The sequence below is a fragment of the Meriones unguiculatus genome, chromosome 17 (assembly GCF_030254825.1).
Source record: "Meriones unguiculatus strain TT.TT164.6M chromosome 17, Bangor_MerUng_6.1, whole genome shotgun sequence".
Taxonomy (NCBI): domain Eukaryota; kingdom Metazoa; phylum Chordata; class Mammalia; order Rodentia; family Muridae; genus Meriones; species Meriones unguiculatus.
In genome coordinates, this window is record NC_083364.1 from 35,122,262 (window position 1) to 35,192,990 (window position 70,729).

The 70,729-nt window shown below is 49.6% G+C and overlaps 1 protein-coding gene across 2 annotated transcripts; it reads left to right on the forward strand.

Moving 5' to 3' along the window:
- Nucleotides 1-16,761: 16,761 nt before the first annotated feature.
- Nucleotides 16,762-49,952, forward strand: Bdh1 (3-hydroxybutyrate dehydrogenase 1). Of its 2 annotated transcripts, none has more exons than XM_021645122.2 (7): nt 16,762-17,009; nt 29,637-29,762; nt 37,531-37,603; nt 38,559-38,669; nt 40,623-40,764; nt 46,885-47,037; nt 47,854-49,952. In XM_021645122.2, exons 2-7 carry the CDS (start codon nt 29,680-29,682, stop codon nt 48,321-48,323), a joined length of 1,032 nt encoding a protein of 343 aa, XP_021500797.2. In that variant the 5' UTR covers nt 16,762-17,009; nt 29,637-29,679; the 3' UTR covers nt 48,324-49,952. The 2 variants fall into 2 exon arrangements, with proteins under 2 accessions (XP_021500797.2, XP_021500796.2); XM_021645121.2 differs by lacking the exon at nt 16,762-17,009 and adding an exon at nt 23,003-23,132.
- The last annotated feature ends 20,777 nt before the right edge of the window (nt 49,953-70,729 follow it).

Genomic DNA, 70,729 nt, shown 5'->3' on the forward strand with positions numbered 1-70,729 from the left:
TTAATGGAACTGTTTGGGTACGATTAGGCGGTATGGCCTTGTTGGAGGAGGTGTGTCATTAGGGGTGGACGTTGGGGCTTCAAAAGCCCATGCCAGGCCTAGTCTTTTGCTTTCTATCTGCTGCCTGCAGCTCAGGATGTAAAGCTCTCAGCCACTGCTTCAGAACCACACCTGTCTGCTTACTGCCATGATGATTACGGACTCACCTTCTAAAACCGTAAGCAAGCCCCAGTTAAACGCTTTCTTTCAGAAGAGTTTGGTTATGGTGTCTCTTCACAGCAATATAACAGTCACTGAGATAAGCTCTCCACAGTGTTCCAGACTATACACGAAATACAGACAAATTCTTTGCCATAATGCTGTGTGAATGGCCTCCAGCCCAATTCCCAGTGAAAACCCTGTTCCCAAATGAGACCACGTGAGCTATCTTTTATTATTCACACTTTAAGCTTTATTTTATTTTGTGTGTATGAGTGTTGTTCCTGCATATATGCATGTGCATGGCAACATGCCTAGTGTCTGGAGAGGTGTTCAAAGCACGAGCCTGTGAGGGACAGCTCATATTCAAGCCATGTTACTTATTTTAATTTTCAATCTTGATTTTCCTAAATTTCCTAGAATGAGATCCCACTGAAGAGATTCCTGTCCTGTCGGTTTTCCTGGATGCAGAGTGCAGATTCTGCAAGAGGGCAAACCACCTTCAGAAAGTCAAAATTCAAAAGAGTGGAGCCATCAGGAGATGTGGTCGGGGGGAACGGGAGCTCTGACATTGTAGCAACAAACATTTATACAGCAGCACCTGCGTTCAAGGAGCCGTGCCAAGCAGCAGGGATACAGAGATGAATCCATCCTAGTCCCCGAGGTCTGCAAGCTTCCAGGTGAACAGTCAAAACCCAGCTGCGGCAAAGAGTTTAAACTAGGGGACAGGTCATCGCTAGGCCGGTCTCAGAATCGGGGATGCTGGTGTTTACTCGTGGCTGGGGAGCCCTGACCTTTGATTTGTTTTCCTAGTAAGAGACAATCCTCTGATCTACTGCCCACACAAGGGTAGGGTAGGACGGGCCAGGACCGCTACAGGACCACTACGACCCAGACTGCAGAGCCCGACTGTGTGAAGGCTGAAGCTTCACCGTCCAGCCTGCTAACACTGTCCATGAAGAAAACACACTTCACTGCGTGGCCTGTTCTAATCCTGGGTCCCTTCTTATTTGTTTTTAAATGAAACAAAACAGTTGGGTTTTTTTTTTTCTTTTTTGTTTGTTTGTTTTTTTTTTGAGACAGGGTCTCTCTACATAATCCTAGCAGTCCTGGAACACATGGTGTAGACCAGGTTAGCCTCGAACTCACGGAGGTCCCCATGCCTTTGCCTCCCTGGTACTGGAATTAAAGGTGTGCACTACCACGCCCAGTTGTTTTTGATTAAAACTGTATGTATTCATTTATTTAGTGTGCATAGGTGTTTTTCTTACAGGATGTCTGTGTGCGCTGTGAGTCCCATGCACTGGATGCCTGAAAAGGTTGCTCGCTCTCCTAAAACTAGGAGTTTCAGACATTTGTGAGCTGTCACGGGGGCGCTGGGAAAAGCACACCAGGCCTCTGGAGCAGCAGTAAGTACTCTTAACTGTTGAGCCGTCTCTCCAGGCTCCTTAATTTCTTTAAATTGGTGTGTGTGTGTGTGTGTGTGTGCGTGTGCGTGTGCGCACGAATGCATGCAAACACCAACACATGTGCAGATAAGTGAAGGTTCTCAGAGAGGCCAGAAGTATTGGGGCCCCTAGTGCTGGAGTGACGGTTGTGAGCTGCCTCGATATAAGTGCTGGGAAATTTAGGTCCTGTGGAAGACATACACCTACCCTCTGAACCATCTCTCCAGCCTGAAGGTTGGTTGTTATCAGAGTGTGTGCTTGATGTTACCAGAGCATTTGTGTTTGCTGAGACTCAGAGCCAAACTTTGGGCAGAGTGCAGGGAATCTTAGGAAAGAAGGGGGAGATAGAAAGACCTGGAGGGGACAGGAGCTCCACAAGGAGAGCAACAGAACCCAAAAATCTGGGCCAAGGGGTCTTTTCTGAGGCTAATACTCTAACCAAGGACTATGAACCCCCTGCACAGATGTAGCCCATGGCAGCTCAGTGTCCAAGTGGGTTCCCTAGTAAGAGGAACAGGGACTGTCTCTGACATGAACTCAGTGGCTGGTTCTTTGATCACCTCCCTCTGAAGGGGGAGCAGCCTTACCAGGCCACAGAGGAAGACAGTGCAGCCAGTCCTGATGAGACCTGCTAGACCAGGGTCAGGTAGAAGGGAAAGAGGACCTCCCCTATTACTGAGCTGGGGGAGGGGCATAGGAGAAGAAGAGGAAGAGGGGGTGGGCTTGGGAGGGGATGAGGGAGGGGGCTACAGCTGGAATACAAGGTGAATAAATTGTAATAAATTAAAAAAATAAAAATAAAATATGAAAAATAAAATAAAAATGCTAAATGTTTTGATGACAAATTTCAACAGATGCATAAAGTAAAAAAAAAAAAAAATGCCCCTCAATATCTCCTCTCACCAACCAGAAATCACAACACAAAAGTCTCTTGTGGTTACTTCTAGAAAGCTCGAAACAGATGTGAGCATCAGTATATACGAATGCAGATTCATGCAGCAAGAGACATGCAATTGGTCATAGCACATATCAGAGCTCTAGTTTCCTCTTCTTATTTAAGAGTGTACATCATAGATCGATTCCTATCAGCCTGGGTAATGACTGCAAAGATATATTCCACTATAATTTAGTTAATTACCCATTCACCATTTGGTAGCTATTTCTATTGCCTGCCATTTTTTTTTTATAATACTATGTTGCAGTGAACATAATTATACACTCCGCACTGGGCATATCTATGAGTAAATCAGATGACGGATTTCTAAAAGTAGAACTACCAGGCTTAATTTTTTTGGAGGATACAGCCAAATTGCTGTGTCCCTCCCTCCGTTTATTTGAAGCCTCTGGGATATAAACATGCAGGTTGTCTGCTATCAAGAACCACCCTGCAGGCCCCAGGCTGCAGGAAGCCCGTTTGTAACTCCTGTAGCTCCGTGAGGTCAGGAGGATGCGAATGACCAGATCCTACGCCCTGCTACCACTCAGCCTAGACCCAGGTGTCTGGCACTCTGGAATTTTCTTTTTCTGCTTCTGCCCGTGCCTCTCAGATCCATCCTCCTGAGTGTATGTGGCTGGCACACTCACCCCTAGGCTCCAGGTAGCCAAGGAATAAAAAAAAAAAATCAAGATGGCTTGGCCACGGTGGATTGTACACTGAGAAGAGGCAAAGACGAGGTATAACCTTTGGCTGGAACCTGGGTCTTCCTTCACGCCCTTATCACGATCTGATGCAAGAGTCTGAGGAATCTAAGACATCTCAATTTGAGTATTTAGTTATGTGAAATTCGGTGGATGTGAAATGGGGTGTGAAATGGTGTGTGTGTGTGTGTGTGTGTGTGTGTGTGTTCTTCTGCATTTGTTGCCTCCCCCCAAGGTAATTCACGGCTCATTGTCAATTTTAATTTTTTTGTTTGGTTTTTGAGATAGGGAGTCTCACTATGTAACCTTGATTGGCCTGGAACTTGCTATGTAGACCAGGCTGGCCTCCATCTCACAGAAATCTTCAAGTGCCTCCAGATTTAAAATACTAGCTCTTAGTTAACCTAGAACCCCTGCACAGATGTAGCCCATGGCAGTTCGGTGTCCAAGTGGCTTGCATAGTAATGGGAACAGGGACTGCCTCTGACATAATCTGATTGGCCTGCTCTTTGATCATCACCTCCCCGTGAGGGGAGAGCAGCCTTACAGGCCACAGAGGAAGACAATGCAGCCACTCCTGATGAGACCTAACAGACTAGGATCAGAAGGAAGGAGAGGAGGACCTCCCCTATCAGTAGACTTGGGGAGGGGCATGCATGAAGAAGGGGGAGGGAGGGTGGGACCATTCTCCTAAATTACACCAGCTGGCGTCTAACTGTGCCCCTGCACAAGACTTTGACCTGCCTCAGTCTACTCTCTAAACAGCAGCCACGCCTTTCCATCTTTCCACGTCAGAGTGAGAGCATGGTACTTGCCTGCTCGGAGGCCTCCAGTGGCTCAGTAGTAAGGCCAAATCCCAACAACCCCAGCTGCTTTGTACCGGCTACCTCTGCCTCCTCCTGCTCCTCCCCTCACTCCCTCTGCTCTAGTGGTTTCCGGTGGGCCTCTCATTCACTGCGCACGCTCCCGCCTCGCTGTTCTTCGGCACGGGATGGTCTGCCTGCAGGAGGGGCAGAGTTACCCATAAGGCAATGGAGTAAGCTTCCTCCCTTCCGTTGTAAGATCCCTCTCCAAGCACCTGTATCTGGTTTGCATTGGGACTTTTATAGTCTCCCCGTTAGAGAATGTCTTAAAACCAAATACTGAGTCTACTCCCGAGCAGCAGGTTTAAGCCTCTGCTCCTCCTCTGCCAAGTCTTTATCTAAAGCGGCACTGCCATCCTTTCATCTCCTCAGTTCTTCCTTTAGGTTAGCAGGTGTGGGGATTTGGTGTTGGGTATTGAACCCAGGGCCTTGGGCATGCCAAGTCATGCACTTCCGGTTTCACCTCCCTGTTCCACTCCTTTGTTTTTATCCTTAGACTCATAATTGTAAAGAGAAAGGATTCGCTGCGGTATTAATCATCTTTGTTTATTGTGTTGATTTTCTGTCTCCCTCACTAAAATGTTAGCTGCAGAGAGCGGGGCTTTGAGTGTTTCCTCCCTCTGTGTCTATCGTCAGAATTTGGAGCAATGCCAGCAAACTGGCAAGTGCTTGATGAATTTCTGTGGACTCGGCGAAGCTCCGTTTCGGATGAAATAAGAGGATTTGTGTGTGTAGAGGCCAAAAGAAGGATATTGGGGACTGTGTGAGACCGAGATGGAAGACACAGAAAGCACAGGTGACTGTGCATTCCCCGAGGGTCCTGACGTAACCTGGCAAGTCCACAGCTGGCCTTTGGCCAAGAGCACATGCTGCCCGAAACGGGCAACCAAAGCCACTAAGGGAGGCTTTAAAGCATGGCTCAGATTCCAGCAAGCAGCATAGGAAGGCAGGAGCTAGGAAGTGCAGCGTAGACCAGGACGGACTTCCAGATGCACCAAGCTGTGATCGGCTGGGCATAGGGGCTCACACCTACAATTCTGGCTACCTGGAAGGCAGGGGCAGAGAATCACTGAGCCCAGGAGTTCAGGGCCAGCATGGGCTACCTAGGAGACTCCACCTCACCCCATTCTCTCTCTCTCTCTCTCACACACACACATACACACGTCAAAACAGATAGATAGATGCTTCACTCTCCACAAGTACCACGGGCAGTGTTCAAGAGCTCTCAAAGCTCAGTGTGGTTCTAGGGACCAGGCGGCTTGGTGGTAAACAGAGGTTCAGGTATGTCCTGCCGGAAGTAGCCACGAAGGCCTGAGTCTCCTGCCAGCCGGCCCTGCCAACAAAGGCCTGCTGTTATTAGCCTACCTGGATCTTTAAGAGTGTCCCCTCTGAGGCTGGAGAAAGAAATGGCTCAGCGATTAAGAGCACTGGCTGTTCTTCCAGATGGACCTGGGTTCAATTCCAAGCACCCACATGGCAGCTCACAACTGTCTGTAACTCCAGTTCCAGGGGATCTGATGCCCTTTTCTGGCCTAGATCTCCTAGAACTCCAGAGATCTGACACCCTCACACAGACCTATATGCAGGCAGAACACCAATGTACATAAAATAAAAATAAGTTGTATGTTTTAAAAAGAATATGAGCTCTTTAAGAAAAGATAAGCCAGAACTGTAAGCAATCCTCATTATTACTCACTCCTTTGTGGTTCTCTGTCGTCTGTATGACAGGAGAAAGAGGGCAAAATCATCCCAGCAACTGGGCGCTGTTTCCCTTGACCCTAGGAAGTTCTGCTCACCTGCCCAGTGAGGAGGAGGAGGAAGAGGAAGTTCCTGTGATGTAGGTGCGGGATCCTTCCCCTTAGAGAACCGTGTGGAAGATGTGCCCCAGCCACCCCACCCCCAATGCCCTCGGGACTAAGGTCAAGAAGTGAACTTGCGCTTTTGATCCCATTTACCTCAGGGAGAAGAAACCCTGGCGAGAGCTGAGATTGAGCACCTGGCCCTCTCCAGGGACCTGTTAGAGCATGACGGCCGCGGCAGGGCAGAAGGTGCTCTACCTTAATTAGCTAATTAGCTTTTGAGTCGGAGTCCCAGCTTGGGCTCAGACTTACTAGATAGTTGAGGGTGGCCTTGAACTTCTTGCTGCTTCCAGCTCTTGAGCTGGGACTACAGGCGTGGACCACCATACCCAGCTTTATGCAGTGCTGACCGTGAAACACTGGGCTTTGCCCGTGCTAGGCAAGCACTGCACCAACTGAGCTCCGTCCCCAGGCTGAGAGAAGATAGCAGTTGGTTACCCGTATGCTAATTCCACCATTGCATGCGCGGGCAAGCCCTATCATGCCAGCCATTATTGTAGCCGGCAGTATTCACAGCCAGTATTCACCGCCGAGGACTCCCCACCCCCGGAAGCTTGCAGGACAAATGTCCCAGGACCACAAAATCTCGCCCTCACAGAGGACACTTCCTGCTCAGCACCAGCTTGATTTCTCAGTGGCTCGTGACCAAAGTGTGTGGTGTCTTCAGCCAGAGGGTCCTACCATCAAATGAGAAAAATGTATCTTGAAGCCGGCTACTTATGCTTGTAAGACTACTGAAATAGTGGTCCTCCAAAAGTTGACATTTCCATGCTGAATGAAGGGGAAGCTGAAACTTAGGTACCGCCAAGAGGAGACTGTCTCAGTGGCTGTCTTAGCCACTGTTGCATTGCTGTGAAGAGACACCGTGACCCAGGGAGCTCTTATAAAAGGAAGCATGTGCTTGGAGAGGCTGGCTTACAGTCTCAGAGGCTCAGTCCGTTACTTATCATCATGGCAGGAAGCCTAGTGGCAGCAGGCTGGCAGGTGCTGGAGCTGCGTCTGAGACCTGCATCGTGATCTGCAGGCAGAGAGACGGACAGTGAGCCTGGTTCAGGGGCTCTTGAAACCCCAAAGCCCACCCCCAGTGACACACTTCCTCCAGCAAGGCCACACCTCTGAATCCTTTGATCCTTTCAAATAGTGCCTCTCCCTGATGTTTCAGCATTCAAAGATAGGAGCCTGTGGAGGCCATTCTTATTCACAGTAACTAAACCAGACAGGACCATTCAAGGACACATTCCTGCCCTGATTCACCTTGAAAGCCTTCTATTTTGAGCTAGGACTTTAGGCAGCAAACTGAGCATGCTCAGAAAAGTACTCTTGACCTTGTCTCATCCCACACGAATACGCAGAGGCCCCCAAATAAAATCCCCCGTGCTCTGTTTCCTCTAAGAAAGTCCTGCTTTAGCAATAACTGCCTTCTGCATTATCCTTGCCGGCTGCTTTCTCCACTCTTTCGTGTCTTGACTGTGTTTATGTTGGTTGTGCCCCCACCAAGATGCGAAGGCACTGTGTTGTTGTAGACCTTTTCCTAGGAAGAGATTTCCCACCGTTCTGTCAACTTGTCAGACTGTGTTAGGAGACAGCTTGGGACCAGCACAGTGACCGGTGATGTATAAAGACAGCACCTTGATCAGGACTGATTAGCTATGCTAACTCCTTGCTCTCTATTTTCAGCTACACCTCATGTCAGGACCCAAAGATGTGGGACTTGTGTGGGTCACTTGTGTGGGGACTTGTGCATCACTGGGTCTCTATTTGTCCTTCCTCCCAACACGGCCATGCTGAATAACCCGTTCTCTGTCTGTCACTGTCATTTACCTCTATAATTGACACATTGCAGGGCAGGTGGCTGATAAATCCCAGGCTTCGACCCTAAAAACACACAGGATGGATTGTGTTCCTTGTTTGGCTGCACAGCTCTTGCCTTAGGGCTGCCAGTTGGCTCCTGGGTGAAAAATCCCTAGAGCTGGCTCTGACTTTGGCTAAGACTGACAAACACTGTGGTTTACTTTCCAGACAACTTTGCCCTGTTGGACTCCATTCAGAGTAGTCTGCATCTATGCCAGGCTGGCAGTGTAATGGAGCCTGAGGCTGTCAGCGGACACAGAGCAGGGTCCAGGGACGTCTTGGTCCACAGTGGCACTTTCTCCCCACTCTGCTTACCCAGGAGGATCTTGGTGACTGTTAGGGTGCTGAAGGGAGGGGCTGAGGACATACTCCATGGAACCACGCTTTCATAGATGTAGTCAACAAATATTCGCCAAAGCCCCTTGCACGCCTGGGCCTCTGAGACTGTTTCCTCAGATGCCGCCCGGCTGACTCTCCAGCCCTTCACGATTCCAGCCTGCCTGTTCAGATATGTGCTGGACCTCAAAACCAACTGTGGGTGCTCTGCTCTCTGCTTCTCCACTTCGTGTCCCATTGCTTAGCTCTTTAGAAAGATGGGCTTGAGGGCTTCTGTTTGTCTTTCAATCCGCTACGCATTCGATATTGACTACAGTTTAGTGTTATGTGAATATGAATTTCATTCTGTTTTCAGCATCTAAAAGCAGTAGGTAGAACACCCCCACACACACACAGAGGTTCCCAATAAATATATGTTGAAAGAATGCATATGTGAATATTAGAATTTTAAAATATATTGAACAGCAGCCCTGCCTTTAAAAGTTCTTCAAAGCTCTTTTTAATTACGTGTGTGTGTGCGTGAGCGTGCATGCGTGTGTTTGTGTGTGTGTGTGTGCACGCGCGCACGCACAAGCTCACCACAGCTCTAGTATGGAGTTCAGGGGACAGCTATTAGGTTCTTTCCTTCTACCTCCTGGGTTCCAGGTATCAAACTCAGGTCACCAGGCTTGGAGGCAAGCACCGTTACCCACTAAAGCCATCTCACCAGCCCTCAAATCCATTTTTAATTGAAAAGTAAATCCACCGAGAAGTAGAGCCTGATGCCCTCCCTTTGAAAGTGGCTGGGTTCTGTGACTTGCTTCCAGTGAACAGACTAGGAATAGTTAAAACAGGGATTTCCAGGATGATTTATGCATGATCAGTAAAGTTCTATGGTTCCTAGTTCCGAGTCAGCTCTGTCCCTCAGGTTGTATACCGAGCCAGGAAGAATCGGAGTCCTGACCGGGCAGGGGTCTGCAGAGTTCCAGGCCAGCTGGATGTGTGTTTGGGGGGAATTCCAGGGTGCACAGTGCTATATGAACCTTGGGAAGGGGGAAGGGATTTTTAGGGTGAATGAATGCATTTCATTGCTGGGTCTAAGATGCTGGCAGTGCTCTATTTACGTGTGGAGGAGACTCAGGTAGCAGGCTACTCGACCACCCTGAAAATTGCAAGATTGGGGTCGCTGCTACAAGTAGCAGGGCATGCAGGCCTGGGAGGGAGCTGTTCTTACTCCTGCCATCTCAAGTTTGAGATGTCCAGGTTTGAACATGCTCCTCCTGGCCAGTTCCATGCCAGTTCCCCTGGTGGCACGGTCCACGTGCCCCACAGAATTCTTTCCTAACATGTTCAAGGGCTTGCTTTTCATACTCAGCTCTGTAGGAAGGGAGGAAGAGAAGAAACAAGGAAGGGCTTTACAGTGCCTAAACCTGGCAGACGCACCCTTGACCAGCAAATGGTCAAGATTAAAATGACCGGCTATAATGATGATATGTACCCTTGCTACGACAGGGTGAAAAGGTATTCATTTATGATCTTCTTTTCCCTTTTGACTAAAAGAAAAGAAAAGAAAAGAGAAGATGTTGCAGTTTGGTCGTGAGGACATCAAAAGAACCCCTTGAGGGACAGTTAGAGAATACTTGGTGGGTGTTCTTCAAAACTATCCCAATCTAGACAGCAAAGCAAGCCTGAGGAACTGTCCTCAACAGAGGAAATCTGGAGGGCATGATGACTAAAGGCTGTGTGCTGTCCTAGACAGGATAAGGAAAGGGACAGCAGTGAGAAAACTGTTAAAATCTAAACTGAGCCTGGACTGCAGAGAAGAGTGATGGGCCACAGTTAGTGTCGGGTCTTTCACAAGCACATAATGGCTTCGCAGAATGTCACCATCAGGGAAACTGAGGACTCAGCTCTGCAGTCTTCCTTCTTCCTTCCCTTCCTCCTTTCTCTCTCTCTCTCTCTCTCTCTCTCTCTCTCTCTCTCTCTCTCTCTCTCTCTTTATACAGGCTGGCCTTAAAGTTGCCCTGCAGCCAAGAAGAGCCTTGAACTTCTTTTTTTTTTTAAACTAGCTACAAGAGTTTTTTTTTTTTTAATATTTATTTATTATGTATACAATGTCCTGTCTGCAAGTACACCTGTACCAGATTTCATTATAGATGGCTGTGAGCCACCATGTGGTTGCTGGGAATTGAACTCAGGACCTCTGGAAGAGCAGTCATTGCTCTTAACCGCTGAGCCATCTTTCCCGCCCCCAAGCCTTGAACTTCTAAGACTCTTCCGTTCACCTCTCACACACTGGATCGGCAGGTGTGTGCCACTCCACCAAACTTCACGCAGCACTGGGGATTCAGGCAGGCCTTCGTGAATGCTGGGCAAGCCCTCTGCCAACGGAGCTGCACCCCTGGCCCCTCTCTCTGTAACTTTCCTACAAGTAGAAAGATATTTCAAAGTAAAAGCTTCTTGAAAGACTAAAAGAGGGCCCAGAGGTTTGGCACCACAACACATGGTCCCAGCACTCGGGAAGCAGAGGCAGGTGTATCCCTGTGAGCTTGAGGCCAGCCTGGTCTACAGAGTGAGTTTCAGGACAGCCAGAGCTAAAACAGAGAAACCCTGTCTTGAAAAAACTGACTAACTAACTAAATAAGAATTTAGTAGCCACTGTGTAATGCCAATGTCGTCCACTGCTCTGCAGCTTGGTAGGTTTTCCCTTCTAGTGTATCTTGGGTGACTTTCCTCGTCTCTACGCACAATTAACGTCAGCCTTTTCGATGGCTGCTTGGTATCACACGGTGAATGTCTTATTTGTCACAACTTGTTTGGTCGTAAGAGACTGAAGGCCAGCTTGCACAAGTTTAGGCAAGAAGGGGAGCATAAAGATGAATGGCTGGGCCTGCAGGAAAACTGAGGCGGGGTAAAACTTCTTCAGGTTTTCTCTGCTCTTGGCCTGAAGACTTCTTGTCCTCCCAGCAGCTCAGCCAGCTGTGTTTGCTTTAGTTCACAGAGCAGGAATCCTGGCCTCTGAGCCTATGTTAATCTTTCTTTTCTTTTCTTTCTTTCTTTCTTTCTTTCTTTCTTTCTTTTTTTTTTTTTGTGAGACAGGATATTTCTGCATAACAGCTCCCTGGCTGTTCTGGACTTGCTCTGTAGACCATGCTGGCCTCAAATTCACAGATATCCACCTGCCTATGCCTCCTGAATGCTGGGTTTTTTTGAGACAGGGTTTCTCTGTGTAGCCTTGACTGTCCTGGACTCACTCTGCAGACCAGGCTGGTCTTGAGCTCACAGAGCTCTGCCTGCCTCTGCCTCCCTGAGTGCTGGGATTACAGGCATGTGTCACCATGCCCAGCAGCAGGCAGGCTTCTAACAAGAGCCATGTGAAAAGGGTTGGGGGCTAGAGACAAGTTTGGCTACATGGCCTCAACAAAGGATCTGTGCTCCACAGAGGGTGTTTGGGTATCGATGGAACATAACTAATTTAAACATTCCATTTTGGGGGCTACTTTTGCTTTTTACCCTTAAATAATGCTGCCTCACACAGCCACCTGTGCACCATTGTTAAAACATTAGCATTTTATAAGGCTGGAGTCCTAGAACGGAACCACTTGAGCCCACAAGAATGTACGTGATGCCAAATATCCTTTAGATGGTGGCTGCAGTTTTCACTCCTGACGGCTGTGCAAGGGGGTCACCTCTTCATTTTCTCTCCAGTGTGTTTAAAATTTCAATGACCTGCTGGGAAAAAAAGGAGGGGGGGTTGGTTAGTATTTTTAAAATGGTTCATCATGGTGATTGAGTCTATTTTTCTTACATTTCTTAGCCATTCATGTTTCTTTTTTTGTGATTTCTCTCGTTTTTAATAAGATTCTTTTTCTAGCACTCAGGGAGGCAGAGGCAGGTGGATCTCTGTGAGTTCGAGGTCTGCCTGGTCTACAAAGTGAGTTCAGGACAGCCAAGGCTACACAGAGAAAGCCTGTCCTGAAACAAACAAACAAACAAACGATTATTTTTCTGGATCTTTGACTTATGTGGATTTTTGTCCCTGCTCTTTTATATATGTTGCAAATCTTTTCTCCTAGCCAATGCTTTGGTACAAAAGTTTAAAATTTTATGTGTGTGCATGATGCCGAGTGTCAAACCTGGAGTCTCTGTGTGTGTAGGTGTGTGTACACATGTACATACCTGTTACCAGCTGGTGGTGGTGCACATCTTTAATCCCAGCACTTGGGAGGCAGAGGCAGGGGGATCAATGTGAGTTCGAGGCCAGCCTGGTTGACAGAGGGAGTTCCAGGACAGCCGAAGTTACTTGGGGAAACCCTGTCTCTAACACCACCACCACCACCACCAACAACAACAACAACAATAAAACATATGTGTTTGCCTGTGTATGTGTTTTGCTTGCATGTACTTACGTGTATCACATGCTGACCGCACTGTTTTAGGAGTGGGACCTCCAGGAGGTGCATTTTGGCTGGAGGAAGCACATCCCTGGGGAGGTAGCCTTAAGTGTTGTTCCAACTTGATCTAGTTCTAGCCTGACCCAGGAAGACACCAGGAGCCGCCACCGTGCTCCCGTCTCCACCAACTCCACTACGCCTACCCCGCTTTGTCTTCTCCACCGTGATGGACCGAGATCCCCTAAACTGTGTGCCAGAACCAATCCCACCTGTCTGGAGCTCCTCTGTACGGCATTTTGTCAGTGATGAGAAAAGAAACCAGCAGAGGCCTTATTCTAGACTCAGGAAACTGAAGGGTCCTGCTAAGCGCAGGTCGAGAGCATTGACTGGAATCCTGAGAAAGTGATGTCGGTTTCTGCAGCTGCTTTCTCTTTTTTTGTTGGTTTGGAGTTTTGAGACAGGGTTTCTCTGTGTAGCCCTGGCTGTTCTGGAACTCCCTTAGTAGACCAGGCTAGCCTCAAATTCGTAGAGATCGGCCTGCCTCTGCCTCCCAAGTGCTGGGAATCATGCGCCACCACGATCAGCTTCTGCAACTACTTTCAAATGGCTTGATAATATGTAAATATATCCACATACGTGCACATAACATACACACAACTAAGTGTGACAACCTGTTATTGACTGGTGACTCTTGATTACAAGGGTTTGAGTGTTCAGTACCCTCCTCTGTCATCTTTTATGTAATGTGAACTTTGTGGGGTTTGGGGAGACAGCTCAGTCAATAAGGTGCTTTAAATGTCCTGAGTTTGGTCCTCAGCAGCTGTGTGGGAAAGCTGGGTGCGGTGGATTGTCTTCTCAGCACTGGGGAGGTGGAGACGAGACAGGAGGATCCCTGGAGTTCATTGGACAGCCAGTGAACTCCTACTTGGTGAGTTCCAGGCCAGGCTCTGTCTCAAAACACAGGGTGGACAGGCTCCTGAGGAACAATGCCTAAGGTTGTACGCTGGAAGGCAGCCATGGTCACCATTCTAGCACCATCGAAGGTTATACTCTGGTCACACACACGCACACGCGCATGCACACACACACACACACACACACACACACACACGCACGCACGCACACACACACATGATGTAAACAACTTTTTAAGTGCGTGCTAGGCATGTACTTCACCACGGAGCTATATCAGCCACCTAAACTGTGAGTTGGAGGAAAAATAGCCCCTCACCTCTACATTTGAGTTCTAAGGTGACTAGTGTTTCTATTGACCAGACCCTTGGCCTCAACCTGAAGGGATGCCTCCTCTTTCATCCTCCTGTTACCGACAACACACAGGTTTACAAAACAGGTTGTAAAACCTAATTTTCTTTCTTTTTCTCTTTCTCTCTTTCTCTATTTCTTTCTCTCTCTTTCTTTCTTTCTTTCTCTCTCTCTTTCTTTTTTCTTTCTTCTTTCTTTCTTTCTTTCTTTCTTTCTTTCTTTCTTTCTTTCTTTCTTTCTTTCTTTCTTTTTCTTTTTTCCACAGTAGGGTTCTAGACATAGAGAACTCCTGCTGTCTACACCAAAGGGTACCATTGGCCAAACCATTTGTAAATGTATTACCATCAACCTTGCTCTTTGTGACAAGGGATGTCATCAAGTTGGTATTCAGATATTTCAAAGAGGCATCCAAAATAGGAGGCCCCCTACCATCCATATTAGAAAGGGTATGTTTGGCCATGGATCATGTATTATGTCTCAAATGACACCTGGTGGGTAGCTGGCTGCAAAAGGGTCTTTACATTTCCTTCCTCCTGGTCCAGGATTCCCTGTGTGTCCCGGTACCCTACCCCGTCACATCTACTTGCATCACCTGGCCCAAGTTGTCCTAGAGCAGAGGACGCTGCTGGGGTGCCCGTCCTTCTACAGGCAGTGAATGGCTGGAGGGCAGTGACCGCAGAGACTTCAGGGCACAGACAGGGTGTAAAGTAAGCATTGCCACGTCCGGGCTTGGCTTGAGGCCAACCCTCCTACCTTTGGCCTGTCCTCCAAGCCCCAGGATAAGGTCCTTCACTCTCAAAAAGAAAGAGGGACAATTCCAGAGAAGAATCTGTTTCAAGATTGTCTTAGGGTCCAGTTGGGGAGTCAGATCACTTTGAGTGGGTTCTCCTACATATAGAATATACACTATATATATATAGTGCATCAAGCTATCAGTATTATGAATGGCCTTCCCATGTATCCCCCAAAGACAAGTATTATGGTTTGAATGTGAAATGGTCCATACAGGGGAGAAATTTAAAACATTATTTAGTGTGTGTGTGTGTGTGTGTGTGTGTGTGTGTGTGTGTACGAGCTCATGCACATACTTGAGGTCAGAAAACAGCTTGCTTTTCTCCTTTTATCATGTGGATTCCAGGGACTGAACTCAGGTTACTATGTCTGGTGGCAAGCGAGTGCCCTTATCTGCTGAGCCAGCTCTCACTGAGCCCAAGAATGGACTTGTTTGTTTGTTTGTTTGTTTGAGCATTGCTGGAGACTGAACTCAACCAACAGACATTCTCAGTAAGCCCTCTACCACTGAGGCACGCCCTCAGCTGCTCAGGTTTCCACTCTGTAGAGAGGGCCAGCTAGTAACAGTATTAGGAGACTAAAATCAACACAGCTTTTCCTAGGATTGGTTTTATTTCTTATTTATTTAATCTTTGGTCTTTTGAGACAGGGTCTCACTATGTAGCCCAGGCAATTCATGGAGATCTGCCTGCCTCTACCTTCTGAGAGTTAGGATTAACTGTGTGCACTACCATGTCTGACTCTATTTTTTTTTTTAATTTTGAACTGGGGAGGGAGGCTAGTGGGGTGCGCATGAGTAGGGGTGCCCTCAGAGGCCAAAAGAGAGTGTTGGATCCTCCAAAGCTGGCATTATAAACCTTTGTGAGTTGCACGAAATCTGTGCTGGAACCAAAGACTGGTTCTCTACTAGAGCACTGTGTACTCTTAAACACAGAGCGTCAGGGCTGGAGAGATGGCTCAGTGGTTAAGAGCACTGGCTGCTCTTCCAGAGGACCCAGGTTCAATTCCCTGCATGGTGGAGCTGACATTTTCATACAGACATACATGCAGGCAAAGCGCCAATGCACATGAAATAAAAATAATGGGTGGTTGTGGCACATGCCTTTAATCCCAGCACTCTGGAAATAGGCAGGTTCCTATTTGTGAACACACAGTTTGAACTCACAGTTTGTGAGTTCAAGATCAGCCTGGTCTACACAATGAGTTCCAGGGCAGCCAAAGCTGTTACACAGAGAAAACCTGTCTCAAAAAAAACAAAACAAAACAAAACACCCAAAACTAATGAATTAAGAAAAACAGAAGGGAACACAGGTATCATTATATACACACAAACATGGTCATAGGGAAACAAGAAATAAAACTCATGAAGACAGACTTAGTTGCCAGTCACATGGTGATAACTGCCATTTACGACTGTCACCTGCTACCAGTTCTGTGTTCCCTTTGGCCTCAAGAGGCACCTCCTCCCCTATCCATGGACTTGGAGAGGGGCACAGGAGGAAATGAGGGAAGGAGGGAAAGATTGGGAGGGTAGGAGGGAGGGGGCTATAGCTGGGATACAAAGTGAATAAGCTATAATTAATATAAAAAATAAAAATTTAATTAAAAAAAGAAGTAGTTCAGCTGTCTCAGTTCATTACTGGTGAGGTGACTGAACCTCCTTTTCGGAAGAGACCTCCCTGTCCACGGTGTTCCAGCACTTTAATATTAGTTTGACAACACTGAGAGATGCCCGGTGGGGTTCCCAGAATGCCAGGGATCCTCTTCCTTCCTGGTGACTCTCCAAGAATACAGTTTTGTCCCAGTCTCTTTGCAAGTGACCCTGTCCAAAGCTCCTGCAACATTTAAAAATGCTTCCTCGGGTTGTACTTCCTGGCTGTGCTCAGAGTGCTCTGTCTAGTGCCCATTCTGTTCAGGCTAGTTCCTGTGCCGACTTGCGGCCTCATATGCCTGGCAGGCTCCAGATGGCCAAGTAGAGAAGTCCTTTGCCATCTTTGTGTGTGTGTGTGTGTGTGTGTGTGTGTGTGTCCCTCGTGGCAGCATCTACCCTTGATCACCTGCTTGCCAGAGGGTCAGATTCACAGACAGTTTAAGCTTAAAACAAACAGTAACAAAGCCGAACTTTGCCCATTCAATGACTTAACACGCAGGCATCCAGAAGCTTTATACTGTATTTTATCATTAGGTGGCTTTCCTGTGGCACCTGTGTGGGGATTTTCATTCCTGGGTAAAGGATCGGAAAGAAACGCATCAAGCCTGGACACGATTTTCTGGACAACTTATTATACTCTGCTGGGGAGGAAGAGGGTACTGGGGCACGTGGCTGGCCGCTGTCTGGAGGGAGTTCTGTGTGCTGGTTGTGCCGCAGGAGCATTGCTGCTGGCTAAGGTAAGACAAGGCTGATCCTGGGAGCTGTCTGCAGAGGGATGCAAATGCCCCTGAGCATCCAGGGATGTTTAGAAGAGGGGAACAGGACTGGGGAAAGAGGTCCTGGCCACTCCAAAAGAAAGACATTTGGAGCTTTGCCAGTTTGATAGATGAAAAGTCAGCTTCTAACTCTGGAACCAACAGGGAGAAATGAAAGGAATGTGCACTCATTTAGAAAAAAAAAAAATAATGGAAACAAACATATAAATCTGAATCTTGTTTTTTTTTAAACTTATTAAACTTAGATTTTTTAAAAACAGTTAAAAGTACAGAAAATTAACTCAGATTTAAGCATTGAGAATCGTGTCTCACATACTGTAAATTTAAAGTTTCTGTCGGCCGGTGTGGTGGTATACTCCTATAGTTCTCGAAATCAGAAGGCTGAAGCAGGAGAGGGGGAGGGGGCGGATTGTAAGTTCAAGGGCAGCTTGTATTACTCAGTGAGATCTTGTCTCAAAGTTAATGTGGTCACTTAGGTCAGTTACTACCAGAATGACTTCTTGTTGAGGGTATAAGAAGCTGGCTCCTATATCAGAACCACTGTAAGACACTTCCGTGTAAGCAGGCAACCACAGAGACAATGCTGAGCTTGTTACAGAAAGGAGTCTCTACTGCCAAGGCCTCATAACTTGGGATCACAGAGTTGAGGGGTCAGTAGTAGTGTGTGCTCAGCATGCTCAAGGCCCTGAGTTCAAGACCCAGCGGCCTCCTTCCTCTGGAAAACCTAAACTGGGAAAAACATTACACACGCATATAATTGGGCTACACAACAGAAAAGATCTTGGATTGCTTTCAGAATAGTGGCAAGACTGGGGGCATGATGCATAGAAGGCCCGTGGCGCCGTGGCTGGCACAGTGACAAACCAAGTGCTATTGTTTACTGAAAATGCTAAGTGGCATTGAAGGCAGGCTCTCCTCCACCGCTTTATCAAATTTCAAACACAGCGGAATTCTGAGGGCAGAAGAGCTCAGTGTCTGTCAGATGAAGGGATTTTGCAGTGTGCTGTGGTTTGGGGCGAGATGGGAGCAGATCAGAAACATGACTGTCTTTGTTATCTGCTTGTACTCGCTCCTTTTCAAAAGTTCCAATAAAAGCCTGGCAGGATGGCACACACCTGTAATCCCAGCACTCAAGAGTCTGGGGTGGGGGGGGGGAAGGAATGCTGGCTGTTTCTAGGCCAGCCGGGACTCTAGAGTGAATTAGAACTCAAGGAAAAAAAAATCCAACGACTCCAAAAGAACTTTGCTTACATTTAACGACTATCCACCGCCACTGCCCCCTCTACAGAATGCCAGTCAGGAGGCAGGAAAGGGCCTGGGGCTGTGTCTCAGTGGACCAGCACTTGCCTTATGTGCACAAAGCCTTGGGCTTAGCTCCCAGAACTGAAATTCTTTTAAAAGCCCAGATACCCAAACCTGAGGCGGAAAGAGGTGGGTGGGTCCTGGACCTGACCTCGCCTGATTCCACACCTTTTTCCCCCAGCAGCCAAACACGGTGTGCTTTCACTTGCCTGTCCAAAGCAGGGAATGAATGGGAGGCCCCCTCCGTTTCCCTTTGACCTGCTGGTTTCCGCGTGACAGTCACGGCAGGGTCAACTGTCAAGGTCTTTCCCCAACACACCACCTGCTGGGCCCCACGACTGGATTCAGAAACAGGTTTATCGGGAGTTTTCCTTCACTATCAGTTGTAGAACAAGCTCCTCGAGACTTGTAAAATTCATGAGATTAAGGGTCCGTTTTCTAGCCGGGAACAGTGGTCCACGCCTGTAATCCCAGCACTCAGGGAGGCAGAGACAGGGAGGTCTCTGTGAGTTCAAGGCCAGCCTGGTCTACAAAGTGAGTCCAGGAAGGTCAAGGCTACACAGAGAAACCCTGTCTCGAATAAAACAAACAAAAAAACACATGAATGTTTTTCTATTAAAAGTCTCTCACTGTCTCTGTCTCTGTCTCTGTCCCTCTCTCTCTCTCTCTCTCTCTCTCTCTCTCTCTCTCTCTCTCTCTGTGTGTGTGTGTGTGTGTGTGTATGCAGGCATTCACACAGCCTACTCTTGTGTGGAGATCAGAGGTCAACTTTTGGCAGTCTGTTCTCACCTTCCACCTCGAGGCAGGGTCTCTGTTCTGTTTGTTTCTGAGCAGCATATTCCAGCCCGGCTGGCCCACGAGCTTCCGGAAAATCCTCCTGCCTCTGTCCTACATCTTGATATTGAAGTGCTGGGATTACAGATGTGCAACCACATTTGACTTTGTATGTGGGATGGGGGTTTAAACTCCGTCATCAGGCTTGCATGGCTTTGGCTTTTCCCCCCTGGTGCCATCCCCCCAGCCCTCCGGTTTAAAAGAGAAACCCAACTGCATCAAAATAGAAAGTCTGTAGGATCTGGGATAGCGGATGGCACCACGATTTTCTAGCTTCTTCGGATCCCATCGGAGAGTACCACGCCCTCGGGTTGTTAGGATTTGGAGGTGGCTGAGGGCGGGGCTTGATCTGCAGCAAGGAGATGCTGCCCTCCCCGCCACTACCAGCAGGGAGCAGAGGCACACAGGGCCAGAGTCCAGAGAATGGAAGCTATTAACTCAGGGCTGGCATCAGACAAAGTGTGAGCTAGGAGGCCACGAGGATCTGATTCAGCAGGGGGACAAGGGTGTTGCAGTTTCTGCGAACCTTTCAGAAAGCTGGTTCTACTATGCTCTTACTGTCCCTCTTTCAGAAGACCCACAGCAGGACTTCTGATGAGTCACTTAGCTCGTGCACGCACCACACAGCCCCTAGCCCTAAGGATTCTTTCCCTCCCAAACCTGTGCTGGTTATTTGCAACAGCGCCCTCTGGAGGTTCAGGTGAAACGCACAGGTACTGAAGGGCTTCGGTCTGGGCTGTGAAGAACGTGCTGTAGAGGAAATCTTGGCACGTGTCTTGTGTAGAGTGACTGGCTCCCCCAGGTTTCTGCTTCATTTGTTCAGACGCACAGCCAAGCCTTTTTTTCCAGTTCCCAAATTGGCAGACAGAACTGCAGAGAGAACGGCTTGAGATGGGGCCGGGCTCGGTTGTGTCTGACTCTCACCTAGCGCAATGGCTTTCTCCCCATTTCCTGCCTGTTGGAGACGCCCTCGAGGAGAGAGCATTTGGGAGACGAAGGCATGAAATCTCAAACCCAACCAACCGGTCCTTCATTAGCAGCGTGGGGAACAGTCTGTTGAAAGAGCCTGAATGGCCTGCAATGCCTCTTTGAAGCTACGGTTGGCTTCATCTGGGTCCCCTCCCCAACCCCCCCAAAGTGGAAACAGAGGAGGACATGTACACAAAGAGCTTAATTTGGGGAGTGAATTGTGTGGTTGACGGGATGACGAAAGAACATTTCCACTATTCGCAATGCTTACTGGCATACAGAGGCGTTTGCTTTTCACAACGTTTAAAAGTGGGAGAAGAGCCAAGTGTGCTAGTAAATCTGCCTATATATATATATTATATAATATACTGCATGCATAATATATAAATATTATAAGACACATACATGTACCAACAATACATTAAATATATTAATATCAATAATAACTATTAATGTATTAATTAATACACATTAATATATAATACATTAATTATATTATATAAGTATATTTATTGATAATATATATAATGGGGAGAAAGAAAATCTCACAGGGAATACGCTCCATAGACAGCATGCATTAACCGCACCTAATTTCTGTTTAATTTAGATCCCGGTTTTGAGAGTCCAGTGGTTCCCTCGGGATGGAACAAGAGCTCAAGGCACACCTTTCTAGAAGTTCTTAGGAGCGATGGCTTGATCAAGTCCCCAGAGATTCTGAAAGGCACAGGGACAGGGACGCCCTGCTTGCTAGACAGCAGAGTCCTTATGGGTGAGGCCTCCCAGACTGGCCTTGTGCTGGTGACCCGCCCGTGGGTACAGCATCTCGAGCGTTCTCTGTAGTAGGGTAGGAATCCAGGAGCAGTCAGATAAAGCATAAAGTCTGATAATGGGTGGCAGAGCACTCTCTCTGGGAAGAGGACTGCTCTGCACGTCGCTATCACAGCAAAACAGGATACTCACCCAGTCAACCGGGGCTTCACTTCAAAGATACGTAAGGAATCTCCAGGAACAGGAGTGGCTGGCTGCAGTCAAGGGGGGGTGAGCAAGGGTGTGCTATTGAGCTGGCTGAGCTGCTCACTACCGCAGACCCCACGGGCATTGCCATTTCAGGAAGTACACAAGACTCGCTTCAGCGCTGAGGGGAATAATGAAAGAGTGAGCGAGCGGCAGGTTTGTGTCTCAAGAGGGTTAATATTGGTCACAGAGAATCCCAGGGGTGCTGGCTCTTTGACCCTTGCAGGCTCACCTGGTGTCAGATGGGTGGCCACAGGGCTGGTAGAGAGCTAGACAGGGATGGCCCGGAAGCCAGAAGGCACAGGTAGAGCAGAGGCTGGGCCTCTCAGGTTACACCAACAAAGTTGGGCTGGAGAGAAGCCAGCAGCGAGGGTTGTCTAAGGTGACTTCAAAGAGCTCAACTAATTATCGGCTTCTATTCGTCTTTACACACAGTTCTTAGTCCTAAGTTAGAATCTACATTTTTTTTCCCTAGGTGGAAAGATTAACCTTCTTCCAAGATGATGTAATCCTGAAAGTGACACATTGTACTGTAATGATTAGGGTTTTTATAATGATTATAGTTTCTTGTTTTGTTTTGTTTTTTCTTTTTTTCTCCCAAGACAGGATTTCTCTCTGTAGTCCTGGGTGTCCTGGAACGCACTCTGTAGAGCAGGCTGGCCTCGAACTCAGAGATTAGCCTGCCTTTGCCTCTTGAGTGCTGCGCCACCACTCCCGGTTTACAGCGTAGAGATTTATTATTGTGGCTTATGGCACCATCTACTGAGTGACATTCTGAGTCGCTGAAGCAAGAACTCTGGCTTCGACCTGTGAAATGGCCACAGAGAACCAAGGTGTTCTTTTTTCAGGATTCTCTCGGTTTTCAGTGTCAGAAGTGGGGGCATGAGACAGAGAGAGAGAGAGAGAGAGAGAGAGAGAGAGAGAGAGAGAGAGAGAGAGAGAGAGAGAGAGAGAATGAGAACACAGCCCCAGCCCTCAGGGACGGGCTGGCAGGTTTCTTTAAAGCCTCAGTCTCCCGTAGCCCCGGTACTTCCCTGGGCGTCCATCCATCCCGTCCCGTTCTACGGACTCCTTACGTAATTTATCTAAACATAGCTCCATCCCTAACAGATCCTGGTGTCTTTCACCAGTCTGTTTCTCATCCTGGCGCCTCGGGGTGGTGGGATTTGAGGAGAGCTCGTTTATGGCTGACTGCCTCTGCCGACCACACACTCAGATGTCCAACGGGTGAAACACTGGGACGCTGCAATACGTCAGAGTCCCTCAGGATAAAAAAAAAAAAAAAAAAAAATGCAAAGCGTCCTTTGGTTTAAACGACATTTAAAAGTCAGCCAACTAACCATTTGGCCCGGGTGAGCTTTAAAGCGCGCAAACACACAAAAGACCTGGAAGGAGGAGTCTCATCCTCCGCAGGGCCTTTTCACTTCCTGGAGCAGCACCTTCTCCCCTGGTTTCGTGGATGGGGTGGGCGCCGAAACCTTCTCGCACCTTCTGCCTTCCTCCCCGCCCTGCCCCCCCCCCCCTCCTCTTCCCCAGGGTCCAGGAAGCGAAGATCCCACGGTAGCCAGGGTCTGTACCAGGCTTGGCTCGCGATGGACGGGGGCCGGCAGGCTTCCCTCCGGGGGTGCCTGGAGACTAGGTGCACCCCTGGCTGGAGCGAGGCCAGCCCTAAGGAGGACTAAAGAGACTGCGCCTGAGCACTCCCCGCCTCCGCGCTGTCTGCCGTCGGGCCCCGCCCGGCGCAGCACTAACGCACGCACCCAAGAGTGTAAGGCACATCCGGTGTCGGAGGCTGGAGGCCTCGTTTCTTTTTTTTCTTTTTTTTCTTTTTTTAGGGGTCGGGAGAGGGTCTTGAGAAAGCGGGGCGGCGCGCCAACTCCAAGCCAGACGCTTGCACCTGCACAGCCTCGAGTTGGGACGAGCGCCCCGGGCCAGCCGCGGAGCACCCTGCCGGGTCGCTTTAGGGTAAGAGGGAGGGTCTTCCTCGCAGCCCGGACGCTCTCTGCTCGGTTTGAGGTTCGTCCGGCGCGGCTACCGAGCCTGGTCCTTGGAAATCCGTGTGGGGAAGGGGCGTCGTGTCCTCTAGACAGCCCAGGGGCCAAAGATGGACCGATGGATGGCCCCTGCCTGGGCCCCAGGTGGTCTGCACCCGCCACCCTCTGCTGGCCTCCCGCTTCCCCCGTGCGCGCCTCCAGGAACAAGGTCCTTTATTATCGCAACGGGGAGCCCCGGGGTGGATCTCGCGGCCGCGTGGCCCCCGGGTGAAACCTTCGGCACGCACCCTCCACTGCCGGCACAGTTTCCCAGAAGGGTACTGAGGCCCCAGGAGTGGAGGAAACCGGCCCAAGGTCACTTCGTAGTCCAAGGCCGAACCTGGGTCGTAGCTACTCTCCCAGCCTCCCAGCTTCGGAAGGCTCGGCGCGATCCCGACCCATCTCCGGACCTTGCTCTCCGTCCGTCCCCCTCCTCCCGTGGCCTCCGCTAGGCTCTGTTCTGGGGGTTTGGGCCGCGCCTTCTTCGTGCCTGCTGCGCTCGGAAAGGATGCTGGACAGCGGTGAGACCGCGGGTCCAGTCGCTTGAGCGCGAGCGGAGCTGGGGTTGGGAGAGGCTGGCTGGGCCTCGGTGCTGGGGGAGGAGGAGGAGGAGGAGGAGGAGAAGGTCCGGGCAAGGTGGCGGCGCCGTGGTGGTCAGCTGGGGGTGCCCGAGTGGCGAGGGCCCTGGCAGGGCCAGGCCCGCAGCCACCCCAGAGCCGCGGCTGGAGGACAGTGGGGCTTTGTCTAGGTGGTGCCGCCTCAGCCAATGGGAGCGCGGCTTTGGCCGAGCCCCCTTGGTCCCCGCCCTCTCGCCGGCTGGAAGGGACCGCGGCTCTGGGATTGGCTGCGCGGTCCATAGCGACGTCGGGCGCGGCGTGGAGGAGGAGGCGCCTGCGCGACTTCATCATACCCCCTGCAATGCTGGGAGGGCGCCGGGATTGCGTGGGTTCACGCATCTGGGTGGGGCCCGGACGTCGTTTCCCTCACCACTGTGTCTGCCCCTTCTGCCCCATCGCGTGTTTTTCCAGCCAGTGAGCCAAAGTCGGCCCATAGTCAGCAGGTGCGGAGTCACTGTCTAGCCCCAAGGTTCCCATTTGGAAGAGTGGCAGAGGCTTCCTCCTGCCAGGATCCTTAGTGACGCAGCAGATGCCTCTTTCGACATCAGATCCGCCCTCAAGCACCGGGCATGTGTACCCTAGCAGGCCAGGAATCCGAACGGAGACATTTATGTATCGTTCATGATTTCTAAACAATACATATAGAGGGAACCTAGAAGCCAGCGTGAGTCCTGTCCGTGGGGTGCTCACAGTGCAGGTGGGACGGATGGTTAGATAGGGCTTATGAGCAGCTGTGACTAGAGATAGCGCCAAGTATACCCCTACTGGGTGACTGCAGTTACAGAGGTCCTGAGGGAGACTGGACAACGAGGGAGAGGTTGGGTTTTTTTTTTTTTGTTTTGTTGTTGTTTGTTTTTCCCTGTGAGAAGGGTTGAAACTAAGGCTTCCTGTAGGGTAGGTAAATGCTTACCACTGCGTTAATCCTCAACCTGATATTGAGTTGACCTCCCACTAAGTTATCTAGGCAGACCTTGGAGTTTACTTATAGTCCTGGAAGGCTTTGACCCCCTGCCTCCACTCCCCGAGTAGCTGGCATTACAGTCCCCGTTGAGAGACTTTTGGTGGAGGCAATTAGAAAGAGCAGTTTGGAGGAGCTGTTGTTTGTACCGGTTAGGTGTGAAATAAATCAGATTTGGTTTAGGATAAGGGAGGCACAGAAATGAAGAGTGATGGTATAGCAAATGGTTTCGTAGGAGTTGGGAAGAGCACAGACACTATGGATGCCACAGTGGGTGGTCTAGAATCAGTTCCTCAAAAGTCAGGCATGGATGGAGGGGGGGGCCTCAGGAAGCCCCACCCAGATCAGAGTGATGTACAGAAGGTCACAGAGGGGTCAGTACCCGAGATCCGCAGAAAAATGGAAGCAAGGAAGGGTACAGAGAAATTGCCAGGCTGAGGCAGGGTGTAGGCATGAATGTGGCTATCTTAGGAAGAGTTTCCAGGCAAAGGAACAAGAAAGGCAGGGACCCTGAAGCCGCAGCTTGCCAGGAAATGTTCCGGTGATGGATGAGAGTGCAGCAGAGGATCCTAGCTGGCTCATGAAGCTGGGGTCAGATTTGCCAACAGCTGGGCTGTGGGATATGCAGGAAGTCAGAACACAAGCACACTTTAGACAGGTTAAACTTGACATACCCAACAAAGCCTTCCAAAGGACAGTTGCATACCAAAGGCTGGAGTTTGGGGCAGAGGTTGAGCCGGAAATAAACCTTAGTGAGTTGATGTAATAAGTAATACATGTTGATGACAATTTACTAATATTACAATAACAATAATAACATGGAAATTAATGACAGTGATAGCGTGTAAATAATACAGCTATGAAAATTCACCACATGGTAAGAACAGACCAGGGATGGAGCCCTGGCAAAGCATCAGTGGTTGGCCTTGCCCTTGGCAGGGATGCCATATTCTCCTAGGCCTGGAATGTTCTCTTAGTCTGGCAATTGCAATTACAGTGATTTTGACAAATCTGGTAACATTTCTCTTGGGGAAGCACAGATGAGCGATGGAGTGAGGGAGGCCTATGTCCTCCTGTCATTATAAGCTCAACAGCGAGGCATTCTCTGAATGAAAGGCAGATGAATTGATGGGGGCGTTCAGCGGAATCTGCCTTCGGCTATCTCCCCTCAGCAGCTCTTAGGTCGTCCAGCTTGCAGAGGCTGATCTTCATTCTCTCCTAGGGGTCATCTTGGATCATCTAATTAATCGAGGGCCAAGGGACAGGCCATCTCCCTGTGCAGCTACGACTCTGGAGACTGTGGGCTGGAGGAGAACAGTGTCTGCCATACAGTAATTCACCTGTGACCAGAGCCTCCTGGGCATGTCAAAGTGACACATTAGGGACGTGTTGGCAGAAGTGGGCTGTACAGATAAACCCTTGGCGTTATTGGCCCCACTGAGATTAGTTGCGACTCATGTCTGCATTTGTGATCAGAATATGGTGAGGATGTATGTGTGCCCTCTGATGTTCCTCTGTAATCCTTTTAGGCTTCCTGTCCAGATGACTTACTCTCAGAAGGCTGGTAGGCATCTCTCTGAGCAAGGTTTTTAAACCATGTTGCCTGTCCCTTCGGTATGACTTCTGGGAAACCCTCGTTGTCTGTAGCTGGACCAAACAAAACTACTAAATGATTAGAAGGAAAACATCCAGAGCATAATTTATGTCTTTTCGCTTCAGAATCTTACACCTTAGACTCCTGTAGTGTCCAGGCAAATTCAAAAGGTGACATGGGTGGTTCTAAGATAGAAGTTGTGACACGTTTTTACCGAGTTCAAGCATAGCTCACCTACCTCGTTGTGTTAGGAATCCGGCTCAGTGATAGAGCACACGCAATAGCATGTGCAGGGCGCTGGCTTCCATCTCTGATACCCCAAACAAAGTGAAACAAAACAGCAAACCACTGGACTGAAGCAAATAAGAAAAAGCAAGTGTAAAGAAAGTGAAAGCTCTGCATGGCCCCATGTAGCAGTGGGCTGCCAGTTATGGACGTTAGATGTTCGAGGTCTTGGGTACCTGCAGAGGACACTCCTTGCCCTCCTTAGTGGGACAGGGCTCTCTTCTCCTATATTGCAGTGCCGAAGGCCCATGTCCTACCCGGAACAATGAGTCTTTCTTGCCAAATGCCTGCCTCTTGTCCCTGCAGATGCCCTTCCTCTTCTCAGAATGGCTTGCCCTGATCGGGTTAGGAGAGCCCTGGCTGCTGACACACTGACGGCAAGCTGCCATGGCCTCCTACTCACTTTACAGTGCAGCGTGACTAGCCCACCCCCCATAGCCCGACAGGGATACGTGCATCTGTTTTAGAGCCAGTTCTTGCTTAGCTGCCCTCTCCCGGTGGCTTGGCTCAAGTCACCACCCCTTGAGGCTGATTTGCACTCCTTTGAAATGGGAGGAGAAATGGGGCTCTTGTTGGGTTTCCCTGGATTAGGCCCAGACTTTGCATTGATCTCAGAGGAGGCGGAGGCGCTCTCTAGAGGAGGCCCAGGTTTTCCTAGCATCTTTATTGTGTGACAACATTCCTACGGATTTGGGCCTTCCAAAGCCAGACCCTTGTGCCGTTTTACTTCAGGGCTTGGGTTTCAAGGCTAAAGGAAACCCCAGCCCTAAGGAGCTCTTCCTTTTCTCTGGCACCCACCTACTTCCTGTAACCCTTGCTGTTACCAAACCTGAAGGCAAGTCCAAGAACTTCCTGTTCTTTTACCGAGAGTAAAATCCAGCCCGAGGCGTTGAGATAGCAGCAGCAGGTGGGGAAAGGCCTTGCTTAGGTGTGCCATTGTAGAAGTGTGTTCTAGGCTGTGGGTATAGCTCAGGATGCAGCCCTGCCTTCCGCTGTGAATGAGAGACCATACCGTAGGGAGGAGCAATTCAAAAGCCTGCTGTCTTTATGCGCTTTAAGCTATTTAAACTGTAGCACTTTGCATTTCGCTGACGCCAAGGAAAAGTAAGTTGAAAGCAACCCTCTATTTGGAGATTAGATTGAGGCATTTTCTTCCACAGGCCCTGAGCCAAGGAATGGGAAAGGTCTTTAATTACAGGGTGCATTTAAAATCACCCAGCAGCAGTGACCGAGCTTCAGTTGTGGCGGGAGGAGGTGGAGATGTGTGTGTTCAGCCAGCAGTTCAGCACAAGGCACCCGGTAGAGGCCGGCTCCGGCCTGGGTTTTCCACAGGGCGCCAAGTCAGCTCTGTTCTGCTGCCGCCTGCAGGGACCTGCCACGGGAACTTCAGGATGGGTTCCATGGTACCTTCCTACCTTCAAGGCGCTCCTTGGTTCATCTCCATTCATTCAACAGAGGCTTGCTTGTGCTGTCTCTGGTTGTTCCGGACATTGATGGCTACTGAAAGTGTCCAACCAGATGGGCAAGGCCTCTGGTCTCACAAGGTTTTGTCTCATAGGAAGATTAAGTAAATTAAGGGAAGAGTGGGCATTAAAGGAAATGGGCCTACATTTCACAACAATCATGCTGTGTTGCTTGGGAGCTCCTTAAAAAGGGAGAGTGATTCGGCATGGTTCTGTGGCTGTAACAGAATACGTGACACTGATAACTTTTAAAGAAAAAGAGGTTTAGCTTGACTCATGGTTCTGGAGCCCTGGATGTCCAAAGCACAGTTTCTGGTGAGGACCCCACGCTGTTCATAGCACAAGTGGGCGCTGATTTGAACGTGGCAGAATGCAGCAGATGGGTTGCTTCATAGTGGCCCGTTCTTACAGTAACTCCTCCAGCCCCAGGAGAGCGGCATCTCCCTGGGGACAGGCACTCGTTCCTCCTAATTACTAAATAATTTTTTGTTGTTGTTGCTTAAAGACAGGGAGAGCTTCATATACAGTCCAGACTGGTTGGTCTCAAGTGTGTGTTCCTCCTGCCTCAGCCTCCCAAGTGTTGTGGTGAGAGGACGTGGCTCCTGACCACCTGTTGGTTTGTTTCAGTTTTGTCTCGTCTTATATAATCTCATGATGCCCAGGCTGGCCTTTTTTTTTTTTTTTTTTTGTCTGTAGCTGAAGGTAATTTTGAATGCCTGATCCTCCTGCCTCTGTGCCCAGTTCCTAATTATCCCATGTCTCAATACTGCCACAATGATTGTCATCTCATTGACTTGGGGGATGGATAGCTCAGTAGAAGAACATTTGTTTCAATGTGTGGAGCCCTAGATTCCAAGGTTTTTAAACCATGTTGCCTGTCCCTTCGGTATGACTTCTGGGAAACTCTCGTTATCTGTAGCTGGACCAAACAAAACTACTAAATGATTAGAAGGAAAACATCCAGAGCATAATTTATGTCTTTTCGCTTCAGAATCTTACACCTTAGACTCCTGTAGTGTCCAGGCAAATTCAAAAGGTGACATGGTGGTTCTAAGATAGAAGTTGTGACATGTTTTTACTGAGTTCAAGCATAGCTCACCTACCTCGTTGTGTTAGGAATCCGGCTCAGTGATAGAGCACATGCAATAGCATGTGCAGGGCGCTGGCTTCCATCTCTGATACCCCAAACAAAGTGAAACAAAACAGCAAACCACTGGACTGAAGCAAATAAGAAAAAGCAAGTGTAAAGAAAGTGAAAGCTCTGCATGGCCCCATGTAGCAGTGGGCTGCCAGTTATGGACGTTAGATGTTCGAGGTCTTGGGTACCTGCAGAGGACAATGTTGCCTGTCACACGTGGATGGCTGCTCGTTTATGGTTGCCCTGTGAGCTGCTGCTATGCCTTGGCTCCCGGCTTTCCGTCACATGAGGCTGTAGCTTGAGCAGGGCCTGGTCAGCTAACTTCAGCAGCTTGACCACACTCACAAGTGCAAGACGCTGAGCATGCACTTTGTATTTCAGAGCCACCAGGAGGAAGCGGATTGTCCTACAACTCGCTGCCACGATGCTGGCTGCCCGTCTCTCCAGACCGCTGGCACGGCTCCCAGGAAAAACCCTAAGTGTCTGTGACAGAGAAAATGGGTCAAGGTAAGCAACCTAAGGAAGAGTTGGTTGGCCTTGAAGACCACACTTTTCGAAGGTGGGTCCTGAATGTCCTCAGTGCCCGACAGACACCAGCGAAGGCAGCCTCTCATGCTCAGAAGTCAGGCGCTTCCAGGGCTCACAGGGGAAAGAGGAATAGCTTCCTAACTGTCTTCTAAACCCCTTTGCACGTGCTGGGACTGTAGGTCAGGGACAGAGCACTTACCTAGTGTACACATGGTTCCTGATGACTGCAAAAATGAGCAACGATTTTTATCTGATTTTTTTTGGGGGGGGGCACAGGGTTTTTCTCTGTGGAGCCCTGGCTGTCTTGGAACTCACTCTGTAGACCAGGCTGGCCTCGAACTCAGAGCTCTGCCTGCCTCTGCCTCCTGAGTGTTGGGATTAAAGGTGTGTACTATCACTGCCTCGCTCTGGAATGCTTTTATAATTATATAAAAGTTGCAAACGCAAAGGACACCTAGATCCTCCTCAGTCAACTTTCTTAGCCAGTCACAGCATATAAAATCTTGCAGTGATGAACACCAGGAAATTGCCATGGAGATGACAAGCTACAGACCCTATCCAGCCTCCACTAAATGGCCCGTGATGGATCTTTTATACAGCGCACAGTTTCGCCCCTGCCACTGCCATTGCATTTAGTGTGTCTCCTTAGCCTTTTCCCATCAGCAGCAATTCTTCGTCGCCTTCGGTCAGTCCTGACACTGGAAGACTGCTCGCCAGCTATTCTGAAGCCTATCTCTGCTGGTGTAGAGTGTGTGTGCATCTGTGTGTCGGTGTGTGTGTCTCTGTGGTCAAATACAGATTAGCACATTGGCGAAGGGCTTGTAGAAGTGAGGTGCGCCCTCCTTAGCTTATCACCAATGTCCACATGACTCATTTCTTTGGTCTTTTCACATTTACACTTTTAAGTAAGTGCCCCAGACATCCCTGAACTGCTTGTGTGCTTTTAGGAGAATTATTAAATCAGTACAGACTACACAAGCAGATCTTCAGTATTTCGGAGACACCGTCTTACCATGTTGCCCGGGCTGGTTTCCAACTCCCTGGTTAAAGAGGCCCCCACTTGAGCCTGTGAGTGCTGGGGCTAGGTGTATGTAGCCACACTTAGTAGGTCTGTTCCAGGGGGGATTCCAAGGGCAGGTAAGATAGATACACTTCTCCTGGTTATATTTGAGGGACGTGAAACAGAATGTCAACAGCCAGACAATTGCTGTTTCCTATGCTAGTGCGTTAGAACATACACTGTGAATTTCCTCAGCATTTGCTAAAACCCATTTGTATGGGACCCAGAGCAAGAGGCTTAGCTGGAAATAGGACCTCAGGTCTCCACTGTTACTACAGTGAGGGATTTAAAATGCGCCTCCAGGCAGAGCTGTGTCTGCAGGAAGGAGATGTGGATCCTGGCTATTGAAGACTTTTGGAAAGGAGTGACTTTCTGCCTCTTTCTTTCTTTCTTTCTTTCTTTCTTTCTTTCTTTCTTTCCTTTTCTTTTCTTTTTTGGTTTTTGGAGGCTTTGTTTGTTTTGTTCCTAAATTTTATTTGTGGATTAGTACAAAACATTCCAGACCAACCTATGCTAATCACTGTCCTCCTCCTCCTCCTCCTCATCCTGGTTAGTCTGGAAGTAACGCAACTCATAACTCTGCTGTTGGGGACAGCAGGCAACCAGTCTCTGAGCTTGTTCTTCAAATATATATATTTTTTCTGTGAGATATTTCAAATATCTTTTGGAGAAAGACACTTCAGAAGTGACAGTGTTCGCTCTGCCAAGATTCCCAGCTTTCCCATTCACCCTGATTCTCTCCTGGAGGAGCTGCTCAAAATTGGCAGCATCCATGATCCCATCTTCTGCGGTCAAGTGCGAACTTCAGAACCTTATCTATCTATCTATCTATCTATCTATCTATCTATCTATCTATTTACTATTTACTTATTTAGGCCACAAGCGTTTTCATAGGTGGCACGATGGCAGACGAGGCAAAAAGTGCCTTTTTCTTTTTAGTCCATCGTTATTTGTACAAATCCTTGAATGTTACAACATCAGGAATTCTGTGTCCAATGGCTTAAGCAGGAAGGTGGCCTGGAAATCTGGCAGGAACCACTGTTTGCATGGGCACAAATTACGCGTCTTCGAGGACTGCTTTTGTCCAGTTTGCTGTCAGGATTCTGCATGGTTTCTGCTTTGTTGCACATAAATGCCACCCTTGCCCAGGGAGAATTCACCTTCATCTTTGGTGTGAGCACTGTGAATTTAGGAAGAGCTGTGCTCATCTGCAGACCATGCCTACGGCCAGGGGAAGTGGCTTGTGCCATAGGCTTCTAGACCTTCTTAGCTTTAGATGTCCTATTCCCAGTGGGCCAGGACACCCCATTCTTCAGGCTTTAGGGATCTGGCACCTTCAGTCCTGTGGCTCCTCCCTCCTGCCCACTTTCCCTCTGGAATCTATAGAAATCACTGGCCAGCAGTGTCCATGCTGTACTGGTGCCTTGCTGAAGGATATAGTGAAACTGCCCAGTCATTTGTCCACCTCTGTTTTTTTTTTTTTTTAAGCAAGTGATTCGTAAAAATAGAAAATCCTGGAGAGATAGCTCAGTGATTAAGAGGACTGGCTGCTCTTCTGGAAGATTCGCATGCTCCCAGAGGAACATCCTTGTGAGCAGCGCATAAAGGTCTGACTCCAGTTGGAGGGGATCTGATGCCCTCCTCTGGCCCCTGCAGGCACTGCACCAAAGATTTGTCCTTAAAGGGAAGTGGGTCATTAGTTGCGCTTCTGACTCATTTGAGGGAGAGAAACTCGTTCATTACAAGGACATTCTTGCCTGTGTGGCTAAGTGAAGAGTTACCTGGTTATTTCAAGGAGCATGAGGGGCGGGGGCAGAGCTGAGTCAGAATGACTTACATGACCCCCAGGATAAGATATCAGTAGAGGCCCAGAGGGACAGCAACTGCCAAAGGAGGCTGGCCCCAGGGATGACTTTTGCTAAGAACCAGACACAGGGTCTGCAGGGAAGTCTTTGGCTTGATCGGTTTGCCAAGGGCTTCATGCTCCAGTCCTCCCGGAGGGTGTTTCCTGCTGATCTCCAAGCATCCTTGACAGTAGTAACCTTCCGGCCTTGATGCATTTTGAATGTGTCCATTGATGGGACACACAGACAGCCGTGTGGCTTTGGACAGCTCTATATGTAGTCCTTCTTTGTAGTGAGTGGCAACGCTTTGTCCTGTAGAGGCCACCCTCTGTTCCCGGGTCCACCTCTGCGTGCGCAGTCACATCTCCCTCTGGACACCACCCCTTGGATGGACACCCATCCCCTTGCCACCCTTTATTCCATCTGTGTGGTGGCCCCCTGATCGGTAATCCTCAGCCTGTGTTCCTCCTCAGGCAGCACAGCCACCACGGGCCACAGGCCTCAGCAGGGGTCTCACAGGACACATTCAGGTGAAAACTTCCTGAGGAGTGGCTGGCTATGCCACAGACACACACACACACACTCCTTCCCCCATGGCACCTGGAGATCTGCTCCACTTAAGGACTTAATGGCCCCAGTGTCCCTTGGGTTGAGGAGTATCTGGGTGCACCAGAAGATAGGGGTGCCTCTGGCAGATGGCTTACTGACATGTTCCCATCAGGACACTACCACTCATACCCTGCAGTAGTGACGGGCCTAGGGAGGTAGGAAACCTAACAGCCCATGTCTTGGTTTCAGCTGTGTAGACATGGGTGCCGGTGTTTTCACCTGCCCATCCTGGGTTAGAATACCTGCTTTTGGTAGCTATGTAACACTGGAGATTACTGACTGTCCCCCACCCCAGAGGCCATTGTAGGACTGTACTTCTCCCAAGCTGCACTTGGTTCATGCTCTGCAATCTTCTAACCCAGTCTTAACTAGATACAGCCCACTACACCGACCTGTGGAAGTCTCCCCTTGGCGGAAAGTTGAGTTACCGTGCTGGTTCACGATGGGAGCAATAACACAGGTTAAAAACTCTGAGCGGTAAGAAAGGGCAAAAGCCAGAACAGATGCCTGGGTCATCCTGGAAGGCCTCTTCTATATGGCCTGGGGTTTCTGGATGCAAGTGTTCAGATGAGTGGCGGTGTCTGTCACAGGCCCTTGGCATGGAGCTGCTGTCTGCCTCACCGTGCGGATTCTGCTTTAATTGGTCATGAGCAAGGGTCCTGCCACAGATCTCACACAGGTGTGGGAAGCCTAGAAAATTGAAATCAGAGCAGATGAAGCACGGCTGTCAGGGATGACCAGAGGTGGCAGAGAGCCAGGAAGAGCCCAGCAGGACACTCATGCCAGCTGGAGCTGTCCCGTGCTGGACAGAGGCTGAATCACCATCTGTTGGGCTCTGCCTTTCAGGGTTGGGTGCAGAGGGTTTGGGGCCTTGAGTTCTCTGGCTATGTAAAAATGTGCCACTGACTGTGTGTGGTAGAGCCCAATGTCACATACTCACTCATGCTCCATGACGACATAGACACCACAAATTGGACTTGTTTTATTGTTTTTGTGTGTTTTTTTCTTTTGTGGTGGAGGACATGGGACATGAGTGTGATTGGGTGCCTGATGTGGAATTCCCAAAGATTATGTTGAAAAATTATTTTGGAAACACATACATACACACACAAACACACACACACACACAGGAGGATTTTACAGACTAGCAGGAAAGATTTTTATGCTCTGTGGTCACAAAAGCTTCTAGAGCATCTGAAGGATGTTCGAAGTTCAGCAGTGAAAGAAGGAAATGTCCACAGAGCATGGACCAACACAGACAGGATGTGTGTGTGCTGTGCTACGGTCTGAATGCCTTGTAGCCCCCGGGTGCACACGCTGACATCCTGCTCCCATAGAGCTGCTGTATCGTGGTTCTCTAGAGGAACAGAGAAGGAGGGCTTGTGAAAGGCTGTGTTAGATTGGCCAGTCTCAACAATGCCCGTGAACACACCAGAGAGCCAGGGACCCCAGTAGCTGCTCAGACCATAAAGTGGCAGTCTCAAACCAGTGCCGGAGGCCTGGAAGACCCCTTGATCGTCACCAGTTTTTTGTCTGCCTTGGAAGGGAGAGGAAGCTGGGGTTGGATAAAAGCGGTAATGTGCACAGCTCGGGATAAGAGAGAGCAGGCGGGCAGCACTGCTTTCTCCTCAGACAACTTTGCATAGGAGCTCTTTGAGCCGGCTTTGAGGGTAGCTCCTCCTCCGTGGGCGAATCCTTTCTGGAAGCACCCTCACAGACAGAGCTTGTGACTCCTGGCTCGCTTCCAAATCCTGTCAAGTTGACAGGTCAAAGCCACCATGCCAGCTGGTGTGAGGTCTGGCCTTGCGGGGTGTTGGGTCGTGGAGGCCGCTTGTCAGTGGGCTGATGCCTTAGAGATAGAGGTCTAAGACACACACGCCATCCTGTTCTGCCAACTAGAGTCACAGTAGAAACTGTCAGCCTAGGAAGTGGGCTGTCACATCTGGAGCTGCCCAGATTTCAAAACGGTTAAGTTTTCACCCTTTATAAAACCCCTGTGTTAGCCGGGTGGTGGTGACGCACGCCTTTAGTCCCAGTACTTGGGAGGCAGAGGAAGGCAGATCTCTGTGAGTTTGAGGCCAGCCTTAATACAGAGTGATTCTAGGACAGCCAGGGCTACACATAGAGAAACTCTGTCTTGAAAAACTAAACAAACAAACAACAACAACAACAAAAAACCAAAACTAATAATAATAATCCATTGTATTGTTTGTAAGTCACCCTTATTATGGTATTTTATTAGCCGTCTGGCTGACACAGGTGGTAGATAATAAAAGAGATGTTCAGCATCCTTGGTTATTAGAGAATTAACAATTAAAACCACAGTAAGATAATCATAGGTGGTTTTCAACATGCCTAAAATAAAAAAGCAGTGGCCAGGCATGAAATGATATGACTGTAATCGCAGTACTTGGGGGTTGCTGAGACAGGAGGATGTTGGCCGGGTTGAGCCAGTCTGGTCTATGTAAGAAGTTCCATGCTAGCCTGGCCTGCATGAAGGCCTGTCACAGAAGACAACAGTAACAAATAAATACACCTTTAAAAATAGTGAGGATACCAAGTTGTGGGGACTATGTGGGGAAAGTGGGTCCTCATACATCTCTGCTGGGAATGCAGTGTGCCTCCACAGCTCTAGAACTGTAAACAGTTCCCCGGTTTCTATAATAATGAAGCGTGCACCTACCATATGACCCACTGATTGTATTCCTGGGATTTTAGCCAAGAGAAATATGTTTATACAAAATCTTGCCCAGGAATCTTCATAGCAGCTTTATTCATAATAAATCCAAACTGGAAACAACCCAGATGACCTCCAGAAAGTAAACAGTTACACAGTCGCCCGAGTTAGAGAGCATGACTTAGACACAAGAAGCTTATATCCAACAATCTGGATGAGTTTCCAGAGATCAACATTGAGTGTACAAAGCCTGGCCCAGAAGGCTCTGCGCTCTATGATCCATTTTATAACGTTCTCTTTGTTGTTACTGTTTTGTGGTTTTGAGACAGGATTTTACTCTGTGGCTCAGGCTGGGCCAGGAACTCCCAGCAGGTCCTTCCTGCACCAGCCCCCTGAGTGTTGGGATTATAGATTGAGCCACCATGCCTGGCTTTAATGGTAGTTGTAGTGATAAGGGTAAAGAGAAGGATGCACAAAGTGATGGAAATACTATGCATTGTTGCTGTATCATTGCCAGCGTCCTGGCTATGGTAAGTGGTACCGAACGTCTCTCTACTTGCTTTTCTTTCCTTGTCTCTCCTCCCTATCCCTCCTCTCCCACCTCTTCTTTTCCTTTCCTCTCCTCCCTCTCCCCAGATCCCTCTTTCCCTAGAACTGGGGATTGAATCCAGGGTTTTGCCTAGGATGGGATGGGATAGGAAAGGACCATATCACTCAACTGTGTCCACAGCCCTATTTTTACTTTTCATGATAGGACAGGGTCTAACCAAATTGCCCAGGATGGCCTTGAACTTGTGATCCTCCTGATTCGTCTTCCCAAGTAGCTGTGATTACAAGCCTGCCCCACCAAGCCCAGCTCTACTCATCCTTTCTTAACAGTGTGTATGTCTGTAATTATTTCCAAATAAAAAAGTTTAAAAACAATTATCGGAAAGCATCATTGAGCTTACAGAATTAAAACACTGAAATTACAGAAGGCTTTAACTTTTATTTAGAGTGTGTGTGTGTGTGTGGGTGTGCGCACACTTGTGTGTTCATGGGAAGGTCAGAGGACAACTTCTTGCAGGAATCAGTTATCTCCTAGCATCCCGTGGGCTCCAGTGATGAATCTCAGGCTGGCAGGCCTGGCAGCAATAACCTTTACCCACTAAGCCATCTCATCAGCCCGCAGAAGGCTCTTTTCTGAAAGCATATGCACACTCTAATTATCCCAGAGCACTGACCATCTGCATACCCCAGAAAGTGGGAAGTGAACATTACTGTAGCAGGCCACGCGCCGGTCAAGTTTTCCTGTGGCCTTCTAAGAAAAGAAGCCTTTGGGTTGGCTTTCTTCTCGGGAGGGCATCTCCTGTATGGTGGCTGGGGAGGTGGCTGCTGCACTGCCCTCCTGCCTGGCTCCTGGTGGAAAGGGGCTCCCTAGCAGCAGTCTCCAGAGGCTGGAATGGGGAGAAAGTCAGCCTAGGTGGTGATTGAAGGTGTTCTGGGGTGTTTCTGCGCGGGAGTGGGGTCTGAAGAGAGACTAGGACCTTGCATTCATGGCTTGCTGTTTTCTTGCAGACACATGCTGTTGTTTTACCCGGCCTCCTTCACCCCTGTCACCCGCCGGACTTATGCCAGTCAGGCAGATGCGGTGAGTGGCCGCCAGCTCCCTGGGAGCCATCGGGTTGGGGAGGGCGCTTTTGGGACCTTAGGCCTTGAGCTGCGCTCTGAACGGGCCTGAACGGTGTTCAGGACATTCCGAACCACGTTCTCACTTAACCCTTCTTTGAGGCCCTCCCATCAGTAGGGAGACGCTCCAGGGAGTTTGTGGGAGGCCTGCTGGGAAGCAGAGAGCTTAGGGGTTCAGAGTGAGGCTCTGGGCTCTCTGCTCCAGGCCTCTTATTAATTGCATTGGACTTTTTGAAAGCATCTGTTTCCTCACTGACACGTGCAGTAATCACGGTCACGCAATTGCAATGGTTCTCAACCTGTGGGTCTCGACCCCCTGTGGCCACCCAACCCTGGTTGGGTAAGATCATCAGAAAACACAGATATTTACCTTATCGTTTATAACAGTAGCAACATTACAGTTATGAAGTAGCAACAAGAGTAACTTATGGTTGGGGAACATGAGGAACTGGAGTAAAGGGTGTTGAATCACGGGTCTCTGGGGTTTTGCTTGGGGATGGGGAGTCATGGGGACAGAGTACCCTGCAGTGTCCTGGATAAGCCTGGCTTGGATGAAGGTGACAAGGACAGTGAGCATCGTGGAGACTGTAGATGAAGACACTGAGATCCGAAAGCAGGAGTCCGTTCCCCAGGCAGTGTTGGTGGTGGCGGACTCTCGGTTAGAGCTTGGTCTCCTGATGCTGAGTCTCCGTAGACCTTGGTGCTTGTCGTTATCGAGACAGTGAGAACCAAATGGAAGGATGGGGCCTGGTCAGCCAGCGTGTGATAGAGTCACTGCCCGGAGGGCTGGGGAGGGTTGGGAAGGGCTGGGGAGGGTTGGGAAGGGCTGGGGAGGGTTGGGAAGGGCTTGCTCGGTAGGGCTTGGTTCTCTACTGCAGGATCCTGGGTTCCTAAATCGGTTTAACCCTCTAAAACAGGCTAGCGGCAAAGCTGTCCTGGTTACAGGCTGTGACTCCGGATTTGGGTTCTCTTTGGCCAAACATCTGCACTCAAAAGGTTTCCTTGTATTTGCTGGCTGCTTGCTGAAGGTAAGACTGGGTCATTTTCTTCACCGTTGTCCAAGCAGTTACAGTGTGTGCACGTGTGTGCGTGTGCATTTGTGCGTGCGCTTTTCTAACACCTGTTGCTAAAATAGCCTACACCTTTTCCACTTCCGTTTCATTTGTTCTACATAGCGTTTTGCATGTATGCATGCATGCATCCACCCACCAATCCTTATGTCCATCATCTGTTGCTCTGCCATTTGTTCATTTATCAAATGATAATGATGGGCTTGACAGTTTGCTAGATGCTGTGGAATAAGACTGGTCCAAGATCCAGTATCTTGGTTAGGGTTAACATTGTTGCGATGAACGCCAAAAGCAAGCTGGGGAGTAAGATTTTTATTTTGCCTACATTTCCGTATCACAGTTCTTCATAGAAGGAAGTGAGGGCAGGAACTCAAACAGAGCAGGAACCTGGAGGCAGAAGCCGATGGGGAAGCCATGGGGGGATGCTGCTTACTGGCTTGCTCCTCATGGCTTGCTCAGCCTGCTTTCTGATAGAGCCCAGGACCACCAGCTCCAGAGGTGGTATCACCACCATGGGCTAGGCCTTCCCACATCAGTCACTAATTAAGAAATTGCCCTGTAGACTTGCCTACAGCTTCGTTTCTGAGAGGAGTTAGTTTCCTCCTCTCAGATGACTCCAGTTGGGTCGAGCTGACATAAAACTAGCGAGCACAGCTCAGGAGCTCTCTGTCCAGTGTGCACAGCTGCAGCTGAAGAACTAGAAAGCGTTCTCAGCATATCCAAGGATGGTCAGGGGGAGCGCATCAAAGGAAGGATTGTCTTTGACTTGACGAAGGAGGTGATATTTGTTCAGGGCTGTGGGGACTAAGTCATGCTGTCATGGATGGAGACTGGGAGGGGTGACCTTACAGACGGAAGGGATGGCCCAAGCACAGCCTTGGAAGTATAGAGCCAGCTGCTTCGAGACATCAGGTGGCATTTAGGCTACATGAAGGGAAGTACTGGGACATGAGACTGCAAATGTCACTAGGGCACCGTCCCCCAGCTTAGAGAGTTAGGCAGCCTCCACAGGTCACTTTTAGGACATTTCCTTGTCTTAATATTTTTCCTTTTAGTTCTTTTCAGTTATCACACACACACACACACACACACACCCCTCAAACCCTGGGCAGCCACTGTTTTCCATTTCCCTAGACTTCCCTTCTCTGGGCGTTCCTCATGTTAGACTCAAGCATGCTGGGAATTTTTTTTCCTGTGTCTTTCACATAGCACACTGTTTTGTTTGTTTTTAGACAGAATCTCACTGTGTGGCTCTAGCTGGCCTGGAACTCACAGAGATCCATTCTCTGCCTTTCAAGTGCTGGGATTAAGGCATGCCCCAGCACGCCTGGCCTTAGCATGTTTTTGAGAGCCATCTACATTGTAGTATGTGTCATAGATCATTTCTTTGTCTGCAGAATATTACTTGGTAATGACAGTACTTTTTTTGCTCATTTACACTCCAGATAAATTAGGTACAATTTTTAGAATATTTTTATATGCGTGGATGTTTTTCCTGCATACATGTATAACACATGTGTGCCTGGTGCCCTCAGAGGCCAGAAGAGGGTGTTGGATCTCCTGAACTGGGGTTATAACTGGTTGTGATTCACTATGTAGGTGCCGGGAACTGAACTCAAGTCCTCTGCAAGAGCAGCAAGAGCTCTTAGTTGCTGAGCTGTCTTTCTAGCCCCAAACTGCATTTTCAACACGTCCATAAAAATAAAAATAAACTTTCATCCAGGATATTTATTTAAAAAAATGGTTGGGTTCTGGTTAATTTTTGTTACTGGGAGCATTCACGTGCACGTTAGTGTAAGCCTCAGGCTTTGCAAGGAATTTGAATCAGTCCCTACCTGGGCCGGGTCCTAAGTTCAGAGCCTGCCCCAGGGTGGGACAGACAGACAGACTGCAGCCCTGTCTCCCCCCCAGGACAAAGGGGATGCTGGGGTCAAGGAGCTGGACAGCTTGAAGAGTGACCGACTGAGAACCATCCAGCTCAATGTCTGCAACAGCGAAGAGATAGAGAAAGCCGTGGAGACCGTCCGCTCCGGCCTGAAGGACCCTGAGAAGGGTAAGGGCCCCGTGAGACTGTGGGCTTGGTATGTGGCGCTATTCTAGGGCTCCTACCCAACACTACCCTCTATTTGCTGGCACCCTGGCAAAAGGCTGTATTGTTTAAACTCTTCTTCCTGCTCCGTAAAAGGAAGCGGATTAAATGAAACATGCCTGTGCAATAGGGCAGTAAAATATGGCCAGAGGCCAGTTTGAAATCTGGAGAGCACAGACGGACGTACTGGTTCAGGCCAGTTCATCCAATGCTCTTTGAATGGCCCCCTCTGGTGGAGACACAAAGATAGCTAAAGCAGCCTCCGTCCCTGAGGACCTAACAGTGTAATGAGTGGATGGATTTCACCACCAGGGTGCAGGGCACAGGCCGGAGCAGAGCAGCAGGGAAGGGGGCTGAGTGCGGTGCCAGGGGTATGGCAGGGATGGGTAGTGTGGTAAAGAGCTAGGAGATCATGTTGGAAGGAGAGCAGAGCGTGTGCCATGATGGTGTCCTGGGGTGTGGCAAATGGTCCAATGGTGAGGTTGAGATTGGTGGTGGCAGCAAGGTGAGGTAGGGGACTGTCTTCTCTGCGGAAGGTGCTGGAGAGTCCAGGGGCTGAGGTAATGGCCTGGCCTGGCTTGTGAAGCTCTCTCTGAAGCCTGCATTGGAGCGGGGGAAAGATGGGTTAAAGGAGAATATGGGTGGGCGCAGTCCTGAGCATGGCGGTAGGTGGGGCTCCCTAGCGGTACTGAGAGGACAAAAACTGGCGGGCTTGATTTGGATGTGGGGATGAAGAGGCAAGAGGCATCTGTCCTACGTGTCTGGTGTCCTCAACTCCGAGAGCAAGATGAGGACTGAGCAGACATGAAGGTGGCCGTGGGACAGTAGGGGAGTGTCCAGAGGTGATACAAGGAGTTAGGACCCAGGGAGGAAGGGAGGTTGGACACGCTGCCTCAAGGCTAAAGGCATAGAAAGTTTGGAGAGCCAGTGGTCAAAGGTCAGACACTACAGAGACTTCCCGAGGCCTGAACACCTGGCATCTTCCTAGTTCAGCCTGTGTGGAGGACCTTGGTTTGAGGGATTCTGTTCTCCAGTTCTGGGGGTACTATCCAAGTGGAACCCCAGAAGCACAGAGCTGGGCCCTGTGGAAGAGCTGGTCTGTGTTGTTGATCTTAGAGCCCGTTGGCAGGCCAGGACAAAAAGGGTTTGCCTCAGTTAGCTCCCTGCTGCGCAGGTGCTGGGTGGGGTCCAGTGAAGGTGGCCTACACCTGTGCTGTGTGACTGACCAAATTTGCCAGCCTGAAAAAAATGTTGCCATCTCTGAGAAGGGCCTGTGCCACGTGGCTAGCTGTGGAGAGGCTGTTCGTTAGGGAGCCTGTCACTGGTGTCCCCTCAGCAGCTCAGCGCTGCCACCCTACTCTCCTAGAGGCCATTGGGGGGAGGGCGGATGGCGCTGTGTTTTCCAGGAGCAGCCTAGCGGGTTGGATCCCAGTGGGATGATTACAGCCGCATCGCCTGTCACCCCTTCTCCCAGCAGCCTCCCAGGGCGGCTACCTTCACACACTAGGAGGTGGGAAAGCAGCAGCACCCAAAAGCCCAGAATCATGGCTGTGGGGCTTGTGATTGACAGGAAGGAGCCCAGCTGGGATCCATGGCCACGGCTCTGCCACTCACCGAAACCCGCTTCAACCGTACTGCATTCTGGGGGGAAAGATTTGGAATTTTCAGGTTCAAAACCAGAAAACTGAACAGTCAAACAGCATTCGCGTACCCCACCCCCATCTTCTTTTCCCATCTTCCCTGCCAGGTATCCCTCCGCTTCCGGATGGGTCTCCCCTCTGGCCCTAGTTGTCCTTCCGGCAAATCCTCCAGCCGAGCAGTGCTGGCTTTGACCTCCAGGTGGCGCTCCCCCTCCCATAGATTCCCAGCAGCTCTGGAATATCTTGGACACTCACCATCTTGGACCCTATTGGGCGCATTTTGGTGCTGATTTTCACTCTGGTTCCATGGATCAGTCACTGGCAAAGCCTGGGAGGCCAGCCTCGGGCCCTGAGGTAGAAGGGACTCTCTGTTTATAGTGCGCAGCCATCTTGCATTAGACCACCTACTCTACTTAGTAGGACTCCAAGGGACCTGTGACCAGCCCTCCCCACTCCAGGAAAACCTGTGGGTGCAGCCTGACCCTGGAATCACTATTTACCGATCAGTAAGCATTTATTGAGTCCCTGCTGTATGCCTAGGACTATGCTTGGTGCCTGGAGGGTTCTGACCCTGCAGGAGGAGCTTGGAACTGGGTACCAACCTAGTGGCAACTCAACAACCCAGGGGCATCATGCTGTGGGCAGGGAATACCTTACACGGAGCATGCCCCTTGGTCTGGGCGGGGCAGACTGGATTTACCCAGGTCTTCGCCTCCACATAGAAGTGTGACTTGGGCGTGAACCAGGTCCTGTGGGGGCCATAGCTTGCCCATCTGTGAAGTGGTAAAGTGCGTCTAGCCATCCGTTGCCTAGGTTAGACCTCACCACTGTTGGAGGCAAGGGGCCACAGGAATGAGAGGTACTGGAAGGAGACAGATTAGCCTGGCTATAGGTCCAGGGTAGAGATAAAGGATGGAGATTGAAGCAAGGAGTCCTGTGCTGGGGGATGGGGATCTTCTCTGACAGCGCAATGGAGAGGTAAACCAGGACCCAAGTTACTTCGGGAGGAAACAGAATGGATTCCTTGCCACAGCAAAGGAAACCAACAACTCTGTGTGGCTAAGCATGAGGGCTTGTCCTCAGACCTGGGTCCAAATCGCACCTCCCTCTCCTGGTCCCTGGTGACATAGAGCACAGGCCCAGCCACTGGGAGCTTCTGCTGCCTCATTCAGCTGTGGGCTGGATTGGCATCTACTGTGTGAGTTAGTTACGAGGTCGGGTGACACCAGCAGGTGGCGCTCCAGGACCTAGTAGCCGTCGTTCTGATCATCCGTCCTCTTCCCAGCCCTGGGTTTCACAGTGGACCATTGGCTGGTGTGTCCCACTAACAGACAACAGAGCAGACGTGGGGACTCAGTGTGTTTGGTGAGGTAGGGATGAGTTAGGACCATGGAGCTCAGATGGAAGGGACTGGAGGAGGAGGGGGAGGAGGAGGATTTGTGGATCCATGCCTCCCGAGGGCACATGGGAGTTGTCTGGACATGGCCATTCTGGGAAAGCAGCTGCCTTCCTGGCTGGTAGGAGTGCTGTTGGAGTTTGCTTAGAACACAGACTGCCTGAGGAGTCTAGAGAGCGACTTGGTCAACTCCTGCTCCTTGTCAAATCAGCAGGCCCGTCACACAGTGTGCTTTCACAGGTTACGTTTAATCCTTATTGGAAAGTGGTGCTGGATACAATTGTTTTACTTTTTAGGTAGAGTGTGCAGCACAGGCCTTTCAGGTCATGTATGTGATGCTGTCTCGCCAGAATCAAACACAGTGTCACTGGAAAATTTCACACACACAAAAAACAAAAACCAAACCAAACAACAACAATAACAACAAAAACAAGGTAGAAGAGGAGACTGTGGTGACATTCAGGAGAGTCAGGCTGGGGATAGGATGGTGGGTGTGCCGGCTAGGGGTGGAGGTGGGTAAAAGGTGTTAGGATGGGGCTGGGCATGCTGGGTGCCACTGACACCAGGGGGGAAGCTGGTGTCCAGGGACTTTATTAGTAGATGGTGTGTCAGAAGAGAATGCAAGTAGGGGCAGAGCTTGGTTGGGGCCTCTTGGAGGCCGTAGGAGAACATGGTGAGCAGTGGATAGAGGCTGGGGTCCAGGGTGGTGTGACCGGATAGAGAGGGTAGGATGGTCACGGAAGTAGGACCTCAAGTGGCAAGGTTCTCTCTCTCCCTTTCTTGAGACAGGGTTTCTCTGTGAAGCCTTGGCTATCCTGGAACTCACTCTGTAGACCAGGCTGGCCTCAAGCTCAAAGATCTGCCTGCCCCTGCCTCCAGAATTCTGGAATTAAAGGCGTGCTCCACCACCACCCTGCTCAAAGAAGGCTCTTTAGAACACAGATGTAGCATCTGTAGACATTCACCACCCAACACACGTGTATTGAGTTCCTGATACAGAGTTGAAGGGAGGTTCCCAGGGCGAGGGAGAAGTTGAGGCTGACAGCTGTTGGACAGTGGCATGGACGTGGGCCTAAGGATTAGCCATAGCTGCCAGAGAGGCTCTGGGCTCCCAGGAGGAAAGACTCAGGGAAGTCTGAAGACAGACCTGGGAGCTGTGGGGTTTCTCAGATGCCTCCGGTTCTGTGGGTTGTGTCTCAGGGTCACAAGTAATGCCTGAGCTGTGGGCAGGAAGCCCCAGCAGGCAGCAGGCAGGAGGAGGCCTCTCTTTTGGACACTTAAGTTAACCAGCAATTTCCTGTCCTTAATAAATGCCCTTAATTCCCCATAATTGAAGGAGAAGGCATCAGAGGTCAGCTGACCAAGCTTTAATTTAGGCAAGACGGAAGGGAGGCAACTGGAGACCAATTATTCTGTCATTTGCACAGACTCATTCCAAGGATGCACTGGGAGAGTGAGGCTGGGGCCTCCTCCTCACGGGTGTTGAGCAGTCATCTGTCTGCTGAAGGCCCTGCAAGGAGCACGGGGTTTTCAGGGCAGATCAAAGTCTGATGATCTCTTCGACAAAAAAGCAGGACCCACTCTGCCCTGGGCCTCTGGCCTATCCACCACTATTTCTTCTCTCTCCTCCTCTTTCCTCCTCCTCCTCCTTCCTCTTCCCTCTTTCTCTGTCCTCTACTTCTCCTTCTTCCTCTTCTTCTTTCTCCTCCTCCTCTTTATTCTTCACAGGGTTTCTCTGTATAGCCTTGGCTGTCCTGGTCTCGCTTTGTAGACCAGGCTGGCCTTGAAATCACACAGATCTACCTGCCTCTGAGTGCTGGGATTACATGCCCACTCCCATCCACTTCTTATACCCAGAAAACTGAACTCAAAGCAAGCCCTAAAAAAAAAAAAAAAAGACCGCGTTCCCTTGGCTCAGGTTCAACTCTGCCTCAGACTTAATGATGAGACTTAAAAATCTGTCTTTTTCCTTGACAGCTTTGGTTTCCCTTGCTGCAAAAATAGTTTACATACAAAATAAACTCCAAGAACTTTCCAGAACCAACATTGTCTGGGTCTACAAAAGCCAGCTGTCCCTTAGCTGCTCGAGTATGTAACAGTCAAGTGGAGCATGCTGGGAGAATAGGTGTCCCCTCAGAGCCTGTATCATCACTGAGTCTCTTAAGGGGGAAAGAAGAGAGACCCTGGCAAATGGGCTACAGAGTCAGGGGACCTTAAATGTGTGACCACCAGTAAACAGCAGCACACTCAGAGGAGAACCGTGAGAGAACAGAGAACTGTTAAGAGCTCTGAGGTGGAGTTGGGTGGGGCCTGGTCATGAGCAAGGATTGGCGGCAGTGCCCGTAACTTAATGAGTGACCTTGACCATTTGTGCCCCTCTGTGAACTTGGCTTGGAAAATTCCTGAGGTTTCCCTGGCCGCTGGTGAGAGGGGTGACAGAAGCAATAGCCGAGTTGAATGCTCAGGTGCAGGGTGCAGCTTGAGGACATATAGAGGAGAGGGAAATGCCCGTGTTTATGACTTTCCTGTAGCTGTGATGAACACCATGACCAAAAACCACACTGGGAGGAAAGGGTTTATTTAGCATAGAAACTTCCACGGCACAGTTTGTCACTCAAGGAAGTCGGAGCAGGAACTCAAAACAGGAGCCTGGAGGCAAGAGCAGAGGCAAAAGCTGCTTACTGGCTTGCTCTATGTGGCTTGTTCAACATAGCCTTCTCATACACCCCAGAACCACCTGGCAAGTCACAACAGCACCCACAGTGGTGTGGGCCCTTCCAAACCGATCTTAGTCATGAGGGGCTGAGAATCGCTTCAGCCAGCAGTGACGTGAAGCCCGGATATGCTTCCAAAGGGACATTCTATTCTGCCAGGATGTCAGGTGTCCCTCCCCCTTCATTCTTGGGTAACTCTAGAAATGTTTCCTGAAAGCCTTGGGCAAGAGGCTAGGTAGTCATGGAAGAAAGAGATCAGGGTAGAGGGCAGGGGGCAAGCTAGTGGGAGGCCTCTGAGCCCGTGGGGTGACTGGCTATGTCCTCTCTTGGCCAGGCATGTGGGGCCTGGTGAACAACGCAGGCATCTCAACCTTCGGGGAAGTGGAGTTCACCAGCATGGAGACGTATAAGGAGGTGGCCGAGGTGAATCTCTGGGGAACGGTACGCACAACAAAGTCCTTCCTCCCGCTTCTCCGAAGAGCCAAAGGTGAGTTCTCCCCGCCCCCTCCCCGTACCTGCCAACATCCACAATAGCAAGTCTCGGAGCCACGGCGGCCTTGGCAGTGGTGGTAGGCAGACTTGCATGGCCAGGTAGGTCTGCGGCTTTCAGAAGTGGAGCGGATGAGCTAGGCGTGGTGAACATCTGTAAGCCCGTTTGGCACACTGAGGCAGGAAGATCTTGAGGTTCAGGTCGGTGTGGGCTACATCGTGAGACCCTGTCTTCAAAAACACACGAAGAAGGTAGAGCAGTGGTCTGCGCGCTCAGGGATCACAGAGGCTTGCCCTCCAAGAACTGATTCTGGAGAAGCAATGACCACATGCTGTTAGATCACAAATGTTGGCAAGAGAGATTGAGGGGGGGGGGAGGTTGTGTTGTTCAGTTCAAACTGGAGACTAGAAGTATTGACCAAATCATATAAAATAGCCAAATGTGAGCAAAACCACCTCTAAAGTCATACAGTTTGATTTTTAACAGCAAGCTGTTTGTGACAAGAGGGACCAGATGCCCCAGACCTGTCCCAAGGTCTTGGCAACACAGGAATGAACAGGATGCAGCCTGTAGTCTTTAAAAGGAAGTTCATCCTTTCGTTGACTTTATCCTTAACAGTGTCTGTTCCTTCCTGGGACACGCCTTAGGCAGGGTGGTCTCAGCCTAGGCTGAACCCCAGCTATCCCCAGGAGAGGAGAAGTTGTGATGGACCCCCTACCTTCCTAGGCCGGGCCTGTGGCAGAACCCTTTTGAAGTCTCTGTTCCCTCTATGCCTGAGTCAGGCGAGCAGTTGTCCGCCATCTTCTTCCGCAGGCCGAGTCGTTAACATCAGCAGCATGCTAGGCCGCATGGCCAACCCCGCCCGCTCACCGTACTGCATCACCAAGTTTGGGGTGGAGGCTTTCTCCGACTGCCTCCGCTATGAGATGCACCCTCTGGGGGTCAAGGTCAGCGTGGTGGAGCCCGGCAACTTCATCGCTGCCACCAGTCTCTACAGCCCCGAGCGTATCCAGGCCATTGCCAAGAAGATGTGGGACGAGCTGCCGGAGATCGTTCGCAAAGACTACGGCAAGAAGTACTTCGATGAGAAGATCGCCAAGATGGAGACCTACTGCAACAGCGGATCCACAGATACGTCCTCCGTCATCGACGCCGTCACGCACGCCCTGACTGCCGCCACGCCGTACACCCGCTATCACCCCATGGACTACTACTGGTGGCTGCGGATGCAGATCATGACCCACTTTCCAGGCGCCATCTCTGACAAGATCTATATCCACTGAAGAGCCGAAGAGAGGTCCCTGTGGCCTCTGCCAGGGAACCTGGTGGGAGGGAAAAGGATGGGGGTGGGGGGGTTTCACACAGTTACGTTTTGATTAACCCTTGTGGATTAACCACTGTCTTAGGAAGACCTATTGTAGTATTAACCTGACTTGTTCAACTTGGTGAATGGTTTGGGCCTTCACAAATGTGGGGGCACAGGTGGGTGGCCCTAAACCCCAGGGCCAACATGGTGCTCCTATCTTATCTCGAATTGATTTTATACAGAGATATGTGGGAAATGTCTTTATATTGAAACACAGGTTATTAGAATAGAAATCCAAAATTATTTTTAAGCCAAAACATCCAAAGTATTCATCCCATTTGATCCTTAAGCAAGTCTCAACGAGCAAAAAAAGAACAGATTTGTGCGTGAAAGAGTTTGCAGATAACGGAGGACGCACAGAATACCTCTCTCTCATTGCGTCCATGGGGTCCCATCCGTGTGCTGGCTTTGCTGTGAAAGCTGGTCGCATTTGGGACCCAAGGGTCCAGGAACCCTCTGATCAAGTCTGTGTCTTCTCTTGAGCCACTCACACCAGGCGCCATTGGGTTTCTCTGTCTGTGGCTCTGTGTGACCGGTGGCCGCCATCCAGTGACTCTCAGCCGGCTGGGGGCGGGGAATCTGGAGATTTCCAGCTGAGGCTTCAACACCCTCTCTGAAGACTCAGGTTAGATCTGGGTGGGGACGCTGTCTGGCTAAGAGGGCATTTGATTTCGCCTAGGACAGGCTTGGGGCTACAGGCAGACCAGTGGTGCCAAGGCTGGGCCTGAGACACTTCCCCAGCAATGGGTCTAGGTGCCTGCTTGTCTTGAGTGCTCACTCGGTGCTCCCAAAACACACACCCACTCCATGGGACTTCAGGGTGGTCCTTTCTACTGTGAACTTCTTTTTCATAAAGCAGAGACGCTGCTAGACAGCCTGTACTGCCAATCAAGGCACCTTTGAATTTAAAGGCTGCTTGTCTCTGAAGTTGCCCAGGGCCTGGGTGTTTGGCTCCAAACCAACGTGTTCCAGGTGGTGGCAAGCCCTTGGGCAGGGTGTTAAGTGCCAGCTTTACGCATCTTTAACAATCATTTGTGCCTCTTGTTGCAAAGTCTAGACCTGCCACTAGAGGGAGCCCTGCCTCCTCGAGTGTTTGACCACATACTGGGCCGCTGCCTGGGAACAAAGAGAATCAAAGCCCCCTTGGAAACCGATCCTACAGCTGTCTAGCCTGAATCTGGAGCCCAAAGCCAGGAAAAAGCAAAGGAACCTGGGCAGCTACCAAAGGGTGCAGGCAGTGCTGAGGCAAAGAGAGTGCCACAGGGAGCAATTTCCCCCTGCCTTTTGGGAATTTGACCCCTGTTGATTCAAACCGGGATGCCCTGTTCCAGCCCCTGTCTTCAGAGCAAGGCGGATAGGGCCTGGGAGGGAAGGAAAGAGGGAGGCAGGGCCCCAGGGCCCACAGAGGGACTCCTGATGACTTGTGTTACCTAACAGCCGGGTGCTTTTGCACTGCAGAGCCTGCCTCCAGCTGGAGCCTTTCTGTGGCATTTTTACGTCTTGGGAGAATTTGTTTTCATGCTTAATAAAGAGATTGGTTGTAACACTTGCAGAGTGCCTGGGAAGTTACACCCATCCATCACTGACAACTGGAAGAGAACCGGAGGCGACACATACTTGAGTAGCAATGAACTGAATGCCAGAGAATCTGCATTGGGGTCCTAAGCTGCAAAAGACGACCGCCTGCTCAGGCTGTTCCAGTTTATTTTATTTATGGTTATGCTGGCCCTGATCTTTACACTCTTTAATCCGGCAGCCCAAGGTTGCCAGGCATGGTGGCACATTCATTTCGTCCCAGCAATTTGGAGGCAGAGGGAGGCAGATCTCTGTGAGTTCAAGGTCAGCCTGGTGTACAGAGTTAGTTCCAAGCCAGGCTGGGCTACACAGTAAGACCCTGTCTCAGAAAGGAAAAGCCCAGGGTAAGCTCTCTCTAGATAATCTCAATGGTAATTCAAACCTGTGTCAAGCCTGCTTGGACACAGGAACTACCTTTGATCTTTACGAAACAGCCGAGGTGGGCAGATCATGGGTGGCTCCCATTTTATAGGTCATGTAACTGAGGCCCCAAAGAGGAAACTGACTCACCCGGCATCAATGGGTGGGGCAGAGTTAGGTGAACATGTATTTTGTGTCTTGTTGTTTAATCCCCCACCAGCGGCATGCTCTTATAACTGCCGGGCTGACCACAATGGCCAGGAGCCTAGCATTTTTTTCCCCTACTCCTTCCCTGTGCCCCCTTGAGGCAGGGAGAGGCTGTGGCAGCATAGACTGGCTGCCACCTGCCCAGACCTCAGTTGATACCACAGGCAAGATGAAGGAAAGTACTGAGGACAAACCTTTGAGTGGGGGTAGGGAGTGGGGAATGGGGGGCGGGGCGACTCAGGTTGGGTTTAGCTGGGACCCCTGGCCTGCTGCAGCCACCAGGAACCCATCTTTTGATGGCCGGACATGGACCTTTTCAAGACTCTTCTGCTTGCTAAGTCAACATGCCCTAAGCCTGACATTACACCCCAAGGCCTTGAAGTTGTGTGAGCAGCAGACGGGACAGCCTGGCCCTGCCTGTCACAAGCCGCTAGGGCTGTGTATTGTGAGGTCTTCTGGCTTCCCGCCTTTCAACCCTGCTCTCCAAATCTGTGAGCACCCTCCTAGGACAGGTGAGCAGGCAGACTCTCCCAGCCTCGGGAGCCAGGTAACAGCCAGACTCCTGTGTCCCGGTGCCAAATATACCTACCAGCCAGTTGCACCTTCTCTCACCCAGTCCTCTCAGCCGCCCGGGGAAGGTAGGCAGGCAGGGTGGGGTCAAGATCTATTTTATGGATAAGGAAACAGGCTTTTCAAACCAAGTCTGTTATCACATGAGGGACGGGGCCGACGGGCCAAGCCTGAGCTCACCTCCAGCCCAGAGCCGGTGATGCATAAAAAGCAGGGCAGATGGTAGCAGGATCTAAAATAAGGAGGGGAAAAAAATACCTCGATTATGTAACAGTGAGAGGAATCTTTAAGCTCATGCACAGTAACCACCACAGAGCACGGCCACACAAACCAGCTCTCCCCTCCCACCCCCTGTGGCGTTCTCATCATGGCTCCCTGGGAGACTATGTTGTGGGGGGATCCACCAGCGACCTTTCGGCAGGCAGCCTGCTTTTTCAGGGGCTACACTGTGCCTAGTGGGCATTTCAGAGGCCCCTGGAGCCCACGCCTCTAGGGGCTTGGGACAGTTAGTCTCAGTATTAGTCAAAGAGCTCGAACAAAGAGAGACGGGAGGCATCGGAGCCCTGGTGGCAATTACCTACCCAACCCCAGGGCCTAGAAAGCCTTCCTGGTATGCTCAGGCACGAAAGGGTGGTGATTCGTGAGTACCAGCTTCAGAGGCATAGTGCAAGCATCCGAGGATGGGGACCATAGTTTGGACAAGCTCTTGAACCCTGCTATCGATGGGGTCCATTACCCGGGAAAATCGTTGGTTCAGAAAGATTTGTCCAAAGACTGAGCTAAACTTGCCTCCTCCACCTCACCTCCTTCCTTTGGCACCTGGCTCTGACCCAGACCTCCACAGAGCAACTGAAATATTCCCCATACTCTCAATATTCAGAAGTGGCTAAGTCAGCTTCAAGAGGCCAGGTGCCTCTTTTGGCAAGATTTTCATCCACCTCACTGTGTGAATAGGAGATTTCAGCCATGATTATCCCGTTCCTTGTGTACCCGGATGACACATTCTGGGCTGGGTGGCCGTCCGAGTTCCCTTCAGGCAGCCAAGAACTTTTCACCTCTGGCGAGGTGCCGACAGCTGCTCACTTGCCTGAGCCCTCGCCACGGGGCTGTCTCCCATTCATCTTCCGTGGCGAGCAGGTTATGAATGGTGGGGGAGTATTCTGCCCATTTTGCAGATAAAGGAACCAGGGCCTCCTCGGGGAGGTGGCATGATTTATGGGAGATCACAGCCAGAAAGAGAGAGTGCCAAGACAAACCCAGCATTCTAGTTTCTGTCTCTAGGACTCCTTCCTAGTCCCTTGGTCTCCCCAACAGGACCCTAGATCTGGGACAGACTTAACTCAGTGATGGAGCGGTGGTCAAAGGTGATAGCATTAAGGCCAACTTCTTCCCAGCCCACAGTTTGCAGAAGGCAGAGTGGAAGGGAGGCTGAGCCTTCCCTCTCTCATGGCACATTCATCACCACATTCAAGGTATTGTCTAGTGGCCCTGCCCTGATGTGAGGGTTGTGAGAGCAGAGGCAGGAAAGATTGCAAAATGGGGCCCAGGGCCATTTTGCCTCCACAGTATTGGATATGTATCAGAAGGGAGGGGAGGAGGAGGGAGGAAAAGAGAGAATGAATGAGAATTCCAGAGATGCTGGGGCACAGAAATTCTTGGACTGTTCGCAGTGAGATTTAATTAGTCTCACATGTCAGGCTAGTCTCGCTTATCAAATTAGAGGTGAACTTAATTACATCCCCTGGAGTAACCACACTGAGCCGCTCAGAAGGAGGGCAGCCCGGCTGCCTTTCTCAACTTCCAGCTGTAGCCATCACTTAAGGGGTGGTTTGCTCTGCAGAGGCCTCTTTCCTCCTTTTGTTGTGCTCTGCAGAAAAATCTTGGTTCAGAATGTCTGGCCAAAGTTGTGCCAAAGGGATGCAGGACCACCATGAGAAACAAAGATGTGCCTGATCTCGGAAGCTAAGTAGAGTGGCACCTTGTTAGTACTTGGGAGGAAAAACAACAACAACAACAACAAAAACAAAGATGGAAGCCAGGCTCTGCACTGCAGAAAGGTGTCAAGAGTTCAAGGCCAGCCTGGCCTACAAAGCAAGACGCTGCCCTCCACCCCAAGGGAAGAAAAGACAAACAAAGAGCAGGCATGATGGAGAAAACACGAAAGTTGTAGAGATGCAAGGGCATTGTCCCGGGAAAAGGGTAAAGAGCAAGTCCCGCCCCGTCTCTTCTTCAGCACTCGGGCAGACGGGGATAGAATTAAGAGCTGTCGTCAGACTGCAGGAGCTCCTGGGTGAGATTTTACTACGGAGTTCCTAGTCATGTGGGCTGTGGTAGGCATAGGGTGGAGAGACTGAACCACTTTAGGAGCTATTTGATGCTCCGCAGAGCCTGGTTGCTACAATGCCACCAAGAGTGTGGAAGTACCTAGGGAGGTTGAGCTGACCGCAGGTGCGCCCTCTGAGAGGCTGGGTTTCCAGAGGGCCCAGCCTGAACTTGGGGACATAGCATCTTTAAAAGTACAGTAATTTGGGGAGTCTTGAAGAATTGCAACACCAGGAATAATTGGAAGTAGTGAGATATCCAGGGGCTGTTTGGCTTAAGTAGGATCTCAAAAGCCATCCAGCCCCTGAGTCCAAGGCTAGCTGCATATGAGTCTCCCGGGAAACTGGCTCAAACAACCAAGAAACAAAACCGAGTCATGTCTGGGGATGTGGCTCGGTGGTTAAGTACTTGCCTAGCATGTACAAAACCCTGGCTCCCACACTGGCACCACAAAACACAAAGAAATAAGCAAACACCTACAGCCAGTAGACGGAGTGGGCCCAGGACCTTAATTCTTCAAGGTAACTCCAAAGCACGGCTAGGAAGCAGACGGTTGGAGTTGAAGGGGTGCTGGGCTATGTCACTGCAGTAAAGATCCAAGCAGTGCGTTTGGGAGGGACAGAGGTGACATTCAAAAACCAACCCTCGCTCCATCCTTTGTGCCTTGGAGACCTCTCAGCTCTGGGCAGCCCAAAAGCCATAAAACTCCATATTCTGGAACATTCTAAGATTCCCTCAGAGTCCCTGGGGTTTGGCGGAGCAGGGAGAGAGAGTGTGGGCTCTGTCTTAGTTATTCTTCTACTTCTGCGAAGACACACCATAACCAAGGCCACACTTAGGAAAGAAAGCATTTAACTGACAGCTTTCTTGATGTTTTAGAGGGTTCCTTCGTGGGAAGGAAGGAAGGAAGGAAGGAAGGAAGGAAGGAAGGAAGGAAGGAAGGAAGGAACATTATCTTATCATTATCTTGGGAAGCAGACAGCCACAGCACCGGAACAGTAGCTGATAGCTTTACATCCTGATCTGCAGGCAGCAGGCAGAGAGGGAGACACAAGGTCTGGTATGAACTTTTGAAGTGTCAGAGCTCCCACACAAACACCTATAATACCCCTCCTCCAACAAGGCCACGCCTCCTAATCCTTCCCAGACAGTTCCACTAACTAGGGACCAAGCGTTCAAATATATGAGCCCACGGAAGCCATGCTCATTCAAACATCCACATCTCTGAACAGAAGGAATATACCTTGTCGTCCGCCACCTGGGTTTGAAATTAAGGAAGAACTTAAGTTCTATGAGAACCTGTCTGCAAGCTTCTAAGAGCCACAACCGACTGTTCAAAAAAACCTTGCATGTTTTCTAATCGAACGAACTTCCCAGGTGAACAACAATGAAACGAGCAAGGAGATCGGGGGCATAGAGTATTTTGCTCCCTAGGGCCAGGTGGTACAGCCTCCAGAACTGAAGCTCATCCACCAGCAACTCCACAACCTTGAGCCTCCCTATCAGCCCTTGATTTTCAGTCTTACACATTGCAGGGAGCCAGTCAAATCGGCAGCAAACTTGTCTTCCCAGCCCGGCCCTTGCTGAGGTGATATAAGTCCTTCGGAGGGTTTCTATTTCTGTGGCTAAATACCATGACCAAAAAGCAAGCTGGAGGGGAAAGGGTTTATTTGGCTTACACTTTCACATCGTAGTCCATTACTGAAGAAAGTCAGGACAGGAACTCGGACGGGGCAGGTACTGGAGGCAGGAGCTGATGCTTGCTGGCTTGCTTACCAAGGCTTGCTCAGCCTGCTTTCTTACAGAACTCAGGACCAGCCCAGAGTGACACCACCCACAGTGGGCTGGGCCCTTCCACATCCATCGCTGGTTAAGACAATGCTCTACAGGCTTGCCTACAGCTGATGCTATGGAAGCGTTTTCTTAAGTGAGGTTCCTTCCTTTCAGATGACTATAGCTTGTGTCAGGTTGACATAAAACTAGCCAGCACAGGGACTGAGGAAAAGATAAAGACTTGGGTGCCTCCTGGCTCTTCCTCCCCCCCTTCTTTACTGTAATAACATTCAGATACCTGGCAGCCAGCTCACTCAGAACCCCAAAAGTCTGTTTCTGGCTTGGGGCTCATGCAAGTATCTGTGCTCATGGGTAGGAGCCACCTGGAGCTCTCTGTGAGGATGAGCAGTCTCTGATTTGACTGCTACCACCATCTGGCTGCCAGAGCTCTGAGGAGCCAAGGAGGAAGGCTGGGGCCTAGACCGTGAGGAGGAGCTTCCAGGAGTTCTATTTCACCGCATGTCCACTTTGTTTTTCAGCTAGCATTTCCATGCCTAGAAAACACCCTGTCATTTCCTCATGACACCAAGGAAGCCTCCAGTGGATTCAACAGTGCCGTAAACTGTCCCCATTTCCTACCCTACATCCCACGGGGAGCCTGTCCTTGGGGTGTGTAAATGAGCCCTAAATGAAGCAACCACTCCCTCGCCTCTGATGGGGTGTTCTGTGCCCCCATGCTGAGCCCCCCCCAACCTGGCTCTGAAGTGCGCTTTCTCATTTGTCTTAACCACTGATTTATTGTGTGACTTTGGTCACATTCCATCTGTGTCCCCTCTCTGACCTTTGTTTGCCTGTGCACACAATAAATAAGTGGCTCTTCTGTGATTGCTCAGGCGTGCCTGATAAAGACGTTCACTTGTGTTGAAGAAAGGGCCCTACTTTAAAAAGAAGGAGGAGAGGAGGAGGAGGGGCCTAGATAATTCACAACTGGGTCAGAATTCGGATGAGTCTCCTAACTAACAAGCCAATCTCATTGAAGCAGATTTTCAATTGAGGTTCCCTCTTTTTTTGGGTAATTCTATTTTGTGTCACATTAACACGAAACAAACAAACAAAGCCAAAAATATAATATCAACCAGCACAGGTATAAAGAGTCACACTGTGGTTTGGGAAAGAAATACTTAGTCCCTGTGACCTATGGGTACCCCAGACATTCATGAGAAGCAGGAGTCCAAGAAACCTGAGTTAGTGTTAGCCAGGTAACTGTCCCTCTGCTGAGGCTGAATAAGGGCAGGGCAGACCTTGGTCAGGAGACTATTTCCTGTGAAGTCTCAGTTTCCTCTCCAGTGAGATCTGGCATGGGATGAAAAGCCATTACTTTTGAACAACACATGTTACGATCACCAGGGAATACACACAAACTCCCGATCCTGGGGCTTCACCCCAGGCCCAGGGATCAGCTCTGGGGGTTGAGAAGCCATGGGAACCATGCTGTGAAGTTTGTCCCTGTGGCCCGTTGACGTCTGAGACCACAAGACAAGAGGCAAGGTGGCCCGTGTGTCTTTCCTGCTCTGTCATCCTCTCGGAGGCACCAGGAAGCATGGTGGACGCACTCTGACTCCTGTGATTTCCTCTGGTGCTTCAAGCCTTCGTGTACACTCACGGAGGTGGGTGAGCGCTCAAACAGATCCCCGGTGTGCAAATTCTTCAGGAAAAGAACAACAAGTTCCACACCAGGAGGCACAAGGCCAGGAACCAACCGTGGTTGTCAGGCTTCCACGTCATAGCTACTTCCTAGGCCCTCGGTCGGAATGAATCAGTGACCTATGACTCTACGACACATCCCAATGAAAGGGTGGTTTATCCATTTGCAAACTTCAAATCCCAAACACACCTCCCCCTTCTCATTTTGACGGAGACCTTAAACTCCGGGATTCCAGCATGGTCTTGTCCACTCTTGGGTATCTGCGTGCTTGGCACCCCTGTGCCTAGTACCCGCATGCTTGGTCACGCGGAGTCTGCTGACTCCCAAATTAAGCAGAAACCAATTCTGGCTGACTTAAGCAGAGAAGGAAGTCATTTATTAGAGAAAATTGGGTGGCGTCAGGACTGATGATTGGAGAACCTGGTTTGGAAAAACAAGTAAGAGTCAGTTCTGGATGCCTCTGTGCCGTAGGGATTCCCCAAAGCTAAAACGGCGGGTCTCGAAAAAGGGTAAGTGTTTACTCATCCAGATGAAGTAACCCGAGAGGATCCGAATACCAGGGAAATGTTAGCGAATTTTGGTGTGGCGGACGCTAACAACTGCATTTTCCCATTCTTCTTTTATCGTTCCAAACGTGTGTGTCCCCCATCTGAGACCCTCTCTTTTTTCCACTCACTTATTCATCATAAGGCTGTCACCCGGTATTCTGCAGACAGACAATGGATCTGTGAGCATGTGCCACTGATTCCCGACTCCCCCCTTTCTCTCTGCACCCTCCCTCTACTCACACACTGACACGCTATCCTGTACTTCCCCCAGTGCTTTCTCCTTTCCCAGAAAGGGGGCACTTGGCATTCAAACCACCCACCGGGAATGCATTTTATTTTCCGATCACTTTTTTCCCTCATTGAACTGAAGGACAAATTGTTTACCAGGTACTGGTGAGTATGCCAAGTGCCAAGGGATAGGAAAATGCCTTCCTGGAGCTTAGAATGTGGTTCAGGGCACAGCCTCAGGCAAGGAATTAGACACCTGTCTCATTGCTCACTGTGATCGATGCTATGGAGGAAAATGTAAAAAGAATTCTTGAGCAATTTAGATAAGGTAACATTATGGGGTCTCAAAGGATACCTTGGAAAGTTGATGTTTAGGTTAAAACACGAAATAAGAGCAAGAGTAAGAGGGAGGAAGGGGGAAGGGAAGAAGGAAGAGAGGAAGGGAAGGTGGGTTCTGGGGAGATGCGACAGTATATGATTGGATTCTGAGGGAGAGTGAAACTATTTCCTCCAAGAAATCAAGGAAAGCAGAATGTGTAGCGTTTCTGACATGAGTGTCAAGGGAATCTGGCCTTGTGTTCAAGGCTAGAGAGGCAGGCAAGGGCTAGGTGTCCGGAGTGCTGGCCCCACACACAGCTTTCTTTTAACTGTTGACAATACTGTGAGGAAGAGTTGGAGCCTGCAGGAAGATGAAGGCTAATGAGGAGTCCACATGAGAGATGATAACTTCCTCGGACTAACAACAAGCAGTCAATAATGAACCCAAGAAAGCAGATTCAAAACATATTTAGGAAATTAAATTGGCAGAATTTGAGAATAAAGGGGGAAAAAAGCATCTCAGATGACTGAGGTTTGTCCCTTGGGCAACCATGTGGATGGAATTAGAGGAACTCTCAATGCCTGCTCCTCACGTTTCCCCATGGAGGGACTCTTATTAAGTAACACCCCTGTCCTCCGTCCCCCGGCTTTTTGTACTGTTTGTATGCTAGGAATGAGGGACTGGGCTGGTGTGACTCAGAGCCTTCTGGGTCCTCTAGTCACCCCTGACTGCTTGCTGAAGGCAGCTGTGATAAATTTGCTCTATAGGCAAAGAGCTTATTGGGGCCTGGTTTACCAGTAAGTAGAGGCTTTCAATATGGCATCATAGCCTGTCTGGCCAACCAGCCTCAAACTATGGTTTGGCTGGAAATGAAAAGGAGGTGTCATCTTCCTGATCACCCTCAAATCTAGAGGGGACATTTGGCAAAGGTGATTTTTGAGGAAGAAACCGTGAATTTTCACTTTGGATCCCTTCTTCTAGACAGTTCAGTTTTTTTTTTTTTTCCTTAACTTTGTCTTGAATGTCCCATTAAATTAGTAATTCACATGTTTAAGGCTGAAGATCAATGGAGGATGATTTCCTAAGTCACACTTGTGTCTCCACACACAGAAGCATCCTCAGAATCTGACACACACACACACAGGAAAGAGGAAAAAGAAAAGGAATAGCTTAAGCCAGCAAAGGTGCTTCAGAGGGTAAAGAAGCTTGCCTCACCAAAGGTCCCTCAGATTTGGAGCGAACTAAGTGACAAGTTATTATCTTGGGGCCTGAAAGGTTTACAGTTCAGAGCTTGGTGGGGGTGGGGTGGGGAATACTGAAGAGGACTGCCCTTTGAAATAGGAGCTTTATTGAGGGCGATATTAATGTCAAGAGAAGAGCGATGCCGGAGATAGCAAGGTGGGGATGCTGAGGAGAGCTCAGGCACAAATGGAAGCGTGGTGGTGTCTTCTCATGGGTTTTAGAGAAAGGGGAAACTTCCGTACCACACAGCTGGTGAGTAGTTCACAGCATTGCCTACAGCCTGTCCCTGAGTTCCGGGTGGTGGCAAAGGGGAAGGGAATCTTTCATTGCCAGGTTGAGAGGAAGGTATGTTAGCGTGTGACTGAGAGGGTGTCGGGGAGTCGGGAGGAAGGACACAGTTAGTCAAGGTGTGTCCAATGTACAGGTGGAGGCTGTGACAACTACTGGTGGCCTTCCGAGGACTTAGAACAGTGGTTCTCAACCTGTGGGCTGCAACCCCTTTGAGAGTTGAACAGCCCTTTCCACAGGGGCCAAGACCATCAGGAAACACAGATATTCACATTACAGTTCATAACGGCAGCAAAATTATAGTTACAAAGTAGCAAAGAAAATGGTTTTATGGCTGGTGGTCACCACACCATGAGGGACTGTATTAAGAGGGATTAGGAAGTTTGAGAATTGCTGTCTTAAAAGTCTGCTAGAGTGAGAGTGTAAACCTCCCTGAGGAAATGAGAATCAGGGGTCCAGCGATTGTCCTGGAGTCTAGGCACTAGGTGAGATCTGTCAGAAGGTTCCAGATTCACATAGGCTCTTGTGGGGAGTGGGGGAGGTATTTCCTGTCACTTCCTTCCCGGCAGTTGTAGAAAAGGGGCCGTGGCAACCTAATGAGCTCCTAGCCCCAAACCAACAGGGACATTAACTATGTCAAAGCAAAATTCTCTAAAATTTTACTGTACTTTGGTAGGTCAGCCTGGGCTTACAAAGCTGAGCATCTAGAGCCTCCTCAGGGAAGCAGTGAGCCTGTACCCATGTTTGGGTAATACCAGCAGTAGTGGCCATGACTGTGTGGGTAACATGTCCTTTGCTGTACTGAAACATCTACTGTTCATGGTACCTTATTGGGAAAAGCATTGTAGTGGTTTGAGTAAAATGGCTCCCATAGGCCCATAGAGAGTGGCACTATCAGGAGGTGTGGCCTTATTGGAGGAAGTGTGTCACTTTGGGGGAGGGCTTTGAGGTCTTATAGGATCAAGCTATGTCCAGTGTGCCACACAGTCTCTTTCTGCTGCCTGCATATCAAGAGGTAGAACTCTCGTCTCCTCTTGTACCATGTCTGCTCGTATGTTGCATGATTTCTGCCATGATGATAATGGACTAAATCTCTGAAACTGTAATTAAATATTTTCCTTTATAAGCATTGCTGTGGTCATGATGTCTCCTCACAGCAATAAAAACCCTAAGACAGACAAGCACTTTTTGTTAAAGTAACCTTTATTTGCCTGGTTGTAAATGTCATCAAAAGCTTACTGCCTGTCTGTTAACCCTAGGCCTAGTCCTGGAAGCTTCAAGCCTCTATACAATCTAATCTAGGCCTCGAATGCTTTCAGCCTCTGAGACTTACTGCTGAATAAAGCTCACCCTTTCTAGCTCTTTCTGAACTCTGGATGGTTGATTCAACGCAGCTGTTCTGACTCAAACTCCTCTCCAAGCTAACTGATTCCATGTGGCTTCCCTCAGTTTCTCACCAAATTGTTCTGCTTGGCCACAAACTAACTCTAGCAATCTGTTTAAACCTTCTGGCTCCTTCTTATTCTCTTGCTCATTGTGTCTTCACCTGTGTCTAGCTTGTTCTCTCTTCAACCTGTCTCTGAAAAACTCTCCCAATAAAAGCTGCCTCTGGATTCCATGAACTGAACTGCCATAAACTCAATTTAACTGCACTGCCTCTCAATTCAGTGACTCCACCAAATTTTCTGTGAAGAACTGACTAGAATTCAGAGATCTGCTTACCTCTGTCTGCCGAGTGCTGGGATTAAAGGTGTGTACCACTGTGCCTGAACCTAAGTTTTTCTTTACCTGATACTTGCTCAATACCAGGCTGGTCTTGAACTCAGAGGTCTGCATGCCTCTGTCTCCTGGGATTAAAGTTCCAGCAGGATCAAGCAGACCTAGAAGGTCTTTGGATGTGATCTGAGCCCCTCCCAGAGCAGCCATGTTCTGAGTTAAAATTCCTCTACAGCTTTTCTTATGCCCACTTTACAGATTGGGAAATCAGCTCTGTTACTGGGGCAAGGCCACCTGTTAGGGAGAGGTGAGCCTGGGAACCCAACACTCTAGAGCTACACCATACGGGAGGAAGTTACCCAGAGGTTTTCACCACATTTGAAAAGTAAGCAGCACAATTATTTTTATGTCAGCCCCCTCTCCGCATCCTCTTCTATCATGCTGGCCCTTCGAACCTTCCCAGCAACCCCCCTCGACTTCCCACTTCTCTTCAAGCATTTTCCAGACATCCCCTTCCTGTCCTCTAAAGCAGAGACAACCTGCCGGGGTAAAGCCCCTGAAATCCAGCCTACAATCACCTAGGAAAGTTTAGCCGGCAGGCCAGCCTGAAATTGAGTTAGGCAAGAGTCTTGTGGAGGCCCTCCCATGAAAGGCTCAGGGAGATCAGGGAGATGCAGAGCCCAGGCTGCTCCTGAGGCTGCAGACCTGCTCCGCTGCCCTTATGAGAAGCACATCGCCGTGCAGTGTGGGGTTTCCCAGCTTTTCTGCAGGGGAAGAAGAAAGGGACCAAAGCCCCTCCCTCCCCCAGCAGGGTGGTCTCACCCCCTGCACTCCCGTTCTGGAGGCTCTTTGTTACTCACTAGCCCTCGTTAGACATAGAGAAGCAGAGAGGGACGGGGGTCGGGCAATCACTGGCGACTGCACGATTCCCTCTATTTTTAAAGAAGGAAAGGAAAATGCTTATAAAGCAAACCCAGAACGTCCCCTGAGGAGCAGACAGAGGAGTGGCTTCTACTGTAGCAACTGACTTCAGTCTGCACATATCCACACCCCACAGAGAGCAGAATGTTCACAATGTTTTTTTTGTATATATGTATGTATTATATGCTTACGTGCGGAGGCCAGAGGAGGGCTTCAGGGGTCCTGCTGGATGGCTCTCTGTCTTTTTTTGACTCTCTGTCTTATTTCTGTGAGACAGGGTCTTTCACTGAATCTTGTATTCACCATCCATCCATCTATCTATCTATGGGCTAGACTGGCTGTCTCTGCCCTCCACAGCTTTAGAGCTAAGGTTGTGCTCCAGTCACACCCAGCTTTTTATGTGGGTTCTGGGGATCTGAACACAGATCTTCATGCTTACACAGCGGACACTCTTATTCACTAAGCCATTCCCAGTTTGGGACAATTTGACTTGGATTCTTCAGTCAGCCAGAGCGTTGAAGGTCAAAGGTTGTGATCACCTCTTCTACCTCCCTGGAGGAATCTGTGAACCCTCCTCAGCTTTGATCACGTGAGTCAGGGCCTGGGGTTCCCTTTGATTTGACCCTCTCTTCCTCCTCACACAGGCCCAGTTCTGGCTCCTCAGCCGTTCTCAAAACACTGCTCCCATTCCTAGGTTGTGCTCAAGTTCTTGGCCTCCAAGATAGGTCAGGCATTTGGCTGCCTCATATTCTGCTTTAAACAGGCTACAGGCTGCTTGGGGGTGGGTAGGCATAAGCTGCTATAAGGCAGGCTTAATCTGCCAGCCTCTGTGAGGCCCTTTTTCATCGACACACTTACAGAATGCTCTTTCCTCCCCTGTTGAATTGGCCTAGCTTCGATTTGTTAGAAAAAGGCACAAGGATGAAGTAAAAATTGCGGGGGTTTAGTGTTTTGAATGAGAATGACCCGCTTAAGCTCATGATAGGCTCATTTAAATGCTTGTCTCCAGTTAGTAGGACTGTTTGGGAAGGATTAGGAGGTGTGGCCTTATTGGAGGAGGTGTATCACTGGAGGTGGGCTTTGAGGTTTCAAAACATGCACACCATCTCTGCCTCCTGCTTGTGGATCAGCTGTTCCTGCCGACAGGCCTCCGTTCTGCCGGAGCAGATTCTAATTCTCTAGAGCCATGAACCCAGTTAAACATTTTCAATAGCTTCGGTTATGATGCTTTATCACAGCAAAAGAAAAGTAACAAATACACAGGGCTATACCCCACTCTACCCTATATATATATTTAATGGATTAGATTCCTTCTTTTTTTTTAAGTACGTATTCCATTGTATTAGCAAGCATCACCTCTTACTCAAGATGTTCCTGAGTCGCTATTCCAGCTTATAGAATACCAAGGAAGAAAGGTTCCAGAACAGTGACCTGGTACACAGTTGAGGGTGTCTGAGAGCATTAAGCCTCATTATGACAGTCTCACACCATGAAGGGGTGATACAGGCATCTCCACAGCAGGGATCAGAATGGCAACAGAACAGCAGTTATTACAGTCAGACTTCTGTCTGCCTGCCAGGCCCCACGTTAGACAGTATAGATTTAGAATCAAAAGACAGGGAGGATCCTGGGCTGAGACACTTTGTACCAAAAGGATGAATTGAAATCACTGTGTGCGCGCATGCGTGTGCATGTATGTGTATCTGTGTAAGAGAGTGTGCCAGAGATCAACCTCAGGTCATTCCTCAGGAGCCCCCCACATTGCTTTTGAGACAAGGCCTGTCACCTGGACCTGGAGTACATTGGTTAGGCTGCTGGCTAGGAAGTCCCAGGACAATTTTTCTGCCTCCACTGAGCCGGGACTTAGAGTGTGTGCCACCACGCTTTGCTTCCTATGTGGTTGCTGAACTCAGGTCCTCGTGATTAGCCAGCAGTCACTCCCTGACCAAGCCACTTCTCTCTGGCCCCTAAAATCACTCTTCCCATCAGACTGGCCCCAGGCAATGGGCGTCAGTGCGGTAAGGGCGTCAGTGCGGTAAATGCGTCCAGGAGTGGGTCCAGACCAGGTCCCTTCCCCTTTCATTCCTTCCTGATGCTGCGTGCCCAGCTTCAAAGGCGTGATATGTATCTGCACAGACTTCCCTGTTTCACCCACAAGAGTTCTGGATTTTGCTACTCAGCTGATTCCCCAAAGATAAAGAGGAAATGTGTTTATGCGTTTAAATTGCTTCATGTGAGGATCCTCTCCTCGGAACACCTGGATTGTATTTTGATAATGATGATGTTGATGCTGAGAAAGCTTGATAATTCAATAACGATGTAATGCATCCTATTTTTAAAAGGAAACTTGGCTGGCTCTCAGCTAAGTAAACAGAGGAGGTTTCTTTTAAGAAAATGGTAAAAAGGACGAACTTGCAAACCCACCAGATGAGAGAACAGCACTCCTCCTGGCAGATTTGTCTGCATTTGGCACTTCCCAGGTCACCTCCAGAATGACATAATGTCTCTGTGGGCCTCATCCCATCTGCTGTCTGTGATGGCCTGGGGGCTCATTACTCCTTACCCTTCCCTCCTGCCTCCCAGGTTGGCCCAGGCTTTCAGTGTGAGCAGGAGCAGCCATGTTCCATGCACTGTTCTTGTGTCTCAGACCCTGAGCTTCAGGCTCCAACCAGCAGCCACAGGAGGAAACTGCCGGATGTAGTTCTGGGCTTAGTCCAAAGCTGTCCTGCCAAACAGCAGTGGTGGCTGAGGACGAGAGCTCATTCTGAAGCTGAAAGCAACCAGACACACAGCCTGAAATCTGTTGTCCACACAGGCATCGGCCTAACGGAGATAACCCTGTAGCCTTTTGTAGCCCCGAGCAGAAGATATTTAAGCAGTTGGCAGGGTGAGGGCAATTCCATCCTGCCTTTTTCCATGGGCCATCCCCTCCCTGGAAGCTCCCTGGAGGAGGCCTGTAGTGTGTGGGAAGTGTCTCCAGATCTGGTTTTCAGTGACTGGACTCCAGTGGCTTCCCTGGGGTTCGATGGTTATGGTCCCGCCTCTCTGGCTTTCAATGCTCCAGCTGAACGATTCCGTGAGTACTCTGGCAGCCTCTGCACCTGGAAAATGCCCTGCTTGGCCTGGGAACTAGAAATTCTGGAGCTCATGGGACCCTGGACTGGCCAAGACCATATGAAGATTTTACACATGTAAGGCAAGGATCTTGAAGGCCAGATTTTGAGAGAAAGCAAAACAGCAGTAGTAGAGAAAAGAGCTAAACACTGAAAAAAAAAATTTTTTTTTAAAGCAGAGAGAAAAAAAATTGACCAAGACAGATGCATTTCAATGGAGTGGAAAGAACTGCAGTGGTTCTAAGAGGGCACTGAAAACTGCTGGTTCTTGCTCAGGCCAAAACCCTTTACTGTGTTATGAATCTTGGATACGCCCAACAGAGTAGGGTATCTTCTTTGTTCCTCAACTGATAGACAGAGCAGAATGACTGGAGTGGTAGCTGTGTGAGAAGGGGGGGAAATGTCACTCTGAAAGCAAAGTCTAAGGTCTGCGAGTAATTCTTATTTAAAAACAAGATGGGGTGTAGATCAGTGGTGGGTCTAACACGCTGAGAGTTCTGTATTCCATCCCCTGCAACAAGAGAGGGAGGGAGAGAGGCAGAAAGCAGGGGCAGGGGTGTGGGGGTAGGCTAAGGTCTGAGATTTGTCCCCAGCCAGTTGTGATGGTCAAACTACCTAGCGCCTCCTAAGGCAAGATCCCTAGAAGTCCACAGAACAGACTTAGCCTGGCAGCTGTCCTCACACAGTCAGTTGGTCCGTAGTCCTAATGTCCAGTGAAGGAAGACGCTAGCTGGTCCTGCGGGCTGCCTGGATCAACAGATGGAGGAGCTCAAGTTTCACACCAGCCCAGTGCAAGTGGAAGAGAACATAATCTGTCTTTCATCCGACGCTCTTGGACTCCTCGGACGTGCTGGAAAGAAACTGACGAGTTTAGGCCGGTTGGCTGGCCGAGGCAGCTGAAGGAACGGAAATGTGGAACAGGCGAACCAAAGCCACAGCGGCCGCGGTGCAGACTGCCCTCAGTGCCATTTGTCACCGGCTCTTCCCAGCAGGTCACCTGCTGACTGCGGCCTCTCACAAAGCCAAACCCATTGGGACAGATGGCCTGAGATGCTGAGACGATCCCAGAGCAGCATTTGAACTGAGGCAGCCGCAGTATCAGGGCTAGAATGCCCTGTTTTGCAGATAAGGAAGCTGAAGCCAGGCAGGAAAATAACACAGCCAATGGCTCACCCTCCACTTCCCCATTAGACTGCAAGGGGGAAGGGACTGGCCTTTCCCCCCTCTTTCCTTTTCATATGTGTACACACGTGTGTACACACGTTCACACGTATGTAGGCATAAGTGTGCATGTGATGTGGAGGGCCACGGCTGGTGTCGGAAATCATCTTTGATTGTTCTTCCATCTTTTTTCGTTAAAGCAGGGTCTCTCCATGAAACCAGAGCTGGCCCATACAGCTTGCCCTGTTGATTGCCGCCTCCACCTTTTGGGATTGCAGGTGGGCCGCTGTGGTTACATGGCATCCTGAGATCCAAACTCAGCGTCTTATAGTTTCAGGGCAAGTGTTTTCATCACTAAACCATCTCTCATCCCGATGATTATTTTTGAACTCCAAGGCTTTAGCAGAGAACGTGGCCCAAGGAAGAAGCTCAATAGACATTTGAGAAAGGAGACAGGATGGCCACGGAGGGAGCAGGGATTTCCCAGGTCACTTCTGTGGCTGTGCAGACCTCATCGGTGGCCCATCCCCCAAATGTGCTGGCCACTGCCCCTCTCAGTGTTGCTGTCTCTAGCCAGCGCTCTCAGGGGGTCAGGCTTGTGTTCTCTATTGTCCAGAGGGCATTCCTGACACCATCAGATCCTAAAGCATCCTCGGTTCTGGGAGAGCACCCGGGTGGTGCTCCCTGGTCCATATGAACAGCATCAGAGGAGCCAAAAGAGTATTTGGTTTACATCCTTGCTAAGGAGATAAAGCAGACACTCACTCAGGCTAGGGTTTATGACTAAACAGGACTCGGAAACAAGACATTCCCCCTGCCCCCGGAGAGTAGAACCAAGGGGAGTGAAGTGCACAGTCCCATAGGACCCCAGCAGGATGAAACTTAACAGACCATCCAGCAAGGTATCAGCCATGCAAAACGGTAGGTTTCTTGAAAAGTCAACAAGGCAGGACCTGAGAAACAGGCTGAGGGGGTAGGTGTGGGTCTGCTCAAACGCAGACACTGTCAGAGGCAGAGAAAGACTGGATGCAGGATCTGCACTGTCCATGAGAGACAGCAGTGGTGAACCTAGCAAGTCTCTAAGGCAGCAGTTGACCTATAGATTCTATAGGGTGACAAGAGCCTCACCTAAAACCTATGGGGATAGGAGAGGGACATGCGAGCTATTAAGGGAACTGAGCCCATGGAAGATTTTCAATAGATGTCTGTGAAAGGAGGAAAGGGAGAGATGGAGAGAGAGAGAGAGAGAGAGAGAGAGAGAGAGAGAGAGAGAGAATAGAGAACACTCTCTAAGGTCAAAACTATGGCTGCACAGAGTCAGACCTCACTCCACAGCCTCCACACACATGCTCACATATCTTCATGCACACAACTAGCTGGCCTCTTAGAGGAGAGGAAGTTGGACCCGAGCATTCCATATTGGGATGAGGGCCTGAAACAACATCGCTATGACAAGGTCGCAAAGGGCTTCATGCCAAGGCAGGTGGGAAGAAAATTGTTGGGGTGGTCTCAGAGCCACAGGTTAAAGTCAGTGATGATCAAGGTTTGCTTTGTAACCAGAAAAAGACCATGTCAGAACATATCAACCTGCCAAAAGCAGGGCCACTGTATCCTCTCAGCTGCCTCACCCCAGTGTGCTTTGCTTTTTATTGCTGTGGTAAATGCCATGACCAAAAGCAAGTTCGTGAGAAAAGGGAAAGGCTTGCATTTCTGTGTGACAGTCCATCGTTGGGTGGAGTCAGAAGAGGAACTCAAACAGAAACCTCTAGGCAGGAACTGAAGCAGAGATCATAGAGGGATGCTGTTTACCGCCTCCTAGCTCCCCTATGGCTTGTCCTTATAGCCCAGGACCTCCTACCCAGGGATGGCATTCTCCACAGTGGGCTGGGCTCTGCTGCATCGATGCTTAATCAAGGAAATAGCCTCCAGAGACATGCCCAGGCCAATATGATGGAGGCAGTGCCTCAGCTCAGGTTCCCTCTTCCTAGGTGGTTTCAGTTTGTGTCAAGCTGATAAAAACTAGCTAGCACATCCCTCTTACCCACATACTATCCCTACTCTAACCTCTAAGGTGACTGGAGCAGTAGAACAACATTAATTCCTTTAATGGAATGGCAGGGAAACTGAGGTACAGAACTCAAAAGATTATCTCAAACTTATTTGCTACTGGGAGCAGAGGTATAAGAATTAAAAGGTGCTTCCTCTCCTAAGCTAATGGTTTTTCTACTCATTCTTAGAGAACAGAGCCAGTTTGGAGATTCCCGAGAGCCCTGGCTGTGTCTGGGCAAAGGTATAGTCCCTGGTATTCCGTTCTGACAGTCCAGCCAGAGCTACCGCCTCTCGGTGTTATAATCCCTTCAGTGAGAAGACCAGAATGTCTGAATCACTGAGTTGTTATCTCTAGCAAGGTAGGACCTTGTCTAAGGAGGTAAAGATTTGGTAACCACATCAACTGTCGCTGAAGGCATTCTGTGCTTGCTGAGTTCTGGTCATTCATTCATTGACCTAATAGTGTGACTTTGGAAACTTGAAGAAAACTTAAAAAAGCCCCATTCTTTGCTCACAGATAATTTAGGGAACTGACTGACGCTGGAAGCTAGACATGGCTTTCTGCCTGTCTTCTCTGGGCGTGTCTTGGTTAGGGCTCTTTCTACTAGGCCTTTGCTGCTTCTCATGACAAACTTTACTTTCAATGACTCTGTGGCTGAGATGACTAGCTCAGACTTGGGATGACATGGAACATCTAAAATCGACATCATATACGGTTGTTTGTTTATTATCTATCTGTCTTGTCTGTCACTTTCCACCCCTCCATACAACCAAGGTAAGAAATGCCTTTAAGAGAAAAGCCATCCCTGATTTCAGAGTCAAATCACCTTCATTGTAGCTTCATTGTTTCCTTCAAGGTTAAAACCTTCCATCTTGGAGAAAAGTTTCTTGAGACACAGGATGTAAAGGAAAAGTTAAAAAAAAAAAAATAAAAAACCAGGATATTTTAGGACAGAGTGTTACAAAGAGGTAAAACAACAGATTGTCTAGAGGGAGATTAGACAATCCGTTCTTCAGGGAAGCTCTACTAAGACAGGAATTGAACAACTCAAAATAGCTTAAGGAAGTTCCTGAAACTGAGCAGATTCACTAAGAAACACTCCCCCCCAAGATTAGCCAATGAAGACTGCTGAGAATCACTCTCAGACAAGCTAAGTGGGAAGAAGAAGCCAGGACCAGCCAAACTGCCCAGAAGAAACTCAGACCAGCAGAGGTGCCTGGAAGAGTGCCTGAAACTTGGACACCTAAAAAGGACACTCCCCAACATGTTCAGCTGCCTACAGGCTGTCCAGTGTGCTCCAGATTCCCCATTTTTGAGAGCTGTCACCCACGCTCGGGTGGGCTCTGGTGGTGCAGCTGTCTGTGAGTGATTTCTGCTTCCTGTAAGTAACCCCAGTAAAACTCACTGGTTCACTGATGACTTCGATGGTGTTTGTACTTTGCTCTGTTGTCAGTTCTCTGTCTGGCGTGAGTGGATATGTGTGTTACATCTTTCCAGGAAAAACATGTCCTGAGTGTCCATGATCACCTGGCACAGCTGCCCTCTTACAGTCTGCTCCTCCAGCTCAACTTACCCACCTAACTTGTACTGTATTTTACAGTTTGTAAAAGACTTTTGAGTATATGTTCTCCCTTGATCCTCACAAAAATGCCATGGAGCAGGCAGGCATGGCCGGAGCGACAGGAGTCATGTCCCATGATGCCACTAGTTAGCATTTTATCGAGCAAAAATTTATTCACACGTATTTATGGATGTTATCTGCTGCTCCAGTGCAAAGCCGGATCTGCTGATTTGGTTCTCAGGAGTCTTTCAGACTACAGCAGACACTCTCTCCTAAAGATAGAGATAAAAATGACTTCCATTCCACACATGTCAAAAGACTTAATACAGCACAGACAGTTCACAACAACCTGGTATATTCTAAATGAGTCCTGCTTCACCTGAATAACAAATGTTTTAAAACCATTCTCAAGATTGGCTCCAGCTCAGGCCGCAGCTCAATGATAGAGGACCTGCTGGGCACATGCTAGGCCCTGGGTTCAATCTCCAGCCCTGAGCAAACCAGAAAAGAGAAAGTCTTACCAATCATTTGGTACAGAGACCCTGAGGCTTTGCCTACCTTTCGTAGATAATTTATAAAAATTATTGCACAATTTATAGATTGGTTTCCAACGGTCTTGGAGGCTGGGAAGCCCAAGTCATAAGGCCACCTCTGCTGACAGCCT

Bases quoted from the DNA above. Each gene is read 5' to 3' on its own strand.
- Bdh1 (XM_021645122.2), top strand. From the start codon at position 29,680: ATGCTGGCTGCCCGTCTCTCCAGACCGCTGGCACGGCTCCCAGGAAAA. The intron at 29,763-37,530 runs GTAAGCAACCTA...GTTTTCTTGCAG, and splicing joins GACAGAGAAAATGGGTCAAG to ACACATGCTGTTGTTTTACC. The intron at 47,038-47,853 runs GTGAGTTCTCCC...CTTCTTCCGCAG, and splicing joins GCTTCTCCGAAGAGCCAAAG to GCCGAGTCGTTAACATCAGC.